The 72,089-nt window shown below is 43.1% G+C and overlaps 2 protein-coding genes and 1 pseudogene across 2 annotated transcripts; 2 read left to right on the forward strand and 1 right to left on the reverse strand.

The window, feature by feature from the left end:
- Nucleotides 1–31,625: 31,625 nt before the first annotated feature.
- On the reverse strand, nt 31,626–32,302 carry LOC125554143 (putative E3 ubiquitin-protein ligase ATL45). The gene has a single exon (XM_048717743.2). The coding sequence runs from the start codon at nt 32,281–32,283 to the stop codon at nt 31,885–31,887; it is 399 nt and encodes a 132-aa protein (XP_048573700.1). The 5' UTR covers nt 32,284–32,302; the 3' UTR covers nt 31,626–31,884.
- Nucleotides 32,303–32,702: 400 nt separating this feature from the next.
- Nucleotides 32,703–35,109, forward strand: LOC125552671 (monooxygenase 2). Its single transcript, XM_048716299.2, has 5 exons — nt 32,703–33,038; nt 33,132–33,278; nt 33,514–33,582; nt 33,869–34,040; nt 34,127–35,109. Exons 1-5 carry the CDS (start codon nt 32,965–32,967, stop codon nt 34,865–34,867), a joined length of 1,203 nt encoding a protein of 400 aa, XP_048572256.1. The 5' UTR covers nt 32,703–32,964; the 3' UTR covers nt 34,868–35,109.
- A 2,716-nt stretch (nt 35,110–37,825) lies between these two features.
- Nucleotides 37,826–38,382, forward strand: LOC147976532 (monooxygenase 2 pseudogene; annotated as a pseudogene).
- Nucleotides 38,383–72,089: the final 33,707 nt, after the last annotated feature.

A 72,089-nucleotide genomic window follows, 5' to 3' on the forward strand; every position in this document is an offset into this window, starting at 1 on the left:
TCCACTTACATGCCTCAAGTCAAGTCTAGTAACAAGAACAAGAAAGATTCTTCCTCTAGTAGTAACAATAGTCATGCTAAATCCAATATTGTTGCTTCTAGTAGTTCTCTTAATTCCACTAATGATTCTCTTAGCCAAGTTACACTTGAGCAAGAAAATAGCTTATTGAAGGGAATTATAGAGAAAGGTGTTTACAAGAGCCTTGCCGGAAGTAAGCAATTCGAGGAAATTGTACGCAAGCAAGGAAGGCACCGGAAGAATCAAGGTGTTGGTTTTGAACGAAAGTTCAATGCCAATGGAGTTGAGTGGGAAGAAGATCAATACCCCAAGACGAAGTTTGTTCCTCAACAAGAGAAGTATGATCCTACTTCTCTCAAAGGGACACAAACTCAAGATGATCTTCCACCACAAGACCACAAGCAAAAAGGCAAGGACAAGCTTCAAGAGAAAATTGATGCATTTGAAGAAGCTCCTAAGGCCTTGGTTAAGTGGGTTCCCAAGACTACTTCAAGTTCCACTTCATCAAGTACAACTACAACACCGAGGATTCCCATCAAGATGGTGTGGATCCCGAAGAAGAAGAACTAGAGAGTTCTTGAGGGTGACTCCGCCAACATACTTCACTCTTATCATCTTGGCAAGAACAAGTGCAATCAACTTCCACATCTTGCACTAGTTCAAGGAGTCACAAACCCTCTTGTTGGTAAGACAAGGGACAAGGTAACCTAAAAGCTTTCATGGTCATCATCTTGTGTGTGCATCACTCTATGTCTATGGATATCCTTGTTTGTTCCTTATGGGACTAACCCGTGTAGGTATTGAAAGTGCAACTCACTCCAATGGATAGCTCCAAATGATCTACATCAACATTGAGCATCCACATCTTCAACATCTACATGAAGTCATCATCGACAAAACCCAAGGTTAGTTCATCCCTCTTAGGGGGGATCTCACATCTATGGGGAGCTTTACTCTAAGAATTGAGCTAAAGCAACTCTAATGGTGTGAACACAACAATGCTTTATGTAAAAGTGGTAACCCCACTTGTTCTTAAACGATAGTATGACCTATGATCAAATGTTCTCATTTGACTCCTAAGTCAATATACTCATATATAGATGACCTAGTCATCGCCAATTGTTTGATAGATGCTAGAATTGGTTGTGCATGCTTTGCCACACATTTCAATTGCCATTTTATTGTGTGAGCATGTTGATTGCATATTTCACTCATTCGAGGACATCCACTTGTTGTTTTGGTTGATTGTTTTTCTTTTCTTTTGCCAAGTGGATGGACAAGAATGCCTAAGAACCCTCTCTAGCTATCTATGCTTTTCTCGTCTCAAACTCTATTCATGCTACATCACAAAATTTGATCAAGTCAGATTCGAACCACTCTGTGTGAGGAGCACTCGGAGTCCCCGATTCGTCATAGACTTAAACTTCCAAAACTTCTTTGTGTGTTTCGGTCTGACTGATTCCTCCATTTCGGTCATACTGAGATCACTAAGTCGATCTAGGTTTTCAATCTCGGTGCAACCGATTTGAACCTTTCAGTCACACCGAGTTTCAGTAACTGCTTGCAGTTATGAATCTCGGTGCCACCGAGTTGTTCCACTCGGTCACACCGACAGGGTCGGGCTATATATACTCAAGAGCAAAATTTTGGAAATTTCTCCGAAACCCCTTCGCCTGTGCATAGCTCGCTCTGCCTCCTGGGTCTCCGGATCGTCCTCCTCGTCGCCAGCCGCCTCCTGTCGCTGGTCTCCACCGCCGTCAACGGAATTCTTCCCTGCCATTGCCGCCGTAGCGAGTTCATTGCCGAACTAGGGTATGGACTCGATCACAGTGCTATCCCCGTCCAATTCCTAGCACATTGTGTTCATTATGATTCTTACCATGATTGAAACACTTCTATCCAGTCAAAACACTCCGTAGATTAGAGTTGAATTGAAAATTTAGGGTTAGGTTTCCGCCGAAACCATCTTGGACCATCCGAGTTGTGGAACTCGGTACCACTGATTCGGCTCAAACCATTGCACATGTAATTTTCGGTCTGACCGAGAATTGCAAATCGGTGTGACCGAGTTCAGGACTTTGTGAAACCCTAGCAGTCTCGGTGCCACCGAACTGTGACTTGGTCTGACCGAGTTCACTAGTTTAGGTTCCAAAAGCTGCTTCGGTATCATCAAGTTTACAAATCGGTTGATCCGAAATGCTTCCCGTGGAAAACTAAAACTAAGTTTTTGACTCATTATTTTGCAAAAACCTCTGAATTTTGTGATGCTCATCCACTCTATCTCATCTATATCTATTCACAGGGTCTGCAGTCAGTGTTTGCAATATGTCTGATCAGAGTGACAGCCAGAACAGGTCAGAGGAGCAGGTTCACCTGAGTGGGGGCACTAGTCCCTCTAGCAGCTCAGATGATGGTAGTAGGAGCACTCCCAGCAACTTGCCCAAAGCTGCCACCAGAACAAGGAAGAAGAAAACTTCAGAGTCTGAGGATGAAGACTGTGTGGCCATGAGGATGATGCCACATCAAAGAAGAAAGTGCTTAAGAAGGAATATGGCACAACTGCTTCAACCAAGCCAGGTTTGAAGACCAAGAGGTCAGCAGGGAGACAACCAATGTCTAAAGCCAAAGCCTCCTCTCAAGCATCTTTGGAATCTCAACCCAAAGAGGCTGCTGCAGAAGGGAAGAAAAGGAAGGAAAGGGTCAAGAAGACCATGGCCAGAGTGATTGGAAAGGCTTCCATGATGGGAGAAGAAGAGGAAGAAGAGGTTGCTGCACCAGCACCTAAGGCCCAGAAGCTTATGGGTGATGCTATCAGGACAGGGGCTGCTTCATCAAAGCCCAAAGAAGCACCCAAAGCAGCCTCCAAGCCCAAAAGTGCACCTAAGAGGAATACTAGGAGTATACCAGCTGCTAAGAAGAACAAGGCCCCAGTGCCTGAAGTTGCTGCTGATGAAGATGATGAAGGACAAGTCCTGAGAAAGCTCAAACCCAAGATTCCAGACCACAATGATGCTCATCCTGTGGCTGAGAACATGAAGATCAGGAGAGACTAAGGGTTGAGGCTATGCAGAGAGACAGATCCATATGCTACCAGGAGAAGGACTACTGTTGATTACAGGTTCCACACAAAGGAACAGCAAGACTTCTATGAGATAGTGTTGTTGGACAAGAAGCCTATAGTGTGTGAAATGAGGTGGGTCGACTGGAAGTATATCAAGAAAAATGAGGAACACTATCCTGGTGTGTTTGACAGCTTCAGTGCTTGTGGAGTTGCAGACTTTGTTGGGCAGAAGCTCACAAAGTGGAATGAGGAGCTCATAATGCAATTCTACTCCACAGCACACTTCTATCCAGATGGTAGGATAGTATGGATGTCTGAAGGTACAAGGTACCACTCAACTATTGAGGAATGGGCAAATCTGATCAATACTCCTAAGGAAGAAGAAGATGACTTGGATGTCTATGCCAAGAAGAAGATGGATCACAACTCTATGGCAAACATGTACAAGGAGATTCCTGAAGATGATCTTGAGACTCACCAGTTTGGGTCAGTAAAACACTTGCTGTCAGGGCTGCGTACAATCAATTGGATCCTTAGGCACACTCTCTTGCCCAAGTCTGGTGATCACAGAATGGTCAGAGGCCATGCAATTAACTTGCTACATATATTTGATGTGCCACAGAAGTTCAAGGTCATGAGCCTTATAGTTGATACTATCAAGAGGACTACAGCTGACCAGAAAAGAAGTTGTGGATATGCCCCACAGATCCAGGAGTTGATAAACTCAAAGATGGGCACAGGCACATACTTGTTGGATAAGGAACACTTGCCTATCTACCCAGACTTCGAGGACAATCAAGTTGTGATGAATGAGAATGAACCATCATCAGTACAAGCTCAAGAGAAGAAGGAGAAAGCAAAGAAAGAGAAGGCTGCCCAGATGCCAACTCAAGAGGAGGCATCTAAGTACTTTTTGAAAAGCAAGCAGGACCAGCTTGGTTATTTGATAGCATCAACTCTGAGGATTGAGAAGGGGTTGGCCACCCTAACTCAAAACTAGGAGAGCTAGAAAGAATCATGGAACAAAAATTCTATGATTTAGATGTCAAAGTAACTGAGATTTAGTCTGTTGTGGAGCAACTACAGGATGACATGCAGGAGAGGAAGGGCAAGACAACCACTGATGCATTTGCCAGAGTGCCTCGAGCTCAGAGGTCTGCTGCAGTGCCTATACCAGACACTAGAGCCACTTCATCTGCACCAGCTACAGCTCCAGCGCAACCAGCTCCAGCACCAACTCCATCAGCTCCATCTACTTCGACCGAAGCCTTCATCCTTGGCGTTTTCTGGACACCACCACCTGAAGACCAAGCCTGAGAGATGTTTTAGTGCTATGCATTTTCTATGAACTTTTTGGTAACTTGTTGCCAAAGGGGGAGAAAAATGTATAGATCATAGGCTTCGAGGGAGAGAGTTTGCTTTTGTTCTCTCTTGTCTTCTTGGTTGAACTTTGTTTGTCTTTTGATTGCTTGAGATACTATGCTATTATCTGTGAGACATTGATGATCATGTGGTTGATCATAAGCTACACTTATGCTTGCTAGATGATATTATCTTACTTATCCTTATATGATCATTCACTTTGCTTGGTGATGAGTGCATGTATTTAATTCTTATCATTTTGAGCGCTCCACCAAGATGTATGTGACATGGAAGAGTAACCCATGATCCTAACTCATTGTGCATTTGCAGTCCAAAGCAAATCTTAAGATATGCACAAATTTAGGGGGAGCTCTTGCTTTTCACATACTTATCAAAGCGACAATATCTTTCACTCTTATTATCATTTGTCGAAGCTTTGATCTATATGTTGTCATCAATTACCAAAAAGGGGGAGATTGAAAGTGCAACTATCCCTGGGTGGTTTTGGTAATTCCTAACAACATATAGCTCATTGAGCTAACATTATTCCAAGATTAATATTTCAGGAAAAGCTCAATGAATGGCATGGCATGGATGAGGAAAGTGGATCCCTCAAAATTCTAAGGACAAAAAGTTTGGCTCAAGCTTCAAGATCAAGACTCTACATTTTATATTTTAGTGATCCAAGATCACATTGAGTCTATAGGAAAAGCCAATACTATCAAGGAGGGATGAGGTGTTGCTTAATGGCTTGCTTGCTCAAAGTGCTTAGTGATATGCTCCAAAATCCTCAACTACTCTCCCACATCCACATATGACCTAAACCAAAAGTCAAACTCGGCCCCACCGATTATTTCTATCCAGCGCCACCGAGTTTCAAATGTCATAGCCACTGCCACAAACCCTAGGCAAATCGGTCTCACCGATAGGGATCTCGGTCTCACCGAGATGGGATTGAAATCTCTCTGTTTCCCTTCATATCGTTTCGGTCTTACCGAGATGAGCGATCGGTCCCACCGAGATTGCAATGTAAACTCTCTGTTTCCCTTTTGTAACATTTCGGTCTCACCGAGATGAGCGAATCGGTCCCACCAAGTTTATCTGACCAACTCTCTGGTTTGCTTATTACCAAAATCGGTCACACCGAGTTTGTGTAATCGGTCACACCGAGATTACGTTATGCCCTAACCCTAACCATATCGGTCCTATGGAGTTGCATCTCAGTCCCACCGAAAATCCTAACGGTCACTAGGTTTGTTGAATCGGTCCGACCGAGTTTATCAATTCGGTCCCACCGAGATTGGCAAGTTGTGTGTAACGGTTAGATTTTGTGTGGAGGCTATATATACCCCTCCACCACCTCTTCATTCATGGAGAGAGCCATCAGAACGAACCTACACTTTCAACCTACTTTTTCTGAGAGAGAACCACCTACACTTGTGTTGAGGCCAAGATATTCCATTCCTACCATATGAATCTTGATCTCTAACCTTCCCCAAATTGCTTTCCACTCAAATCTTCTTTCCACCAAATCCATATCCTGTGAGAGAGAGTTGAGTGTTGGGGAGACTATCATTTGAAGCACAAGAGCAAGGAGTTCATCATCAACACACCATTTGTTACTTCTTGGAGAGTGGTGTCTCCTAGATTGGCTAGGTGTCACTTGGGAGCCTCCGACAAGATTGTGGAGTTGAACCAAGGAGTTTGTAAGGGCAAGGAGATCGCCTACCTCGTGAAGATCTACCGCTAGTGAGGCAAGTCCTTCGTGGGCGACGGCCGTGATGGAATAGACAAGGTTGCTTCTTCGTGGACCCTTTGTGGGTGGAGCCCTCCGTGGACTCGCGCAACCGTTACCCTCCGTGGGTTGAAGTCTCCATCAACGTGGATGTACGATAGCACCACCTATTGGAACCACAACAAAAACATCCGTATCTCCAATTGCGTTTGAATCCTCCAAACCCTTCCCTTTACATTCTTGCAAGTTGCATGCTTTACTTTCCGCTGCTCATATACTCTTTTGCATGCTTCCTTGAATTGTATGGAGATTGCTTGACTTGTGCTAAGATAGCTAAAATCTGCCAAGAACTAAAATTAGGAAAAGGCTAGAATTTTATTTGTTCAAGTAGTCTAATCACCCCCCTCTAGACATACTTTCGATCCTACAGGAGCCCGTCTATATTCCAGAGAGGAGGGGTTTGCGGTTACTTAATATTATTTCCCTTGTGCAAATCCCGTATTGTCATCAGTCCACCAAAAAGGGGGAGATTGTAAGGGCATATTTATCCCTAAGGTGTTTTGGTGATTGATGACAACGCGTTTGCGGACTAATCGTGTGCCTTGAGTATCCCAGACATTTCATCGCTAGGCATAAGACGGTTGGGTGCCCCTCGAAGACTGTTGAAGACGGCGTCTTTTCTTTGTTTCTTTTTGGTGGACTTGAGTCATAGGAAAGTCGTACTATTAAGGGGGGGTCTGTGTTAGAAAGGTTGGGGTGAAATCATCACGTACACGTCTCCTTCTTGTCCCCTCCTTTTTCCCTTGGAGCTTCCTCCGTTTTCTCGCCTCCCTAGTTCTGGCTGCTGAGTTGGGTCGCGGTAGTACTGCTCCTAGGAAAGCGGTATGTAATGCCCTCGATGCGGCTATATCTCCCACGTGTCGAAGCACGACTTAGAGGAATAACCGCATTGAAAGCAATGTCGCAAGTGAGGTAGTCTTCACACAACCCATGTAATACATAAGGGAAAAAGATACATAGTTGGCTTACAATCGCCACTTCACACAAATACATGAATAAAGCATTACATCAACCAGATACAATCAAGGTCCGACTACGGAACCAAAATAAAAGAAGAACCCCAAATGCGACAAGGTCCCCGATCGAACCCAACTGGGCTCCACTACTGATCAACTAGAATGAAACAACAAAAAGGACAAGATCTTCATCGAGCTCCTCCTTGAGCTTGGTTGCGTCATCTGCACGGACTCATCGGCACCTGCAAGCTGGTTTTTGAAGTAATCTATGAGCCACGGGGACTCAGCAATCTCGCACCCTTGCGATCAAAACTATTTAAGCTTATGAGTAAGGTAAAGGAATGAGGTGGAGCTGCAACAAGCGACTAGCATATATGGTGGCTAACATACGCAAATGAGAGTGAGAAGAGAAGGCAAAGCACGATCGAGAAGCTATGGTCAAGAAGTGATCCTAGAGCAACCTACGTCAAACATAACTCCAACACCGTGTTCACTTCCCGGACTCCGCCGGAAAGAGACCATCACGGTTACACAAACGGTTGATGCATTTTAATTAAGGTCAACTTCACGTTTTCTACAACCGGACATTAACAAATTCCCATCTGCCCATAACCGTGGGCACGGCTTTCGAAAGATCAAATCCCTGCAGGGGTGTCCCAACTTAGCCCATCACAAGCTCTCATGGTCAACGAAGGATATTCCTTCTAGCGGGAAGACCCGATCGGACTCGGAATCCCGGTTACTAGACATTTCGAATCCAGCAACACCGCCCGAATGTGCCGACAAATCCCGATAGGAGCTGCACATATCTCGTTCTCAGGGCACACTCAGATGAGCTCTCCATACAACTAAAACCAAACCTCGAGTTTTCCCGAGGGGGCGCTGCACAGGACTCTAGTTTGGACCAACACTCAGAGGAGCACTGGCCCGGGGGGGGGGGTAAAATAATGATGACCCTCAGGAGCGCAACTCCGAAGGGAAAAGAAAAGGCTAGGTGGCAAATGGTAAAACCAATGTTGGGCATTGATGGAGGAGTTTTATTCAAGGCGAACTGTCAAGGGGTTCCCATAATTACCCAACCACGTAAGGAACACAAAATCCGGGAACATAACACCGATATGACGGAAACTAGGGCGGCAAGAGTGGAACAAAACACCAGGCATAAGGCCGAGCCTTCCTCCCTTTACCAAGTATATAGATGCATTAATTAAATAAGATATATTGTGATATCCCAACAAGTAAACATGTTCCAACAAGGAACAACATCTCCATGTTCCAACAAGGAACAAACTTCAATCTTCACCTGCAACTAACAACGCTATAAGAGGGGCTGAGCAAAGCGGTAACATAGCCAAACAACGGTTTGCTAGGACAAGGTAGGTTAGAGGCTTGGTTCAACAATATGGGAGGCACGATAAGCAAGTGGTAGGTATCGTAGCATGGGCATAGCAAAAGAGCGAGCAACTAGCAAGCAAAGATAGAAGTGATTTCGAGGGTATGATCATCTTGCCCGAAATCCCGCAAGGAAGAAGAACGAGTCCATGAAGAAGACAAACGGACGTAGACGAACGGATCCTCACAAACGCGACGTTAACGGAACCAACCCGAAGAAGCAACACCGGAAAGAAGCACACAACATAGTAAACAACCATGACATGATGCACAACCAAGTATGATGCATGTCCGGTTTAAAGAAGCATGCCATGGCAAAAGAGCACAAGCAAACCTACTAATTAAGTGGAGCTCAATATGCAACGAGTTGCATATTGACGAAACACCACGTGACTTATTTAGTTCTCTCTTGTTTATTTACCCAACAAGATTAAATGTTGTTCGCATGTCAAGAGGTGAAACATGATGAAACTATCTAATCTAGGCAAGTTTAAATGAGGCCGGAACAACAAAACAATAAGTCCGGAAACTCCTCATATGCATATATTAGGTTTGGTACTATTCTGCCCTAAATATAATTTTAGAGTTAATAAACATGCAAAACAAGTACACCATGTTAAACTAGGCAAAATTCTACCCCATTTACATATAAAGTTTATTTAAAACCGAGCTACGGTTATTTAGTTATGATTTAAAACATTTTAACAAGGCATAGGAGAAAATTAATGCAAGCAACAGTTTAAACATTTTAAACATGCATGAAAGTGGCAAATTATTAAACTAGACGAAATTCTAAGCAAGTTTCATATTTAAAGTTTTTACATATGATGCACCGTTTGTGAGTAATGAAATGCACGAAGTTTAGGGGCTGATATGCAAAAGTGGAAATCCCTGGAAATTGACTAATTCACAGACCTGAAAAAAGGCTACACTGGACCGAAACTAAAACTGGAGCAGGCCCAACAAAATAAAGAAAAAAAGGGGCGCTGGGGCTCTCACTCATGGGCTTCGGCCCGGTAGGAGGGGAAGCAGGCCAGGCCGCACTGGGCCGACCTGCTTGGTTCGGTCGGGGAAAGGTCAACGCGCTCGCTCGAACGACTCGGGGCAGATGCGGCATCCTCCTCTTCTCGACAGGAAAAAGAGCAGCAACGGCGTGGGACTTGGCGGCCGGTTCGGTGAAGCAAACAGCAGGCACGGCGGCGCTGAGGACTCCGGCGAGCGGCAGGATGAGGAGGGGTCGGCGCGGGAGCTCGGTGGCGTCCGGATCCAAGCGCGAGAAGCCTTCGGGTCTCGTTTCCTGCCGGATCGAAGCGGAGGCAGCGGAGACCATGGGACCTGGCGACCATGGCGGAGGAGTTCCAAGGGCGGCGGCGCTGCACGGTTCCTACAGGGAGGCGAGGTGAGAGATACAGAGAAAAGAAAGGGGAGGGGCATGAGGATTAAGAGGAGGTGGTAGGCGCGGCACAGGGACTTGGCGTCACGGACGGAGCTCGGGATGGTGCTGCATCTTCGATTGGTGTTTATCTCCTGGTGAAGATAAGAGAGAGAGATAAGAGAGAGTTGAGAGACGAGGACGATAAGAGAAGGAAAAGAGCTGTGTGATGCTCATCTGTGGCGGGAATGGAGAGGATGGAGATGATCTTGCAGGTGAGGATGCATCGAGGCGCAGAGGGCATCGGGCTCCTGCGGGGTTTGAGCGTTGGCGCTCGTTGACTGAAGATGGATCGAAGGGATGGATGATGGATCTAAAAACGAGGAAGGGGGGTTTGCTGCCAGGGCCGGTCCTGAGAATTTGGGGGCCCGGGGCGAAACTAAAGCGCGGGGCCCTTAGTATAGACGTCATAATAATAACAATGAAATATGTATATATATATATGAAATATCTCAATAGCACTTTAATGATTTCAAAATCAGTATGCGAATCAAATAATTTATACATATTACCTTAAAATTTTCTTCTAACATTTCTCGATGCAAAATCACTTATGATGACGTCGATGTCAATCTCATCCAATAATTTCTTCTCGTTCCATGATGTAGCAATGGAGATATTAGGATAGCAACCAACTTCACTGACATGCTTGAAAATCTGCATACTCTACAGGAAAACATCTTACAATGGAAGCAAAAAAAACTTTGTCGACATTTTGATTAAACTAGCCATTTTCTATAATGTTGCTCTCCATTGCTTAATTTCCTATGATAATGAGCATTTGAAAAATGTCTTCATGCTTCATCTACACGGTATTCTATCCCCCCCTCCTCTGTCTCTCTCTCATAGGCCCTTTCTCAACTAAGATGTCTCCTGCTTTATTATCAAGATTATCTTAATTTCTTGGATGGTAAATACCCGGATTATGAATAGGTTATTCATCAACACTAGTAGATTGTGCATGTGCATCCAATGAATTACCTACATCTCGGAGCCACTTACATTGTTATTGGTGTCAACATTTTCTTCTCGCTGATCATATTCTGAAATCCCAATAGTTTACTGCTCTTCCTCTATGGCAACCATCTCCAAGTAATCATCTTGGTTTATCAAAGCAGTGGAAGCACCATTATTACTCTTAAGAAATTTATGCATATCTCCGCATTGTGATTGTACCAATTTATCCACGGCCTTCTTACTGTTCCTTTTATCGCTACCCGATGCATACGTCATGTTGTTTCTGGATACATTATAACACACAAGGCTGAAAACAAAAACAAATGCTGCATCAATTGTTGAACGGTACTGGCTTATGCATCAAGGAACGGCAATATAATATACCTGATGATCGATTTGGTGATGAGCGTAAGTGCGTGTGCCTGCACAAAATTACAGATGGGGATCCCTGGAATTGAAATCAGTGGAGAACTAGATTAGACGTGTCCCTAAGTGCCTATAAAGAATTACAGATGGGGGCCTAGGAAGTGAAATCAGCAGCTAATTAGGTACGAAATTACTAGGACACAGGAGGGAGGAGGCGGCAGTACCAGTACGAATGTCGGGCGTCGGCGGCTTAGGGCTCGAATAGCTGCGCCTGCCTGATTGCCGTGATGGATTTGGAAGGGCTCGCATGGATCGCTCCTTTGTTCACGTGAAGGACGCGGCCCCCGATCGTGATGGAATAACAAACAAACCGATCGATGGGGTGGGCGATCGGCCTATGCAGCTTTCTGCGCTCGTGCGTCTGTGTGAAACACTAAGCCCAGCGCCCAGCCTTTTCTTTTTTTTCTTGACGTAGGCCCATAGCCGACCAGGCCTAGCTGTTGCATACCTCCTGGGTGGGCCCCCCTGAATTTTGGGGGCCCGGGGAGGCCGCCCCCCTGCCCCCCTCAGGGCCGGCCCTGTTTGCTGCGCGTGGTTGGCTGGATCAGATCTGGGAGGATCCCGAGAGAGTGGCGGCGGCGCTAGGTAGGATGGGACAAGGTACCTAATTTTTAGGGTTGGACCTTGTGTATTTATATGGCAGGTGGATTAAGTTGGGGCTATCCGGTCCCTACGATCGTAATCGGACGGTCGCGAATAACTATATTAGGAAGTCCAATTAACAAAACGGAGACGTTTTGTAAATGTTTTGGGATGATCCGAACACAACGGTGACAACTGCTCGGGTCGGGTCCGGGACAACTTCTCGGACGCGCGCGCGAGGAGGGCCGCGGGCTGACGAGAGAGGTTAGGTTGGACCTAGCGGTAGGTAGTGGGCTGTGTAGACGGTCTCGAACTGAGAGAAGAGAAGAGTAGAGAGGGAGGCCCGGCGACTGTTTCCGGAGACCGAAAACGTCCGACGTTAGACCGGCTACTATTGCCACTATATTTATCCGTTGGGGCGTCAAACGGACTCCGAAAGCGATGAAATTTGGCAGGCAGCCTACCTACACTATAACAAGACCGCACGCCAACTCTCATCCCATTCCGAGAACATTTTCTGGCCACTTATAAAATACTATTTCGGACATGCCGCGGGCGCGTGCAAGTGTGTCTGGGCTCAGAACGGACAACGGAGAAAACAAGGAGGCCGGGACGGATGCAAGTTTCGAAAACATGATGATGCAATGCGGATGATGACATGGCAAGATGCAGCACGCAAGCAAATGACAAAGCAACAACACCGAATAACTGGAAGACACCTGGCGCAACGGTCTCGGGGCGTCACAACACTCCACCACTACGAGAGGATCTCGTCCCGAGATCTAGAATGGCACCGGAGGGAAAACGGAAAAGAAAGAGAAGAGGTAAAGGTAAGTTGCTTCTTTGACAAACGAGTGAGACCAAAGAGCCTTGAAAGGTTAAGCCATTTCCGAGAATAGAATAAACGGAGATGAATGAAGTTGAAGACACTCCGTTATGAAAGAGGAAAAGAAAGAACAACTTCGGGCAGCACTCTGATTGAAAAGAAATGGAATTGAATAAGAACTTGATAAGATGAGAAGATACTTGATGAAATCACAAAACACTGCGTCCTTAACTATTGAATGAATGGAACAAGGGGTAAGAAAGATCTCGGACAACACTCCGGTTTAAAAGAGATGAAAAACTTGATAAAATGAAAGAGCTTGAGCAAAGGGACACAATACTCCGGTTAAAAGGATAAGCACGATCAAAACATGGTCCTGACAAAGCGAGAAGATGGATTGAGGAGAGCAACATCACAATGCCTTTGGAATAGAGGAATAGAAGATAGATAATTGAAATAGGAGAAATGAGGAGAAAATGCCAACTTCTGCCAAAAAGAGCTTGAGAAGGCATCCTTAGGAGAAGGGTCGAACGGAGTTGTTGGAAAACCAACAACGAAAAGAATAAGCTTGATATGGTCTTATGGAATACATGTCAAATTATGAGGTGACAAACTGCCACTCACGGGAAAAGAATTGGATTGGTATGACCGATGAGACGAGAGAATTATTTCACCAGGAGGATAGATGAAGAACTTGGATCATATATTATCACCATTAATAGAAAAATCCTTAGGGAAAGATTTAGGTGAAATATAACCCAAGATAACTCAAATGACGAGATTGATGGATTTAAAATAACTCATTCTTAACAATATGTGAATCATGAAGCATGAACTCAAATCATCAAGAATGACTTTATACCACCTCCAATGATACAGAAGAAAGAATTGCACTCCGGATTGCAAGATGAAGAAAACTTGAGCTCCTTTGAAAAGAATCTCAATGAACACTTGGAGAAGGAATTTAAATCCTTGATGAACCATCATGTTGAGCCTCCATGAAGAACTCCGGAAAACAAAAGGAAGATCAAACGAAAGGAAAGAGAATTTGAAAACACAAGGTGAGGACTTGCAATGATTAGATGGATCTTCATGGTGAAATAATTGGAAGAAGTTGGAACTCCGGGAAAAAGAGAAGATGAAACAATTGAAATCAGGAATTTGATGAGCCTCCGGAATAAAGAATTAAATCACTTGGAAGAGGCAAGAATAAGAATTACATTATGCTTATCCTTCATCAATTTAAATTGATGACAAACAACGGATTTGGCATACTACTTATTCTCGAAGAAAGGATTAAGATAGATATCGCGCCAACTTGAGAAGGTCTTCAACAAAACACCAGTGGAATTGAAACCACGAATGAATTGATAAGGAAGAGCTTGAACGAACCACCGTAAGAATTAAGAATGAACGAAGAGAAGATAAAGAAAAACACCGGGACAAATTATAAAATGAACAAAGATGCTTGAGAGGATTTAGATACATGAGAATGAAGAGATCACGAGCCGATTAGAGATCACTTGAACGAAGCACCGGTAAGATTGGAGAATGATAACTGAAAGCTGAGAATGAATAAACTTGAATTGATGGACTCCAGATAGGTGAAAGGAATTCTCATCATCAAAACAATTATGAGAGGATGGCCTTGAACTAGAACCATGAATCTTGAAGAGAATGGAGCAAGATTGAGAGAAAATTCTTCTTCGGTCTTCAAAATCTGAGAATTACGACGAGAAACACCACCATGAATTATTGAGGTACTCCGGAATTAAAATTGTAAAGTTTGAACCAACGATGAAAAGAATTCGACAGTTCTTGCAGAAAAGCATTTGACTGATGATATCTCATTCTTACGTCAAACTTGGAAAAGAATTTGAGAAGCTCTGGGAAAATTAGAAGAGTGAGGTAAGATCCTGGAAAAAGACCTGTGGGTTAGGGCCCACTCAAAAGAAAACACCGTAGAACGATTTAAAAGAGAGAAAGCACCGGTTGAATTAAATGACTTGAATGAGATAACAACCTCGAAAAATCTTGGATGAATGCAGAGTGGAAAACACGAATCTTTGAGATATCTTGAGCACTCCGGAACAATTAAATAGCGAGAAGTGAATGAATATGAGGTGCACCGGCATGAGAAGGTATTTGAAACAAGGAAAAAGGATATGATCAACAAAGCTTGACTTGGATCCACCGGAGAAGAAAAGAATGAATAATGGTGAACTAGAAGAACACCTTCAAGGGAACCACTGGGTAAGAATAATGATAGAAAAGAATGGAGAGACTTCGCATCAATAAGAAGGATACTTGATTAAGAAATCTTAGTCCTCGAAGAAAAAGGGAGGGTGGGCAGGAAAACAAAGGCAGCTTGGAGACGAATGAAACAAACACCATTGAGAAGACTTGAGTTGATCTTGCGGATGTTGAAATGATCGGATCCACGTGAAGAGAAACACGCCGGTTGAAAAGGATTGACATGACACTCTCGATTATCATGAGGATTGGTATTCACATCGGAGTATGGGAACACCGTTTAGAGAAGGTATGGAATCAACATTTGACTTTGAAGCAACTCGAATACCACAACTCAAAACAAAACAAAAGATTGGCTTGCAGAATAAACCGGAACAAACATATGATAGAGATTTCGTCCAAAGTTTTTGTGGTGGGGCCTACACGGGCTCGATCGTACATCACCATCATGTACAAGGCAGTGCACATGACATACGAAGCGTCCCCGAGTCGGCATAGCCAAGGACTCTTTAAGACACAACGAGACCACTATAAAACCAACCGTGAATAGGCGGACCACTAGACGTCGAACCCCAATTTCAAATCATACATCTGTCGGAAAGATATCCTAAGAGCTACTTGAATTCCCACTTATAAACTCCCAAAATTTTCCAGTTATGCAGTCAGGTGTTGGGGATACAGGGGAAGCATAATATCTCACCCAAAACTAGCAAATCCTACATCCAACTATATCCATCCTTCAACACATAACCGAGAAACCTTCGGAAATCATCTACCTCAACCTTCGAAAAGCATCCGTTATACGAGTTATGGCAATACTCCCGAACTCCCGCCCAAGTACTGGGTGGCGTCGAGGTTATCTCACCAACAACTGCATAAAAGAGATTTTCGATGTCGGCGAAACTAAACTCAGGTATTCCAGAACTGCAACGATAAAATTGTGACGACAACACCTCGGAGCTCAACTCCCCGGGACACTGCCACAACCCCTAAACATCAGGAGGCACCAAGAACAATGTTCTCATCACAAAACCATCGGAACGATTCCAAGATACCCGCGTGATCCTAAATTTTTTTTGTGAAATTTGAGAAGAGAAGAGTCAAAACTCTACGTCAGGAAGCCTTACCAGAGCGATGAAGCGACTGGGGAGTAAAAATAATTCCTAAACTCTCCGATATATAATTCCTAAATGACTCAAAACATTTTTCTAGACTCAACAACGGCCGCTAAAAAAGGATCAAGCAGTGGGGGCTCCTAAGGTCGGGGAAGGCTCTGATTACCAACTTGTAACGCCCTCGATGCGGCTATATCTCCCACGTGTCGAAGCACGACTTAGAGGCATAACCGCATTGAAAGCAATGTCGCAAGTGAGGTAATCTTCACACAACCCATGTAATACATAAGGGAAAAGATACGTAGTTGGCTTACAATCGCCACTTCACACAAATACATGAATAAAGCATTACATCAACCAGATACGATCAAGGTCCGACTACGGAACCAAAATAAAAGAAGAACTCCAAATGCGACAAGGTCCCCGATCGACCCCAACTGGGCTCCACTACTAATCAACTAGAACGAAACAACACAAAGGACAAGATCTTCATCGAGCTCCTCCTTGAGCTTGGTTGCGTCATCTCCACGGACTCATCGGCACCTGCAAGCTGGTTTTTGAAGTAATCTGTGAGCCACGGGGACTCAGCAATCTCGCACCCTCGCGATAAAGACTATTTAAGCTTATGGGTAAGGTAAAGGTATGAGGTGGAGCTGCAGCAAGCGACTAGCATATATGGTGGCTAACATACGCAAATGAGAGCGAGAAGAGAAGGCAAAGCACGATCGAGAAGCTATGATCAAGAAGTGATCCTAGATCAACCTACGTCAAACATAACTCCAACAGCGTGTTCACTTCCCGGACTCCGCCAGAAAGAGACCATCACGGTTACACACGCGGTTGATGCATTTTAATTAAGGTCAACTTCAGGTTTTCTACAACCGGACATTAACAAATTCCCATCTGCCCATAACCGCGGCCACGGCTTTCGAAAGATCAAATCCCTGCAGGGGTGTCCCAACTTAGCCCATCACAAGCTCTCACGGTCAACGAAGGATATTCCTTCTAGCGGGAAGACCCGATCAGACACGGAATCCCGGTTACTAGACATATCGACAATGATAAAACAAATCCAGCAACACCGCCCGAATGTGCCGACAAATCCCGATAGGAGCTATACATATCTCGTTCTCAGGGCACACTCAGATGAGCTCTCCATACAACTAAAACCAAACCTCGAGTTTCCCCGAGGGGGCGCTGCACATGACTCTAGTTTGGACCAACACTCAGAGGAGCACTGGCTCGGGGGGTAAAATAATGATGACCCTTAGGAGCACGACTCCGAAGGGAAAAGAAAAGGCTAGGTGGCAAATGGTAAAACCAATGTTGGGCATTGATGGGGGAGTTTTATTCAAGGCAAACTGTCAAGGGGTTCCCATAATTACCCAACCGCGTAAGGAACGCAAAATCCGGGAACATAACACCGATATGACGGAAACTAGGGCGGCAAGAGTGGAACAAAACACCAGGCATAAGGCCGAGCCTTCCAACCTTTCCCAAGTATATAGATGCATTAATTAAATAAGATATATTGTGATATCCCAACAAGTAAACATGTTCCAACAAGGAACAACATCTCCATGTTCCAACAAGGAACAAACTTCAATCTTCACCGGCAACTAACAATGCTATAAGAGGGGCTGAGCAAATCGGTAACATAGCCAAACAACAGTTTGCTAGGACAAGGTGGGTTAGAGGCTTGGTTCAACAATATGGGAGGCACGATAAGCAAGTGGTAGGTATCGTAGCATGGGCATAGCAAAAGAGCGATCAACTAGCAAGCAAAGATAGAAGTGATTTCAAAGGTATGATCATCTTGCCTGAAATCCCGCAAGGAAGAAGAACGAGTCCATGAAGAAGACAAACGGACGTAGACGAACGGATCCTCACAAACGCGACGTTAACGGAACCAACCTGAAGAAGCAACACCGGAAAGAAGCACACAACATAGTAAACAACCACGACATAAGCATGGCATGATGCACAACCAAGTATGATGCATGTCTGGTTTAAAGAAGCATGGCATGGCAAAAGAGCACAAGCAAACCTACAAATTAAGTGGAGCTCAATATGCAACGAGTTGCATATTGACGAAACACCACGTGACTTATTTAGTTCTCTCTCGTTTATGTACCCAACAAGATTAAATGTTGTTAGCATGGCAAGAGGTGAAACATGATGAAACTATCTAATCTAGGCAAGTTTAAATGAGGCCGGAACAACAAAACAACAAGTCCGGAAACTCCTCATATGCATATATTAGGTTTGGTATTGTTCTGCCCTAGACATAATTTTAGAGTTAATAAACATGCAAAACAAGTACACCATGTTAAACTAGGCAAAATTCTACCCCATTTACATATAAAGTTTATTTAAAACCGAGCTATGGTTATTTAGTTATGATTTAAAACATTTTAACAAGGCATAGGAGCAAATTAATGCAAGCAGCAGTTTAAACATTTTAAACATGCATGAAAGTGGCAAATTATTAAACTAGACGAAAGTCTAAGCAAGATTCATATTTAAAGTTTTTACATATGATGCACCGTTTGTGAGTAATGAAATGCATGAAGTTTAGGGGCTGATCTGCAGAAGTGGAAATCCCTGGAAATTGACAAATTCACAGAACTGAAAAAAAGGCTACACTGGACCGAAACTAAAACTGGAGCAGGCCCAACAAAATAAAGAAAAAAAGGGGCGCTGGGGCTCTCACTCATGGGCTTCGGCCCGGTAGGAGGGGAAGCAGGCCAGGCCGCGCTGGGCCGGCCTGCTTGGTTCGGTCGGGGAAAGGTCAACGCACTCGCTCGAACGACTCGGGGCAGATGCGGCGTGGGACTTGGCGGCCGGTTCGGTGAAGCAAACAGCAGGCACGGCGGCACTGAGGACTCCGGCGAGCGGCAGGATGAGGAGGGGTCGGCGCGGGATCTCGGTGGCGTCCGGATCCAAGCGCGAGAAGCCTTCGGGTCTCGTTTCCTGTCGGGTCGAAGTGGAGGCAGCGGAGACCATGGGACCTAGCGACCATGGTGGAGGAGTTCCAAGGGCGGCGGCGCTGCATGGTTCCTGCAGGGAGGCGAGGTGAGAGATACAAAGAAAAGAAAGGGGAGGGGCATGAGGATTAAGAGGAGGTGGTAGGCGCGGCACAGGGACTTGGCGTCACGGACGGAGCTCGGGGCGGTGCTGCATCTTCGATTGGTGTTTATCTCCTGGTGAAGATAAGAGAGAGAGAGAGAGAGATAAGAGAGAGTTGAGAGACGAGGACGACAAGAGAAGGAAAAGAGCTGTGTGATGCTCATCTGTGGAGGGAATGGAGAGGATGGAGCTGATCTTGCAGGTGAGGCTGGATCGAGGCGCAGAGGGCATCGGGCTCCTGCGGGATTTGAGCGTTGGCGCTCGTTGACTGAAGATGGATCGAAGGGATGGATGGTGGATCTGAAAACGAGGAAGGGGGGTTTGCTGCGCGTGGTTGGCTAGATCAGATCTGGGAGGATCCCGAGAGAGTGGCGGTAGCGCTAGGTAGGATGGGACAAGGTACCTGATTTTTAGGGTTGGACCTTGTGTATTTATATGGCAGGTGGATTAAGTTGGGGCTATCCGGTCCCTACGATCGTAATCGGACGGTCGCGAATAACTATATTAGGAGGTCCAATTAACAAAACGGAGACGTTTTGTAGATGTTTGGGGATGATCCGAACACAACGGTGACGACTGCTCGGGTCGGGTCCGGGACAACTTTTCGGACGCGCGCGCGAGGAGGGCCGCGGGCTGACGAGAGAGGTTAGGTTGGACCTGGCGGTAGGTAGTGGGCTGTGTAGATGGTCTCGAACTGAGAGAAGAGAAGAGAAGAGAGGGAGGCCCGGCGACTGTTTCCGGAGACCGAAAACGTCCGACGTTAGACCGGCTACTATTGCCACTATATTTATCCGTTGGGGCGTCAAACGGACTCGGAAAGCGATGAAATTTGGCAGGCAGCCTACCTACACTATAACAAGACCGCATGCCAACTCTCATCCCATTCCGAGAACATTTTCCGGCCACTTATAAAATACTATTTCGGACATGCCGCAGGCGCGTGCAAGTGTGTCTGGGCTCAGAACGGACAACGGAGAGAACAAGGAGGCCGGGACGGATGCAAGTTTCGAAAACATGATGATGCAATGCAGATGATGACATGGCAAGATGCAGCACGCAAGCAAATGACAAAGCAACAACACCGAATAACTGGAAGACACCTGGCGCAACGGTCTCGGGGCGTCACAACACTCCACCACTACGAGAGGATCTAGTCCCGAGATCTAGAATGGCACCGGAGGGAAAACGGAAAAGAAAGAGAAGAGGTAAAGCTAAGTTGCTTCTTCGACAAACGAGTGAGACCAAAGAGCCTTGAAAGGTTAAGCCATTTCCGAGAATAGAATAAACGGAGATGAATGAAGTTGAAGACACTCCGTTATGAAAGAGGAAAATAAAGAACAACTTCGGGCAGCACTCTGATTGAAATGGAATTGAATAAGAACTTGATAAGATGAGAAGATACTTGATGAAATCACAAAACACTGCGTCCGTAACTATTGAATGAATGGAACAAGGGGTAAGAAAGATCTCGGACAACACTCCGGTTTAAAAGAGATGAAAAACTTGATAAAATGAAAGAGCTTGAGCAATGGGACACAATACTCCGGTTAAAAGGATAAGCACGATCAAAACATGGTCCTGACAAAGCGAGAAGATGGGTTGAGGAGAGCAACATCACAATGCCTTTGGAACGGAGGAATAGAAGATAGATAATTGAAATAGGAGAAATGAGGAGAAAATGCCAACTTCTGCCAAAAAGAGCTTGAGAAGGCATCCTTAGGAGAAGGGTCGAACGGAGTTGTTGGAAAACCAACAACGAAAAGAATAAGCTTGATATGGTCTTATGGAATACATGTCAAATTATGAGGTGACAAACTGCCACTCACGGGAAAAGAATTGGATTGGTATGACCGATGAGACGAGAGAATTATTTCACCAGGAGGATAGATGAAGAACTTGGATCATATATTATCACCATTAATAGAAAAATCCTTAGGGAAAGATTTAGGTGAAATATAACCCAAGATAACTCAAATGACGAGATTGATGGATTTAAAATAACTCATTCTTAACAATATGTGAATCATGAAGCATGAACTCAAATCATCAAGAATGACTTTATACCACCTCCAATGATACAGAAGAAAGAATTGCACTCCGGATTGCAAGATGAAGAAAACTTGAGCTCCTTTGAAAAGAATCTCAATGAACACTTGGAGAAGGAATTTAAATCCTTGATGAACCATCATGTTGAGCCTCCATGAAGAACTCCGGAAAACAAAAGGAAGATCAAACGAAAGGAAAGAGAATTTGAAAACACAAGGTGAGGACTTGCAATGATTAGATGGATCTTCATGGTGAAATAATTGGAAGAAGTTGGAACTCCGGGAAAAAGAGAAGATGAAACAATTGAAATCAGGAATTTGATGAGCCTCCGGAATAAAGAATTAAGTCACTTGGAAGAGGCAAGAATAAGAATTACATTATGCTTATCCTTCATCAATTTAAATTGATGACAAACAACGGATTTGGCATACTACTTATTCTCGAAGAAAGGATTAAGATAGATATCGCGCCAACTTAAGAAGGTCTTCAACGAAACACCGGTGGAATTGAAACCACGAATGAATTGATAAGGAAGAGAAATCTTGAACGAACCACCGTAAGAATTAAGAATGAACGAAGAGAATATAAAGAAAAACACCGGGACGAATTATAAAATGAACAAAGATGCTTGAGAGGATTTAGATACATGAGAACGAAGAGATCACGAGCCGATTAGAGATCACTTGAACGAAGCACCAGTAAGATTGGAGAATGATAACTGAAAGCTGAGAATGAATAAACCTGAATTGATGGACTCCAAATAGGTGAAAGGAATTCTCACAATCAAAACAATTATGAGAGGATGGCCTTGAACTAGAACCACGAATCTTGAAGAGAATGGAGCAAGATTGAGAGAAAATTCTTCTTCGGTCTTCAAAATCTGAGAATTATGACGAGAAACACCACCATGAATTATTGAGGTACTCCGGAATTAAAATTGGAAAGTTTGAGCCAACGATTTAAAGAATTCGATAGTTCTTGGAGAAAAGCATTTGACTGATGATATCTCATTCTTGCGTCAAACTTGGAAAAGAATTTGAGAAGCTCCGGGAAAATTAGAAGAGTCAGGTAAGATCCTGGAAAAAGACCTGTGGGTTAGGGCCCACTCAAAAGAAAACACCGTAGAATGATTTAAAAGAGAGAAAGCACCAGTTGAATTAAATGACTTGAATGAGATAACAACCTCGAAAAATCTTGGATGAATGCAGAGTGGAAAACACGAATCTTCGAGATATCTTGAGCACTCCGGAACAATTAAATAGCGAGAAGTGAATGAATATGAGGTGCACCGGCATGAGAAGGTATTTGAAACAAGGAAAACGGATATGATCAACAAAGCTTGACTTGGATCCACCGGAGAAGAAAAGAATGAATAATGGTGAACTAGAAGAACACCTTCAAGGGAACCACTGGGTAAGAATAATGATAGAAAAGAATGGAGAGACTTCGCATCAATAAGAAGGATACTTGATTAAGAAATCTTAGTCCTCGAAGAAAAAGGGAGGGTGGGCAGGAAAACAAAGGCAGCTTGGAGACGAATGAAACAAACACCATTGAGAAGACTTGAGTTGATCTTGCGGATGTTGAAATGATCGGATCCACGTGAAGAGAAACACGCCGGTTGAAAAGGATTGACATGACACTCTCGATTATCATGAGGATTGGTATTCACATCGGAGTATGGGAACACCGTTTAGAGAAGGTATGGAATCAACATTTGACTTTGAAGCAACTCGAATACCACAACTCAAAACAAAACAAAAGATTGGCTTGCAGAATAAACCGGAACAAACATATGATAGAGATTTCGTCCAAAGTTTTTGTGGTGGGGCCTACACGGGCTCGATCGTACATCACCATCATGTACAAGGCAGTGCACATGACATACGAAGCGTCCCCGAGTCGGCATAGCCAAGGACTCTTTAAGACACAACGAGACCACTGTAAAACCAACCGTGAATAGGCGGACCACTAGACGTCGAACCCCAATTTCAAATCATACATCTGTCGGAAAGATATCCTAAGAGCTACTTGAATTCCCACTTATAAACTCCCAAAATTTTCCAGTTATGCAGTCAGGTGTTGGGGATACAGGGGAAGCATAATATCTCACCCAAAACTAGCAAATCCTACATCCAACTATATCCATCCTTCAACACATAACCGAGAAACCTTCGGAAATCATCTACCTCAACCTTCGAAAAGCATCCGTTATACGAGTTATGGCAATACTCCCGAACTCCCGCCCAAGTACTGGGTGGCGTCGAGGTTATCTCACCAACAACTGCATAAAAGAGATTTTCGATGTCGGCGAAACTAAACTCAGGTATTCCAGAACTGCAACGATAAAATTGTGACGACAACACCTCGGAGCTCAACTCCCCGGGACACTGCCACAACCCCTAAACGTCAGGAGGCACCAAGAACAATGTTCTCATCACAAAACCATCGGAACGATTCCAAGATACCCGCGTGATCCTAAATTTTTTTTGTGAAATTTGAGAAGAGAAGAGTCAAAACTCTACGTCAGGAAGCCTTACCAGAGCGATGAAGCGACTGGGGAGTAAAAATAATTCCTAAACTCTCCGATATATAATTCCTAAATGACTCAAAACATTTTTCTAGACTCAACAACGGCCGCTAAAAAAGGATCAAGCAGTGGGGGCTCCTAAGGTCGGGGAAGGCTCTGATTACCAACTTGTAACGCCCTCGATGCGGCTATATCTCCCACGTGTCGAAGCACGACTTAGAGGCATAACCGCATTGAAAGCAATGTCGCAAGTGAGGTAATCTTCACACAACCCATGTAATACATAAGGGAAAAGATACGTAGTTGGCTTACAATCGCCACTTCACACAAATACATGAATAAAGCATTACATCAACCAGATACGATCAAGGTCCGACTACGGAACCAAAATAAAAGAAGAACTCCAAATGCGACAAGGTCCCCGATCGACCCCAACTGGGCTCCACTACTAATCAACTAGAACGAAACAACACAAAGGACAAGATCTTCATCGAGCTCCTCCTTGAGCTTGGCTGCGTCATCTGCACGGACTCATCGGCACCTGCAAGCTGGTTTTTGAAGTAATCTGTGAGCCACGGGGACTCAACAATCTCGCACCCTCGCGATCAAGACTATTTAAGTTTATAGGTAAGGTAAAGGTATGAGGTGGAGCTGCAGCAAGCGACTAGCATATATGGTGGCTAACATACGCAAATGAGAGCGAGAAGAGAACGCAAAGCACGATCGAGAAGCTATGATCGAGAAGTGATCCTAGAGCAACCTACGTAAAACATAACTCCAACACCGTGTTCACTTCCCGGACTCCGCCGGAAAGAGACCATCACGGTTACACATGCGGTTGATGCATTTTAATTAAGGTCAACTTCAGGTTTTCTACAACCGGACATTAACAAATTCCCATCTGCCCATAACCGCAGGCACGGCTTTCGAAAGATCAAATCCCTCCAGGGGTGTCCCAACTTAGCCCATCACAAGCTCTCACAGTCAACGAAGGATATTCCTTCTAGCGGGAAGACCCGATCAGACTCGGAATCCCGGTTACAAGACATTTCGACAATGATAAAACAAATCCAGCAACACCGCCCGAATGTGCCAACAAATCCCGATAGGAGCTGCACATATCTCGTTCTCAGGGCACACTCAGATGAGCTCTCCATACAACTAAAACCAAACCTCGAGTTTCCCCGAGGGGGCGCTGCACAGGACTCTAGTTTGGACCAACACTCAGAGGAGCATTGGCCCGGGGGGGGGGGGGGGTAAAATAATGATGACCCTCAGGAGCGCGACTCCGAAGGGAAAAGAAAAGGCTAGGTGGCAAATGGTAAAACCAATGTTGGGCATTGATGGGGGAGTTTTATTCAAGGCAAACTGTCAAGGGGTTCCCATAATTACCCAACCACGTAAGGAACGCAAAATCCGGGAACATAACACCGATATGACGGAAACTAGGGCGGCAAGAGTGGAACAAAACACCAGGCATAAGGCCGAGCCTTCCAACCTTTACCAAGTATATAGATGCATTAATTAAATAAGATATATTGTGATATCCCAACAAGTAAACATGTTCCAACAAGGAACAACATCTCCATGTTCCAACAAGGAACAAACTTCAATCTTCACCGGCAACTAACAATGCTATAAGAGGGGCTGAGCAAATCGGTAACATAGCCAAACAACAGTTTGCTAGGACAAGGTGGGTTAGAGGCTTGGTTCAACAATATGGGAGGCACGATAAGCAAGTGGTAGGTATCGTAGCATGGGCATAGAAAAAGAGCGATCAACTAGCAAGCAAAGATAGAAGTGATTTCAAAGGTATGATCATCTTGCCTGAAATCCCGCAAGGAAGAAGAACGAGTCCATGAAGAAGACAAACGGACGTAGACGAACGGATCCTCACAAACGCGACGTTAACGGAACCAACCTGAAGAAGCAACACCGGAAAGAAGCACACAACATAGTAAACAACCACGACATAAGTATGGCATGATGCACAACCAAGTATGATGCATGTCTGGTTTAAAGAAGCATGGCATGGCAAAAGAGCACAAGCAAACCTACAAATTAAGTGGAGCTCAATATGCAACGAGTTGCATATTGACGAAACACCACGTGACTTATTTAGTTCTCTCTCGTTTATGTACCCAACAAGATTAAATGTTGTTAGCATGGCAAGAGGTGAAACATGATGAAACTATCTAATCTAGGCAAGTTTAAATGAGGCCGGAACAACAAAACAACAAGTCCGGAAACTCCTCATATGCATATATTAGGTTTGGTACTGTTCTGCCCTAAACATAATTTTAGAGTTAATAAACATGCAAAACAAGTACACCATGTTAAACTAGGCAAAATTCTACCCCATTTACATATAAAGTTTATTTAAAACCGAGCTACGGTTGTTTAGTTATGATTTAAAACATTTTAACAAGGCATAGGAGCAAATTAATGCAAGCGGCAGTTTAAACATTTTAAACATGCATGAAAGTGGCAAATTATTAAACTAGATGAAATTCTAAGCAAGATTCATATTTAAAGTTTTTACATACGATGCACCGTTTGTGAGTAATGAAATGCATGAAGCTTAGGGGCTGATCTGCAAAAGTGCAAATCCCTGGAAATTGACTAATTCACAGATCTGAAAAAAGGCTACACTGGACTGAAACTAAAACTGGAGCAGGCCCAACAAAATAAAGAAAAAAAAGGGGCGCTGGGGCTCTCACTCATGGGCTTCGGCCCGGTAGGAGGGGAAGTAGGCCAGGCCGCGCTGGGCCGACCTGCTTGGTTCGGTCGGGGAAAGGTCAACACGCTCGCTCGAACGACTCGGGGCAGATGCGGCTTCCTCCTCTTGTCGACAGGAAAAAGAGCAGCAGCGGCGTGGGACTTGGCGGCCGGTTCGGTGAAGAAAACAGCAGGCACGGCGGCGCTGAGGACTCCGGCGAGCGGCAGGATGAGGAGGGGTCGGCGCGGGAGCTCGGTGGCGTCCGGATCCAAGCGCGAGAAGCCTTCGGGTCTCGTTTCCTGCCGGATCGAAGCGGAGGCAGCGGAGACCATGGGACCTAGCGACCATGGCGGAGGAGTTCCAAGGGCGGCGGCGCTGAACGGTTCCTGCAGGGAGGCGAGGTGAGAGATACAGAGAAAAGAAAGGGGAGGGGCATGAGGATTAAGAGGAGGTGGTAGGCGCGGCACAGGACTTGGCGTCACGGACGGAGCTCGGGGCGGTGCTGCATCTTCGATTGGTGTTTATCTCCTGGTGAAGATAAGAGAGAGAGATAAGAGAGAGTTGAGAGACGAGGACGACAAGAGAAGGAAAAGAGCTGTGTGATGCTCATCTGTGGCGGGAATGGAGAGGATGGAGCTGATCTTGCAGGTGAGGATGGATCGAGGCGCAGAGGGCATCGGGCTCCTGCGGGATTTGAGCGTTGGCGCTCGTTAACTGAAGATGGATCGAAGGGATGGATGGTGGATCTGAAAACGAGGAAGGGGGGTTTGCTGTGCGTGGTTGGCTGGATCAGATCTGGGAGGATCCCGAGAGAGTGGCGACGGCGCTAGGTAGGATGGGACAAGGTACCTGATTTTTAGGGTTGGACCTTGTGTATTTATATGGCAGGTGGATTAAGTTGGGGCTATCCGGTCCCTACGATCGTAATCGGACGATCGCGAATAACTATATTAGGAAGTCCAATTAACAAAATGGAGACGTTTTGTAGATGTTTGGGGATGATCTGAACACAACGGTGACGACTGCTCGGGTCGGGTCCGGGACAACTTTTCGGACGCGTGCGCGAGGAGGGCCGCGGGCTGACGAGAGAGGTTAGGTTGGACCTGGTGGTAGGTAGTGGGCTGTGTAGATGGTCTCGAGCTGAGAGAAGAGAAGAGAGGAAGGCCGAACGACTGTTTCCGGAGACCGAAAACGTCCGACGTTAGACCGGCTACTATTGCCGCTATATTTATCCGTTGGGGCGTCAAACGGACTCCGAAAGCGATGAAATTTGGCAGGCAGCCTACCTACACTATAACAAGACCGCACTCCAACTCTCATCCCATTCCGAGAACATTTTCCGGCCACTTATAAAATATTATTTCGGACATGTCATGGGCGCGTGCAAGTGTGTCTGGACTCAGAACGGACAACGGAGAGAACAAGGAGGGCGGGACGGATGCAAGTTTCGAAAACATGATGATGCAATGCGGATGATGACATGGCAAGATGCAACATGCAAGCAAATGACAAAGCAAAAACAACGAATAACTGGAAGACACCTGGCGCAACGGTCTCGGGGCGTCACACGGTAGTACCGTAGGCATTAGCGGTAGTATCGTGCGGTGGCACGGTAGTACCGCAGGTGCCCACGGTAGTGCCGCTCCCCTGGAGCTGCACTACCACTGCCCACCAGGCTAGTGCCGCTCCTTCGCAGTAGTAGGGGCGTATGTAATTTTTTTACAGCCGCACCTACCGCGGTAGTACCGCGCTATGCTGTCAGGCAGTAGTACCGCCCCTCGGCAGTACTACCGTGTCGGGTTTTTGCTTGTTCCGTTTCTTTGCGGAAGTAGGCACGGATGTTTCCTTCCCCCTGGCTAGGGGATTTCTGCCTTGCGGTAGTACCGCATGGAGGCGCGGTAGTACCACGCTTGCGGAAGTACCGCCCTCAGCTCCTGCGCGTCAGATCTGACCTTGCTGTCGCTGGGGTTGCGGCGGTACCACCGGCTAGTACGGTGGTACCGCATAGCCGTGCGGTAGTACCGCTTGGTAGCAAGTGGTAGTACCGCGCGGCCCTGTGGTAGTACCGCTGGCCTGGCGCGGTAGTACCACTGGCCGCGGGCTGGTTGGTGGGTAACGGTTGGATCTTTGTCCTACACTATATAAGGGGGTCCCCTTCTTCCCCGTTGACTCATCTCTTCCAACCCCAAGCTCCATTATTGCTCTAAGCTCCATTTTCGCCCGATCTCACTCACTAGCCAATCAAACTTGTTGATTTGTTTGGGAGTGGTTGAGAAGGCCTCGATCCACACTTCCACCAAGAGAAATTTGATTCCCCCCACTAATCCCTTGCGGATCTTGTTACTCTTGGGTGTTTGAGCATCCTAGACGGTTGAGGTCACCGCGAAGCCATAGTCCATTGTGTTGAAGCTTCATGGTGTCGTTGGGAGCCTCCAATTGAGTTGTGGAGATTGCCCCAACCTTGTTTGTAAAGGTTCGGTTGCCGCCTCTAAGGGCACCAATAGTGGAATCACGGCATCTCACATTGTGTGAGGGCGTGAGGAGAATACGGTGGCCCTAGTGGCTTCTTGGGGAGCATTGTGCCTCCACACCGCTCCAACGGAGACGTACTTCCTCTCAAAGGGAAGGAATTTCGGCAACACATCCTCGTCTCTACCGTCTCCACTCTTGGTTATCTCGTGCCTTTACTTGTGCAAGCTTATTTGTTTCATATCATTTGCTTGCTTGTGTTCCTATCCTTGTTGCATCATATAGGTTGCTCACCTAGTTGCATATCTATACAACCTACTTTGATGCAAAGTTTAAATTGTTAAAGAAAAGCTAAAAATTGTTAGTTGCCTATTCACCCCCCTCTAGTCAACCATATCGATCCTTTCACATCTAATTGTTTAGGAAAACTAATCACGAGTGCATCCTATCGTCTCCTATCAGGGAATCGCGATCGCGAGTCGCCTGCCATCATTGGCCCACCATCCACGCGAGCCACAGTGGGAGACACGCGAGGAGGAGCTGCAGCTTCCTCCGAACACATACACGTCCCGTCGCCGCCTTTGTCTTCTGCTTGAAGGTCATGTCACTCTTCTACTGACTGCAACGACTTCGTCCATGTCCTGGGCATGCTCTCCGGGAACCACCGGCATCCGCGTCGACTTCAGCTCCGTCCACAACACCCACGCTGACAACCACCCACCGCCGACCCCCTTCAAGTGGGGGCAACCCTGAGTATCCTGGACCAGTATAAGTGGGCCAAAAAAATTGAGTGGGGGCATTCGCCCCCACAACCATGCATGTAGATTTTCCTGGTCGCCAACCATCGTCGTCCCTTGAGCGGCGCAGGTCTCGGCCACTGCGCAGCAGGTGAAGCTAATCACGGCCCGATCTCACTCGCCCAAAGCCACCGCCGACTCCCTCAGCTCTGACATGTACTGCTCCATTGGACACGCTTGTCCAGTAGTCACGCGTGGACGACGTCGTCCAAAGACATCCTACCTTCGTTGGACCCTGGAACTCCCCACGCCCCGGTGCGTGGAGGCCGCCACCTCAAAGCTGGACGACTGACTCACCTGCATCGACAACGCCGCCCAACTGGTGAGAGGACACGGTCGTCGCGGCCGCTCGCAGGCCTGAATGACGGAGACACTTGCCTTCACGTGAACGCGCCGGACACACGCACTAATCAGGTAAGTATTGAGTGTTGTTTTTTTTACTATCATCGCTACCTCACCGGTGGTGACACATCTAGAAGTACAGGAACTAGAGATGAGGCAATAAGAAACAGAGTAGCACTGGAGCACATACAGTTGGGTTTCAGGCAACCAATGCCTTCTTTCTTTCTTTCTTCATTTTTCACTGATTTTCGCGTACCTGCAACAGACATCCTTATTTTTTTAAGTACTGACTATCGGTTATTACATGGCCAACTCACGACTACATAGTGAACTCACAGACAAATTCGCCGAACCAAGACCTTACTTGCAGCCATGAAATTACGTTTCACTGAAAAAAGCCCAGAAGTTTGCATAAGTTTTAGTGAAAAAAACTAAAGTTTGCATAAGTTTTACTAAAAAACCCGAAGTTTGCATAAGTGTATTTGTTTGTCCAGCAGATACATGGCAATTGTAATTTCACATGAGCATTTTCATACTGTCCTTATCTACAGGTGAGTTAACATGTTTTCCTGATAGAAAACTTGGACCACATACAAGAGAAGCAAAAGATGCATGTTGATTATGATGATGACGAATGTAGGATATTTTGTGGTCATGGTAAATTCTCATATCATTTATTTTATTTCATTATTGCACTCTACATTACATACTACGCACGAGCACTTTGGTAGAGGTGACGAGTTCGCATCATGCAGAGAGACCAACCATGTTTCTCCGAATATCTTGAATCATGATCCTTATGACTTCATCTCTACTTCTATACTACTTATAAAAGAGCAAACATTATCTTCTCTAAGTGCACCCCACAAAACATACACGGATACATTACCACCGCATTTTTTTGTCTTGTTTCACAGCTGATTCTATGCAGTCAAGACATCTCTACACTTCTCTATCTAACAATGGCTTCCTCTTTTCAACAAACCATAGAGATCTCTTCCTACTATTGTGGTTGACACTCAATTGTAATAATAATTCTTGACTGGAGTTTGTTACTGAAACGGTTCCTTAGCTTGTCCTAAGTGACATTTAATTTCATGTGTGATTATACTTGCATAAATATGTGCATATGGAGAATTATGATGAATCTTCTAAATAATTTTGAGTTTTATACATTGGGAAAAGTGGGTGGTCTTTTAATACAGGAGACATGTTGATTAAGGAGAAACGATATTTCAAATTATTTGTGCGAGTAGGGAATAAGAGATTGTGTACTTTATGGGGAAATTTTAAATTTATGAATAAATTGTCTTGTATTAAGTTTAGTATAATGTGTTAATCCAAATAGACGCGTGTTACACGTGCACACTTATTAGTCCAAATAGACGTGTGTTGCACATGCACATTTACTAGTATCTAAAGAGATATATTAGAAACAGTGGGAGTTGGTAGTAGGAGACATATACCAACGCGAATTAGCTACACTATGATCTGTTGCTGCCTAGGAAATGGTCGTGACACGAGAGGCAGTTTGTTTGTCTGTTAGAGTTTCACGCGGAGCGTTGTACAGTGAATAAATAAAGTCAAGGAATGAAGACAAATGTGTGATTCATTCGACCCATGCGTGTTAGCAACCCTGCTCTAGCTGTAGCTAGTGCATGCATGCATGCGTGGAGGCTACGTGCGGCAGAGCGGGCAGCTTGGGCGCCGGCGCAGCCATTCGTCGACGCACGACCGGTGGAACGCATGCCGGCACCTGGGCAGCCACCGGAGGTCGTCGCCGTCTGCATACTCCGTCAGGCACACCGCGCACGTCGTGTCTCCCGGCGCCCGGCCATCTTCTTTAACCGACGTGGCGGCGGCAGCCATCTGGCTCGCAGCCGACGAATACACTGTTGTCGGGTACGCGGCCTTGTCGATCCCGCACGGGCACGGCTGCCCCAGGCCGAGCTCGAAGTCGACAACGCTCTGCTGTGACGCCTGGCGCCGGTTGGAGCAGAGGACGACGGTGGAGAGGGAGACGGCGAGAAGCGCGGCCATGAAGGCGCCGATGAGCACCACGGTGGAGCCGGGCATGGTGGTCGCTGCCTGGCAATACAACCTGTCACGGTGGATATCAAATCAGACCACATATATATTATACTCACTGCCAAAGAATTCCATAGTCCGGTCCAAATCCAAATAAACGCGCTAGTCGTAATTCCGTGTAACTTTGCCAGGAAAAGAAAAAGGAGCCTGCAGATTGGTCTAGCTAGTCAATAATGAATTGCACAAGGAAACCAGCTAGGCAGTTTCCTCTGTGCATGTACAACAAATCTTGCGACCGAGACACGCTACTATACACACACAGGCATTCGCAGACGAGCAGCACAACAATCTTGAAACCTTTTGCGACAGAATCTCCCCGGCCATACCCTATCTCTGACGACGTGAGAGCCAAGGCAGTAGTACATGCCTGGACGTGGTCACGTAGACGGCCGCCGCGGTGGACCAAAGTCAGAGTTCGCCTTCCTTCCCCGTCGCGTCCAGCGGAAAGAAAGAATCCGGTCATCCAACCGACGGCCTCCATCCAATTCGTCACGTGAAGATGAGATGATCACCTCCTCACCTCGATCGGCCGGCCTTCCAGCCACCTTCCAGTCCATGCTGCTGTTATAATTATAAATACGTCACACACTGAAGCTCCTGGTTCTTCCATCAGAATCGGATCCCTCTCTTCTTCTTGCTCCAGCACTCTTCACTAAGTCTCCACGGTAGATGGAGGGCGTCGAGGAGATCGTCATCGCCGGCGCCGGGCTCGCCGGCCTCGCCACGGCCCTGGGGCTGCACAGGTAATTCAAGAGCCTTCTTGATTGGGGTTTCTTGTTCCGTTCGGCTCTCGCTCCGGCCTGGAAGATCAAGCTGACGAACGGGTGGTGTTGCAGGAAAGGGGTGAGGTGCGTGGTGCTGGAGTCGTCGGCGACGCTGCGGGCGTCGGGGTACGCCTTCACCACATGGACCAACGCCTTCCGCGCGCTGGATGCGCTCGGTGTCGGGGACAAGATCAGGGAGCACCATCTCCTCTACGAGAGGTCATAATCTTTAAGCATCCCACCCACCAAAGCTTTTCTGTACAGAGCAACGTAGTACATACACCAACTCACTGTGAAGCTCAGAATAATTGGCTCATGGTCAAACCTGTCAAATTACTTAAACACTTTTTAGATTTAAGATGAACCTTTCTTTAGTGGAAAATGTCTATGTCTCTACACAAACCACTGTCCCTATAGCTCACTGAAGTGAATATTTTACTGTACTTGTTCGCAGGCTGGTGGCCTTCTCTGCGTCCACGGGCGAGGCTGCCGCAAAAGTGAGCCTAAAGATGCAGGGTAAAAGGTACGACAATCTTACGAGACCATGCTCACTGAATTTACAATCATAGGAACAATTGTCTGATCATTAATCTGACCGCGAATAATTATCAGTTTTGCTAGAACTCATCTAGATGAGATATAATTTGGTCTCATTCACCTTTTATAGCCATTGGATGTGATATTATAAGATGCGTGTGTGCTGACGTGGATTATTTTTGTTCTTGATTTCCAAGTGAATGAGACCAAATTATATCTCATTTAGATGAGTTCTAGGTACTCCCAATAATTATCATGGTTCCTTCTATCAGCGGGCCTCACGAGATCCGGTGCGTGAAGCGCAACTTCCTGCTAGAGACGCTGGAGAACGAGCTGCCGGAGGGCACCATCAGGTACTCCTCCAAGATGGTCGCCATTGAGATCGAGGAAGAGGGCAACGTGAAGCTCCTGCACATGGCCGACGGCTCCACCATCAGAGCCAACGTAAGAGCGCATCTCTTCTTGTCAGCACTGCACTGCGGTTGGTAACAAAATCTTCTTACACTGACTAAGCGGATCCGTGCGTGCAGGTTCTTGTGGGGTGTGACGGAGTGAACTCGGTGGTGGCGAGGTGGCTGGGCCTGCCCAAGCCCATCCTCTCGGGGCGGTCCGCCACCAGGGGCCTCGCCGAGTACCCGGACGGCCACGGCTTCGGGCCGGAGATGCTGCAGTTCATCGGCCAGGGCTTCCGCTCCGGCGTGCTCCCCTGCTCCGACACCTCCGTGTACTGGAACTTCACCTGGTACCCGTCCCCGGCGGACGGGGACGCGGAGGAGAGTGTGGCCAAGATGCGGCGGCACGTGCTGGCCAGGCTGACGGCCGCCAAGATCCCGGCGGAGGCGCTGGACGTGGTGGAGCGGAGCGAGATGAGCGAGGTGGTGTCGTCGCCGCTGCGGTTCCGGTCGCCGCTGGCGCTGGTCCGGGGTAGCATCTGCAGGGGCGGCGTGTGCGTGGCCGGCGACGCGTTCCACCCGATGACCCCGGAGCTCGGCCAGGGCGGCTGCGCGGCGCTGGAGGACGGCGTCGTCCTCGCCCGGTGCCTCGGGGAGGCCTTCGCCGTCGGCGGGCACGGGAGCGCCGAGGCGGCCCTGGAGAAGTACGCCCAGGAGCGGAGGTGGCGCGCCGTCCGGCTGGTCACTGCCGCGTACGTTGTCGGCTTCGTGCAGCAGAGCAGCAACCCGGCGATCAAGTTCCTCAGGGAGAAGTTCCTGTCGGGGTTGCTGGCCAGAGTGATGGTCGACATGGCCGACTACGACTGCGGGAAGCTCTAGTAGTTCTGCCATTCCTTCCTTCACGACGGCAGAACAAGAACGACGAGAGAAAACGAATCAGTTAAAACGGCATCAATCAAATCGATTGGATGCCTGTATTTCGACTTTTCGAGTTAAATAAAGAAAATAATTTGATACCTGATAGGATTATTAGTCTACAATATGTAGATGATACCCTCTATTTCATGGAAAACAGTCAAAAAATGGCAATAAAATGGAGGAAGCACGTATAGCTTAAGGCATGTACAATGGTTGATAAGATAGTCTTATCTTAGGTCTTGCATGTAATTAAGAGATGACAAAAATAAGATGTCTATAATGGATCATTTTTTAGCCTTAGGGCATGTATAATGGTGCTAGTTTAGGAGTGCCACATAGGATATATAATGAAGTGGAGGAAAGAGAACTCATAAGAAAAGGCTTGTCTTCTCTTATTTAAGAGAAGACAAGAGGTGATCTCTTAGCACAATATGTCTCACCACATTTTTAGGAATTGCTAGTTATTGAAGATAAGACTAATAGATGACCCATTGTAGACAAAAAAATTGTCATCTCTAAATCACATGCAAGACTTAAGATAAGACTATCTTATCAAACATTGTACATTATCTTCATAACTAATTATTCCTAAAAACGTGGTGACACATATTGTGCTAAGATATCATCTCTTGTCTTATCTTAAATAAGAGAAGATAAGCCTTTTCTTATGAGTTCTCTCTCCTCCACCTCATTATTTATCCTACATTACATTTCTAAGATAGCACCATTGTACATGCCCTTAGGTGCCTGAAAATTTCTTTGTGTCAATCAATTTTACTTGCTGGAACGTTTTTTTTTTGAGATGGAACACTCGATTCCATTAACCCACTGGCGCAGCAGAAACGCTGGCCTTCCTGACGTTTACATCATCCGGCAATTCTCCAGCCCACAACTGTTTAGGAGATTGCCTTTGTGCACCTATAGAAGTACATGGGCGAGAATGTTACAGCCCCTTGGCGCAAAGGAGAAAATTACAGAATTAAAGTGGAGCCTGGCAAAGAGGCGAATATCCCTGAACATAACTCCTTCAGGTGCGAGGTCAAAATCGTTGCTTTGTACCGCCCGCATAAAAGATTGACAGTCTGATTCAATAGTAATGTCCACCATACCCCAATCAGTCGCAGCTTGTAAGGCCTCAGAGCATGCTGTCACTTCCGCCTGCATCGGACTTGCCAGGTGTGCGAGGCGACCAGCGCCTGACCCTCTCACAACACCCTGACTATCACGTACTACAAAACCCCAGCCACCATTACGAGTTGCAGAGAAGAAAGACCCATCAATATTGAATTTAAGATTGTCCCCCTCTGGCCTGCTCCAGCTTTGCTCCTCTCTGGCTGGGTTTGTTCTTCCCTGGCTCACGCACAGGTTCAGACAGTCAGAAGCGCAGGTTTGAATTCTGGTTAGCAGATTATCAATCGACTCGCCACGCTCTTTTGCATTTATCTTGTTCCGCCTAGACCACCAACACCATAACATGCATACAACCAGCACCCTTCTGTTCTCATCCAGCTCCAAGAGGATCTTAACCACTTCCTTTGCATCAATGCCCGCACACATACGAAGTCGGGTATCCTCCAGTTGCAGGCGGCACCATACCTGCTTCACTTCCTTGCATCTGAAAAACAAGTGCGCCCCATCTTCATCAAGTCGTTCGCAGCAAACACAAAGTGTATTGCACTCAATGCCCCTTCTCTTCAGCCCCATCAGCAAAGGCAGGTTATTGTGTGAAGGAAATATGCCCTAGAGGCAATAATAAAGTTATTATTTATTTCCTTATATCAAGATAAATGTTTATTATTCATGCTAGAATTGTATTAACCGGAAACATAATACATGTGTGAATACATAGACAAACATAGTGTCACTAGTATGCCTCTACTTGACTAGCTCGTTGATCAAAGATGGTTATGTTTCCTAACCATAGACATGAGTTGTCATTTGATTAACGAGATCACATCATTAGAAGAATGATGTGATTGACATGACCCATTCCGTTAGCTTAGCACACATCGTTTAAGTATGTTGCTATTGCTTTCTTCATGACTTATACATGTTCCTATGACTATGAGATTATGCAACTCCCGTTTACCGGAGGAACAATTTGTGTGCTACCAAACGTCACAACGTAACTGGGTGATTATAAAGGTGCTCTACAGGTGTCTCCGAAGGTACTTGTTGGGTTGACGTATTTCGAGATTAGGATTTGTCACTCCGATTGTCGGAGAGGTATCTCTGGGCCCTCTCGGTAATGCACATCACTTAAGCCTTGCAAGCATTGCAACTAATGAGTTAGTTGCGGGATGATGTATTACGGAATGAGTAAAGAGACTTGCCAGTAACGAGATTGAACTAGGTATTGAGATACCGACAATCGAATCTCGGGCAAGTAACATACCGATGACAAAGGGAACAACGTATGTTGTTATGCGGTCTGACCGATAAAGATCTTCGTAGAATATGTAGGAGCCAATATGAGCATCCAGGTTCCGCTATTGGTTATTGACCAGAGACGTGTCTCGGTCATGTCTACATAGTTCTCGAACCCGTAGGGTCCGCACGCTTAACGCTACAATGACAGTTATATTATGAGTTTTATGTTTTGATGTACCGAAGGTTGTTCGGAGTCCCGGATGTGATCACGGACATGACGAGGAGTCTCGAAATGGTCGAGACATGAAGATTGATATATTGAAAGCCTATGTTTGAATATCGAAAGGGTTCCGAGTGAAATCAGAATTTTACCAGAGTACCGGGGGTTACCGGAACCCTCCGGGGACTTAATGGGCCTACATGGGCCTTAGTGGAAAAGGAGAGAAGCAAGGGAAGTGTGGGGCGCGCCCCCCAAGGCCCAAACCGAATTGGTTTAGGGCAAAGGGGGCCGGGCCCCCTCTTTCCTTCTTCCCCCGTCCCAAGTCCTAATCCGACACATCCGTGTACTGAAACTACACTTGGTACCCGTCCCGGACGGGGACGCGGAGGAGAGCGTGGCCAAGATGCGGCGGCACGTGCTGGCCGGGCTGACGGCCGCCAAGATCCTGGCGGAGGCGCTGGACGTGGTGGAGTGAAGCGAGATGAGCGAGGTGGTGTTTTCGCCGTTGCGGTTCCGGTCGCCGCTGGCGCTGGTCCGGGGCAGCATCTGCAGGGGCGGCGTGTGCGTGGCCGGCGATGCGTTCCACCCGATGACCCCGGAGCTCGGGCAGGGTGGCTGCGCGGCGCTGGAGGATGGTGTCGTCCTCGCCCGGTGCCTCGGAGAGGCCTTCGCCGTTGGCGGGCACGGGAGCGCTGAGGCGGCCCTGGAGAAGTACGCCAAGGAGCGGAGGTGGCGGGCCATCCGGCTGGTCACTGCCGCGTACGTCGTCGGCTTCGTGCAGCAGAGCAGCAACCCGGCGATCAAGTTCCTCCGAGAGAAGTTCCTCTCGGGATTGCTGGCAAGAGTGATGGTCGACATGGCCGACTACGACTGCGGGAAGCTCTAGTTTTGTCATTCCTTCCTTCACGACGGCAGAACAAGAACGACGAGAGAAAATGAATCAGTTAAAACGGCATCAATCAAATCGATTGGATGCCTGTATTTAGACTTTTCGAGTTAAATAAAGAAAATAATTTGATACCTGATAGGATTATTAGTCTACAATATGTAGATGATACCCTCTATTTCATGGAAAACAGTCAGAAAATGGCAATAAAATGGAGGAAGCACCTATAGCTTAGGTGCCTGAAAATTTCTTTGTGTCAGTCAATTTTACTCGCTGGAACATTTGATTCACATCCAACGTAGCCAGTTGACCCAAGTTAAGTTTCATTCAATTTCAACACACATCCCGATCAAAGCCCAACAGCAGAATAGAAATTCCACTATCAAAACCGAACTGATCAAAGCCCAGCAAACAACTACATGGATGCTCCAGTGAGGTACTACTAGCATTATAATATCCCCTAAAAAAAACTAGCATTAGAATATATTTCTTCGAGCATGACCACACATGATATATGCAAAGCACTGCATAACCATCACCATGTATACATGTGTTGCCTTGACACGTATATTACTCTATAGTTATAAAGATCGTTAGAGGGATAAAAGAGGGAATTAAACCAGAATCCTTATATATTATATTTAATGGAAATTAATTGAAAATCAAGGTATTACATGCAAAATAAAGCAATATAGATATTCGACAAAGAGAATGCATATTAAAATTAGTCAAAATGAACAATAAATAAAGAATTGAAAAAGAAAAAAAATCAAAAAGAATACATTTGAACCAAGAAATGAACAAAAGGTGAGAAGTTAATAAATTTTAATATAATGAAACTAGAAACGTGGGAGTGGGGTTACCCCTAAAAGAAGAAATGTGAAAACAAAAAAGATAGTCCAAGAGAGAAAGAATTCTAGAAGTGGCGTTACCTACAAACAAAAAATGAATAAAAATAGATACGATGAAGAACGTGTTTCTTTCTAAACAATAAAGAATTCTAGTTGTTGTTATCAAAGTGAACTGAACAAAGAAAAAAAAGAAGCCCAACTTTCTTTCTATGAAAGAATGAACTACAAGACTTGTTTAAAACATAAGAAGATAACAAGAAATTAATTATATCTTGACAACTTGCACAAAAAATATGTAAAACTAATATTCTATAATGTGCAAGAACAAGTGTAAACTAGTGAACTCTGATAATAATTACTCCCTCCGGTCCTAAACATTTGTCTTTCTAGAGATTTCAACAAGTGACTACATACGAAGCAAAATGAGTGAATCTACACTCTAAAATATGTCTATATACATCCGTATGTGGTAGTCCATTTGAAATCTCTAAAAAGACAAATATTTAGGAATGGAGGGAGTATGATTCAAGTCGATAAATTAGAAAATAAATTATAATTCAAAGTTTTCTAGTAAGCAGTTCACACAATTACAACATCAAATATCTTGTTGCATGCTAAAATATAAGAAAAAATTCAATGGCAAAGGAAATCAACTAAGCATCAATAAACGAAGACATAATAAAAATATATGACATTATCATGTACAATCAATTAGGAATACTGATATTACCATAAAGAAGAAAGAAAACCAAGAAAAAACCCTGAAGCAAATGATTACTAAATTTGCAACTAATTTCATAGAACTTGCACTATTCCACATTATGCAAGTGCAAGCATATAGTAGTGTAGCTTTAATAATAATTATGAATCAAGTAGAACCATGAAAAATGAACTTCAGTTTAATTCCTAACACAAAAATTAAGTAGTGTTGGACAATTGCAACATCAAATACTCCATGACATGCACAAATATATGAGAAAACTAATTGTGACAAATAGACTAAGCATCAATAAACAAAGGCACGATAAAATAAAATAAAGATACTTAGCAAGAACAACAAAACAAGAGCTAGAAACATTACCACCCATGAGAATAATAAACTTTTTTGCCAGTCACTCTTTTCTCATGGGTAAACAGAAACATACACTAAGGATAAACTAAAACATATGTTATTCTAAGTTAGATGAATTAGTTATATTGGTACTACCTAAAAAGAAGAAACAAAATTAAAACAAAGGATGGCAAAGCTTGCACACATATTTTATCGAGCTTGCAATGTTGCACAATATGTAAGAACAATCATATAGTACTATAACTTTCAAATAACAAAATTAAGCAGTGCCGCATGCTTGCATTATTAAACCATCGCCACATGCATGGATATAAAAGAAAATGCTATGCCAAAAAATTAACAAAGCAACAAGAAAAAGGAAAGGAACCGAAACATTAGCACGAGTGTGGGAAAAAAGCTAGCAATAAGAGGGCAACTTTTAAACATGCACTTGGATTTTTTTGGTTCAATCAAATTGCTAACTACCGCCCGATCAAGATCCAAAGGCCCAACTATCTACTTCTTCCTCTAGTCTTATTTCCCCCTTGTACTGAAACTACAATAAAAAATAAAAAATGAAGTTTTCTAAGAAAGAATGAATTAGTGGCATTGGTATTACCATTTTTTAAAATAATGGTATTACCCTATACAAAAATAAAATAAAATAAAAATAAAAACAAGAAAGAACTTTTTTAATGAAGAATGATCTAGTGGCATTGGTATTACCCTTAATGAAGAAAGAAAATAAAAAATGAGGACACATACTTACACACAATTTGCATAAAAATTATACTTTTTTATAATATACAACAATAAGCAAAGATAATGCAATTTTCATGCTCTAGTATAATACACACATATTATATAGTACTTATGCATAATAATTTACACACATACACATCAAGAAAAATAAGGAAAACCATGTACAAAAAAACAAAAAACAGAAGAAAAAACACATGAAAACGAGAGAAAACATAAGCAAACCAATCCTCATGCACATGCACAGGTAGTATTCTGGCTAAGAAACCAATGTGCATGCATGCATCCGCTGGCTACACTACTGCAGCTTATCAATGTACATAAAAAAAGTTGTGGAAGAAAATAAAGCTGGAAAAACTGGACTTGCGTCTGTGGGCAGCAGGCCGGCCCAGCTACAAAAGAAAGCATGATTGAAATTGACTGAATAAACAAAACACATTATTCAACTATTTATTCCTACACATGACGAAAAATCACAAAGCACCGCAATGGACGGTGAGAGATTTGACTTGAAATTAAGAAAAATTCAGGTGCCTCACATTTAGCAAAAGCGCAAGAAAATCTCAAGTGGCTTTCATCCATATTTCAGCAACTATCCCGCATGAAGATTAATTTTCATAAAAATGATTCGGTTCCCATTAATATTGCAGAACCTAATATTCCTATCTGCACAAACTTTTGGTTGTCGGATTAGTAGTTTCCTATTAAATATTTGGGAGCTCCTCTACATTTAGCAAGTTAAGGAAAGAAGACCACCACCTAGTGGTTGATAAATTTAGAGTTTTTGGTTAGACATGGTGGTTCTTGTCTACTTTGGTGAGAGTTATGCTCATTAGAGCATGTCTTTTGAGCAGTTCTATTTGTTTGCTCTTCTGGATTAAATTTTCGAAGTGTGCCATTAAGGCTTTCAATTATAGATGGTATATTGCCTCCGGGGATGATTATGATGGTCAAAGAAAAATATCACTTGGCTAATTGGTATTTGGTGAGTACGAAGCAAAACAAAATAAAGGATAACTAGTGGGTTGCCTCCCAACAAGCATTTTGTTTAATGCCCCTAGCTAGGCATAGTGCAAGATATCAAATTTTATCATCTTTGAGCGATAGATCATACATAGCTCTCATAATAGTTCCAAAAGGAAGTTCTATTTTCTTTCTAGGGAAGTATTCCATACCTTTCTTTAGTGGAAATTAGAACCTTATTTTGCCTTACTTCATATCCATGGTGGCACCTATAGTTCTCAAAAAGGGTCTTCCAAGTATAATAGGACAAGTAGGATTGCATCCAATGCCAAGCACAATAAAGTCTACGAGTACATAATTTCTATTAGCAATAATAATCTAATCATTACTCCTCCCCATAGGCTTTTTAATAGTAGAATCCGCAAGGTGCAAATTTAAAGAGCATGTAGTCATAGCATCAAAACCAAGGACGTCGCATAACACTTTTGGCATAGTAGAAACACTTGCTCCCAAGTCACATAAAGTGTTGCATTCATAATTATTAATCTTTATTTTGATAGTAGGTTCCCATTCATCAAGCAATTTGCTAGGCATGGAAACCTTAAGTTCTAGTCTTTCTTCATTAACTTTAATGAGAGCTTATACGATATGTTTTGTGAAAGCTTTGTTTTGTTCATAGGCATTGGGTGAATTAATCAAGGATTGAAGCAAAGTGATATGATGACCCACAAGTATTGGGGATCAATCGTAGTCCTTTTGATAAATAAGAGTGTCGAACCCAACGAGGAGCAAAAGGAAATGACAATCGGCTTTCAGCAAGGTAATTTCTGCAAGCACTGAAATTGTCGGTAACGAGTAGTTTGATAGCAAGGTAATTTGTAACGAGCAAGTAACGGCAACAGTAAATAAAGTGCAGCAACACATCCAATCCTTTTGTGCCAAAGGACATGCCGGTTTCTTATAATAAGCAAAGTGTTCTTGAGGGTACACGGGAATTTCATCTAGTCACTTTTCATCATGTTAGTTTGATTCATGTTCGCTACTTTGATAATTTGATATGTGGGTGGACCGGTGCTTAGGTGATGTTCTTACTTGAACAAACCTCGTACTTATGATTAACCCCCTCACAAGCATCCACAACTACGAGAAAAGTATTAAGATAAAATCCAACCATAGTATTAAACTTTTGGATCCAAATCGTTCCCTTGTGAAGTAGAGCATAAACTATGGTTTAAGCTTCTGTCACTCTAGCAACCCATCATCTAATAACTACTCCACAATGCATTCCCTTAGGCCCAAATATGGTTAAGTGCCATGTAGTCGACATTCACATGACATCACTAAGGGAATCACAACATACATATCATCAAAATATCAAACACATATCAAGTTCACATGATTACTTGCAACAAGATTTCTCCCGTGACCTCAAGAACAAAATTAACTACTCACTAATGATAATCATGCTCAAGATCAGAGGGGTATTAAATAGCATAATGGATCTGAACATATAATCTTCCACCACATAGGCCCTGGAGCCAACCTAGTATCCATAGCGCCCAGAGTATTTCCCTAAATCTGGCAACGTTGGAATCCGGTGCTACCTCCAGCACTTGTTTCGGCTTGACATTAGCGGCTCCAATGTAAGCTAGAAGTCATGCTCCGAAAGTGATACCAGAATCCGGGACATAGTGGAATTAAAATTCGGATACACCGGAATTTCAATCAAATTACATTGAGCTAAGATCGTTCTCTCTCTTGCTCCATTTGTAAAGCTCAAAATCTTGATGTACTCAACTTTCCTCCGTCAAATCATTATACTCCTTGGAGGGAAAAGTGAGAGGATTTCCGACCTACACTTCCACCAAACCGTATTTGAGTTCATCTTTGATTGCGTTGAGGATTTGTTACTCATAGAGATTTGAGCTCCTAGGCGGTAGGAGTCGAGGCTCAGAAACTTTCTTGCTTGTGGTGTGCTCTAACAAGTTTGTAAATGTGTGGTGGTTGTCTTCAAGACCAACCTTGAATGGTTTGAGACTCATTGGTAGGGGGCGACTCAAAAAGGAGAATAAGGTGAGCCACTTGTGGTGCTCTGGAGCTTTGACTTCGGCACATCTCAAACGAAGATTAACACTCCTCAAAGAGTGTGAACTTTGGAATAAATTCCACATCCTCAACTCACTTGTTGTTAACCTTTCACACATCTTTACTTGCTTTGTATGATTGTGGGCTTTCTAAGTAACTTGTTGCTTCCCTTACCTTCTTGTTTCCTTGCTTGTCATATATGTTGTTCTCATCTGGCTGCGTATCCAGAAAACCTATTTTATCTGCAGTGTCCTAAATTTGTCAGTTAATTTAAAATTTGCAGTCGTCTACTTTCCCTCTCCCTCTAGTCATCTGATTCGACTATTTCACCGAAAAACTAAGAAATGATACATACTTTTCACATGTGAGTTGGATGATGATGTGGCAATGGCTCTTGTGACTGCTCAAGCGCTGGCGGCCACTCTACTGAGGGCAGATTATGGATTGCAACTCCAAGACGAGGGAGGTTCCCCGGCCAAACTCAACATGAAGAAGAGCAGAACTGTCCTGATGACCGGTTCGGGTACTCCTGAGGCGATGGCTCCTAGGATGGCACTCAACCTGGCGGTGTGATGCTCACTAGTGTAGAACCGGGCTTTAGCACCGGTTCGTAAGGCCCTTTAGTGTCGGTTCTATAACCGGCACTAAAAGGTGGGGATTAAAGCCCCCCCCTTAGTACTGGTTCAACACAAACCGCCACTAAAGGGCCACCACGTGGCACGAGCCAGCGCCAGGGGCGGGAAGACCTTTAGTACCGGTTGGTAACACCAACCGGTACTAAAAGGTTTAGGGGTTTTGGTTATGAACTTCCTGAGTTACACGCCTGAACTTCCCTTTGTAGGAACCCGACCTTCTGGCTATCTTCGCAACCGTGTCTCCCCGCGCGAATTATATTGGTTAGTCATGTTCTATATGATGTTAGTGTAATCTATAAATGTTTTTAGCAACTAAATACCCGTTTTAAATAGGAATCTCGCTCACTGGCGGATTTTGCTCTCGTGTCATGATGAAATTGTTTTTTTTTTTGCAATTTTACTGCCTGAGTTATTCGACCTGAACTTCTCCTAGTGCTAGGTTGAACTTTCGCCAACATTGCCCAAATGAGGCTTGCAATATACCATTGGAAAGCTATGGACACCAGTATCATGACCCAAGTTCAATTTTTGGCAAAATGTAAGCGGTTTAAGAGAAATTTTGAAAACCGTTTTTTCTTCACACAAAAAACGTGAATCGTATTTTCGATCGCATTTCTAAACCGTTTATCGGAATGAGGCAAATAATATGGCGTTGGAAAGCAGCTGTAAAACCACTCCTTCCACATGGTTAAAGAGTAATTTAGAAAATCGTAAAAACTCGCAAACCGAACAGCGGAGTTCGTATTTTCGACGTCATTTCTAAATGGCTAATCCAATTGAGGCAAATGATATGTCGTTGGAATGCTTATGAAAATGCGCTACTTTCTCTTATTGAAAGTTTTTCTAATTTTGAACGGTTTACAAGTAATTTAGAAAACAGTACAAGTTCCACCGAGTTCATATTTTCAAGCTAATTTTTTAACCTTACGTCCGAATACATCAAATGATATGGCGTTGGAAAGCTTGAGGAAATGCGAAACTTCTTGGTATATATTATTTCTCCTAATTCATTACGGTTTTATGTCAATTTTGAAAATGGCTAAAAACGCATTTTCGCCATAATTTTTACAGCTTTTATCGGAATGGGGCAAATAATATACCATTGAAAAGCTACGTAAAATGCAAAAATTTTCATGTTGATGGTTTTCTCTGATTCCTAGCCATTTTCAAGTAATTTCAAAAATGGCAAGATCATTCGTTCTACCTTTATCGCGAAACAGATTGCTAAAAAATGCACCAAGTGAAGAACTTGTACTTCTCGGCATGTTTAGTTGAACTTCACTCTGTTTTTCATGTGATTTTTTTGCTCGTAGCTCTACATTCACTCACCAGAACACTCATCGAAATTGAGAAAGTGATATACCGGTGGAAAGCTGTTGTAAACACGCAACTTTCCCGTGTTGATCATTTTTTCATACTCGCGACGATTTTAAAAAAATTTCATCTAAAATTCATTCAGTGTAGTTGGTGAACTTCCTGTTGTTTTCACGTTGAACTTCTGTGACGTATTTTCGTTTGTAATTTAACCATCCATTCGTTAGTGTTACACAAATGATATTCCTTTTGTAGAAACCTCTCTCACAATATTTTTTTTAACTTTATCCAATTGAGGACTTGAACTTATAACAACAAAACTTTTAGTCTTTGCTTTTTTATTCCTTTTTAATACAAAATGCACACCGTGTTTTACGTGAACTTCTGGTGGTTATCAATCTAAACTTCTCTCGGTTACATTAAAATATCTGAGTTTTTTATGAATATTAATTTGAATTTCTTAATCTTTTTTTACGAAATTTAGAAGAGCTCTATTATTAAAAGTTGAAGTTCTTTTAGTTAATTTTTGAACTTCTTGTTTCCGTTCTTTAATAACGAGGAAAATCTGAGTTTTCTATAATAATCGAACTTCTCCATCTTTTTAATATGGACTTTCTGGTTTATTTCTTAATCTTTTTTATGAAATTTTGAAGCGCTCTATTATTAAAAGTTGAACTTCTTGTTATTTAATTTTTAAACTTCTTGTTTCCATTCTTTAATAACGTGGAAAATCCGAGTTTTCTATAATCATCGAACTTCTCCATCTTTTTTATATGGACATCCTGGTTTTATTTCTTAATCATTTTTATAAAATTTTGAAGCGCTTTATTATTAAAAGTTGAACTTCTTGTTTCCATTCTCTAATAAAGAGGAAAATCTGAGTTTTCTATAATCATCGAACTTCTCCATCTTTTTAATAGGGACTTCCTGGTTTTATTTGTTAATCTTTTTTATGAAATATTGAAGCGCTCTATTATTAAAAGTTGAACTTCTTTGTTATTTAAGTTTTGAACTTCTTGTTTCCATTCTTTAATAACAAGGAAAACCTTGCCTTTTTATTCATTTTTCTCATATTAAACACACACACCATGTAGTACATGAACTTTTTCCGTTTTTATAATTTGAATTTTTATTTTCTTTTTGAAATAAAATTGCTCCTCAATAATAATTGAACTTCTTTATGGATTGAGAGAACTATTTTAAAACGCAAAAAAATATTCTTTTTGTGTTTTCGAACATGGAAATACATGGTGAACCTCTCTCGCAAGAATTTTTTAACTTCCCTGCAAAGAGCACTTGAACTTCTTTCAACAAACCTTTGAAGCTTTTATTTTTTCTATACTTTTATTCTCACCTAAAATGCATTCCTTGGAGTACTTGAACTTCTCGTTGTTTTCACTATGAACTTCTGTCGCATTTTTGTGTATACGTCGAATTACACGCAATTGAAGGTCAGGCATCATTTTTTGCCATTTTAAAATATGTAATTGGAGGTCAGACGTCCCGCAATATAAGTTCTGAACCGAGCACCGAGGTGCATGTGAACTTCTTGCAACAAATCTAAGTTTTTTATATATATCCTTCGAACTTCTCTGTTATTTTAAATTCAACTTTTTAGTAATATTCTTAGAAAGGAAATATGTTTTTAAATAAGCATCAAACATATTTTTAAAAAAATAAACTTCATAGTTTTATTTTTCTTAGAAACGGTAATAATTTGAGTTCCTCGTATACATCGAACTACTCCTCTTTTTAAATTTGAACTTCGTCATTTTTATTCTTCGTGCATTCCCTGCTCCACTTTTCTTTTGTATTTTTGTAGAGGATTTCCGAAACTGAAACCAACATATCAAAACCCCTTTTTTTGCCCCTACTGATACTATTGAACTTCGGAAAAATAATCTTGCTCTTGGAAATTATCTAATAAATTATGAAGAGGCTAAGAAATGAAAAACAGGGGAAAACCCTCTCTAAATGTATTAAAAATACATCTCTGAACCATAATCCATGTTCACTCTGAACTTCAGTACCCCTCAAAACAATGGAGACATCACACATTGGTTCTTGTTCCTTCTTGTAAACTGGACATGTGATACGTCTCCAACGTATCTATAATTTTTGATTGTTCCATGCTATATTATATTCTGTTTTGGACATTATTGGGCTTTATTATACACTTTTATATTATTTTTGGGACTAACCTAATAACCGGAGGCCCAGCCCAGATTTGTTGTTTTTTTGCCTATTTTAGGGTTTCGCAGAAAAAGAATATCAAACGGAGTCTGAACGGAATGAAACCTTCGGGAACGTGATTTTTGGAACGAACATGATCCAGAGGACTTGGACCCTAAGTCAAGCAATCAACGAGGAGGGCACGAGGTAGGGGGGCGTGCCTACCCCCCCAGGCGCGCCCTCCACCCTCGTGGGCCCCCTGTTGCTCCACCGACGTACTCCTTCCTCCTATATATACCTACGTACCCCCAAACTATCAGATATGGAGCCAAAACCCTAATTCCACTGCCGTAACTTTCTGTATCCACGAGATCCCATCTTGGGGCCTGTTCCGGAGCTCCGCCGGAGGGGGCATCGATCACGGAGGGCTTCTACATCAACACCATAGCCTTTCCGATGAAGTGTGAGTAGTATACTTCAGACCTACGGGTCCATAGTTATTAGCTAGATGGCTTCTTCTCTCTTTTTGGATCTCAATACAAAGTTCTCCCCCTCTCTTGTGGAGATCTATTCAATGTAATCTTCTTTTGTTGTGTGTTTGTTGAGACCGATGAATTGTGGGTTTATGATCAAGTTTATCTATGAACAATATTTGAATCTTCTCTGAATTCTTTTATGTATGATTGGTTATCTTTGCAAGTCTCTTTGAATTATCAGTTTGGTTTGGCCTACTAGATTGATCTTTCTTGCAATGGGAGAAGTGCTTTGCTTTGGGTTCAATATTGTGGTGTCCTTTCCTAGTGACGGTAGGGGCAGCAAGGCACGTATTGTATTGTTGCCATCGAGGATAACAAGATGGGGTTTATATCATATTGCACGAGTTTATCCCTCTACATCATGTCATCTTGCTTAAAACATTACTCTGTTCTCTTGACTTAATACTCTAGATATATGCTGGATAGCGGTCTATGTGTGGAGTAATAGTAGTAGATGCAGGAGTCGGTCTACTTGTCTCGGACGTGATGCCTATATACATGATCATACCTAGATATTCTCATAACTATGCTCAATCTGTCAATTGCTCAACAGTAATTTGTTCACCCACAGTAAATACTTATGCTCTTGAGAGAAGCCACTAGTGAAACCTATGGCCCCCGGGTCTATCTTCCATCATATTAATCTTCCAATACTTAGTTATTTCCTTTGCCATTTAGTTTACTTTGCATCTTTTATTTCTCTTTATCATAAAAATACCAAAAATATTATCTTATCATATCTATCAGATCTCACTCTCATAAGTGACCGTGTAGGGATTGACAACCCCTTATCGCGTAGGTTGCAAGGATTTATTTGTTTGTGTAGGTGCGAGGGACTTGTGCCCGGCCTCCTACTGGATTGATACCTTGGTTCTCAAAAACTGAGGGAAATACTTACGCTACTTTGCTGCATCACCCTTTCCTCTTCAAGGGAAAAACAACGCAAGTGCTCAAGAGGTAGCAAGAAGGATTTCTGGCGCCGTTGCCGGGGAGGTTCGCGCAAGACAAGTCAAGATTTGACTCCTGACAACGAGCCACTTTTGGCGCTGTTGCAAGTCAAGACATACCAAGTACCCATCACAAACCCTTATCTCCCGCATTACATTATTTGCCATTTGCCTCTCGTTTTCCTCTCCCCCACTTCACCCTTGCCGTTTTATTCGCCCTCTCTCTCTCCCTCCTCCCTCTCTTTCTCTATTTGCCTCTTTTTGCCCGTTTCTTGTTTGCTTGTGTGTTGGATTGCTTGCTTGTCATTATGGCTAGTCCCCTATCTTCTCCGTTGTCTCCCGAAAATGAAGTTCTTCATTTTAAGCAAAGGGAAGGAGAAAACCTAAAAGATGCTTGGTATAGAATTTGCAATGCTCAAAATAGATCTACCAGGAAGCAATCTACTTCTATTCTTCTTCGCAATTTTTATGTAGGTGTTATTCCTTGGCACAGATATGTCCTTGATACCATTACTGGAGGGAACTTCTTGGGTAGCCACACTTTTGATTCCTATAATGCTATGATAGATTTATTTGGCTCACCCCCACTTTTAGTTAATGGAACTATGTTAACTTTGGAGCATGTAATGCAAAAACATGAAATTATTGAAAATAAAGTTGCTTCCGTTGAGTTAATTGAAAATTTCGATAAAAAGATCCACAACCAAATTACCCAATATGGATCTAAAGTAGGAGTAACTGTGAAAAATATTAAAGAGAAGGAACCTATAGTTAATGAAAGAATAAATCATGATTCCATTAGAATCAATAAACTTGAGGGTATCATTACCAACTTGGGAACCGCTTTTTCTTCCGTAAAGAATACTCCAAGTCCTCCAACTAAAATTGCCAAGCTTATGTATGTTCCTAAAAATAAGGGTGAATCCTCTAGCAAAGAAACTGCTGATCTCAAATATATAAGTATTCATCCTAATCGTTTTGCTATCATTAAGGAACCATTTGCTACTAATGATTTTTTCAATCTTGTGCCTAGAAGTTTGATTATTGATAAAAGGAAAGAAACTCCTAAAGGTGATATATGTCTCATTAAAGAATTACCAACTAAAGATACCTAGATCTATCCTTGCTTTTATGCCTAGCTAGGGGCGTTAAACGATAGCGCTTGTTGGGAGGCAACCCAATTTTATTTTTATTCCTTGCTTTTTGATCCTGTTTAGTAATAAATAATTTATCTAGCCTCTGTTTTGGTTGTGTCTTTTGTGTTTAATTAGTGTTTGTGCCAAGTATAACCGTTGGGAAGACTTGGGGAAAGTCTTTTTAACCTTGCTGTAAAAAACAGAAACTTTAGCGCTCACGAGAATTGCTGCCATTTTTATTTGGAAAGTGCTATTTAGTTAATTATTTTTGCAGATGATTAATAGATAAATTCCTCACGTCCAGAAATTTATCTTAGAATTTTTGGGGTTCCAGATCTTGCGTTAGCTACAGATTACTACAGACTGTTCTGTTTTTGACAGATTCTGTTTTTCGTGTGTTGTTTGCTTATTTGGATGAATCTATGGCTAGTAAAATAGTTTATAAACCATAGAGAAGTTGTAATACAGTAGGTTTATCACCAACATAATTAAATAATTATTTCATTACAGCACCTTGAAGTGGTGTTTTGTTTTCTTTCGCTAACGGAGCTCACGAGATTTTCTACTTTAAGTTTTGTGTTGTGAAGTTTTCAAGTTTTGGGTAAAAGATTTGATGGATTATGGAACAAGGAGTGGAAAGAGCCTAAGCTTGGGGATGCCCATGACACCCCAAGATAATCTAAGGACACCTAAAAGCCAAAGCTTGGGGATGCCGTGGAAGGCATCCCCTCTTTCGTCTACTTCCATCGGTAACTTTACTTGGAGCTATATTTTTATTTACCACATGATATGTGTTTTGCTTGGAGCGTCGTGTATTATTTGAGTCTTTATTTGTTAGTTTTCCACAATCATCCTTGCTGTACACACCTTTTGAGAGAGATACACATGATTCGGAAATTTTTAGAATACTCTATGTGCTTCACTTATATCTTCTGAGTTATATAGTTTTTGCTCTAGTGCTTCACTTATATCTTTTAGAGCACGTCGGTGGATTTGCTTTATAGAAAATATTGTTCTCTCATGCTTAACTTAGATTATTTTGAGAGTCCTACAAAACAGCATGGTAATTTGCTTTAATTATGTTAGGCATTTAAGATTAATAAAAAATTTCTTATGAGTGTGTTGAATACTATGAGAAGTTTGATACTTGATAATTGTTTTGAGATATGGAGATGGTAATATTAGAGTCATGCTAGTCGAGTAGTTGTGAATTTGAGAAATACTTGTGTTAAAGCTTGTGATTCCCATAGCATGCACGTATGGTGAACCGTTATGTGATGAAGTCGGAGCATGATTTATTTATTGATTGTCTTCCTTATGAGTGGCGGTCGGGGACGAGCGATGGTCTTTTCCTACCAATCTATCCCCCTAGGAGCATGCGCGTAATACTTTGCTTTGATAACTTGTATATTTTTGCAATAAGTATATGAGTTCTTTATGACTAAGGTTGAGTCCATGGATCATACACACTTTTCTTCCTTCCACCATTGCTAGCCTCTCTAATACCGCGCACCTTTTGCTGGTATCATACACCCACCATATACCTTCCTCAAAACAGCCACCATACCTACCTATCATGGCATTTCCATAACCTTTCCGATATATATTGCCATGCAACTTTCCACCGTTACGTTTACTATGACACGCTCCATCATTGTCATATTGCTTTGCATGATCGTGTAGTTGACATTGTATTTGTGGCAAAGACACCATTCATAATTGTTTCATACATGTCACCCTTGATTCATTGCATATCCCGGTACACTGCCAGAGGCATTCACATAGAGTCATATTTTGTTCTAAGTATTGAGTTGTAATTGTTGAGTTGTAAGTAAATAAAAGTGTGATGATCATCACTTTTAGAGCATTGTCCCAAGTGAGGAAATGATGATGGAGACTATGATTCCCCCATAAGTCGGGATGAGACTCCCGACGAAAAAAAGAGGCCATAAAAAAGGCCCAAATAAAAAAATATGAGAGAAAAAGAGAGAAGGGACAATGCTACTATCCTTTTACCACACTTGTGCTTCAAAGTAGCACCATGATCTTCATAATAGAGAGTCTCCTATGTTATCACTTTCATATACTAGTGGGAATTTTTCATTATAGAACTTGGCTTGTATATTCCAATGATGGGCTTCCTCAAAATGCCCTAGGTCTTCGTGAGCAAGCGAGTTGGATGCACACCCACTTAGTTCCTTTTGTTGAGCTTTCATATACTTATAGCTCTAGTGCATCCGTTGGATGGCAGTCCCTATTCACTCCCATTGATATCTATTGATGGGCATCTCCATAGCCCATTGATATGCCTAGTTGATGTGAGACTATCTTCCCTTTTTGTCTCCTCCACAACCACCATTCTATTCCATCTAAAGTGCTATGTCCATGGCTCACACTCATGTATTGCGTGAAGATTGAAAAAGTTTGAGAACACCAAAAGTATGAAACAATTGCTTGGCTTGTCATCGGGGTTGTGCATGATTTAAATACTTTGTGTGGTGAAGATAGAGCATAGCCAGACTATATGATTTTGTAGGGATAACTTTCTTTGGCCATGTTATTTTGAAGAGACATAATTGCTTAGTTAGTATGCTTGAAGTATTATTATTTCTATGCCAATATTGAACTTTTGTCTTGAATCTTTCGGATCTGAATATTCATACCACAATTAAGAAGAATTACATTGAAATTATGCCAAGTAGCATTCCACATCAAAAATTCTGTTTTTATCATTTACCTACTCGAGGACGAGAAAGAATTAAGCTTGGGGATGCTTGATTCATCTCCAACGTATCTATAATTTTTTATTGTTCCATGCTATATTATATTCTGTTTTGGACATTATTGGGCTTTATTATACACTTTTATATTATTTTTGGGACTAACCTATTAACCGGAGGCCCAGCCCAGAATTGCTGTTTTTTTTGCCTATTTTAGGGTTTCGCAGAAAAAGAATATCAAACAGAGTCCAAACGGAATGAAACCTTCGGGAACGTGATTTTCGGAACGAACATGATCCAGAGGACTTGGACCCTACGTCAAGCAATCAACGAGGAGGGCACGAGGTAGGGGGCGCGCCCTCCACCCTCGTGGGCCCCCTGTTGCTCCACCGACATACTCCTTCCTCCTATATATACCTATGTACCCCCAAACTACCAGATACGGAGCCAAAACCCTAATTCCACCGCCGTAACTTTCTGTATCCACGAGATCCCATCTTGGGGCCTGTTCCAGAGCTCCGCCGGAGGGGGCATCGATCACGGAGGGCTTCTACATCAACACCATAGCCCTTCCAATGAAGTGTGAGTAGTTTACTTCAGACCTACGGGTCCATAGTTATTAGCTAGATAGCTTCTTCTCTCTTTTTGGATCTCAATACAAAGTTCTCCCCCTCTCTTGTGGAGATATATTCGATGTAATCTTCTTTTGCGGTGTGTTTATTGAGACCGATGAATTGTGGGTTTATGATCAAGTTTATCTATGAACAATATTTGAATCTTCTCTGAATTCTTTTATGTATGATTGGTTATCTTTGCAAGTCTTTTCAAATTATTAGTTTGGTTTGTCCTACTAGATTGATCTTTCTTGCAATGGGAGAAGTGCTTAGCTTTGGGTTCAATCTTGCGGTGTCCTTTCCCAGTGATGGTAGGGGCAGCAAGGCACGTATTGTATTGTTGCCATCGAGGATAACAAGATGGGGTTTATATCATATTGCATGAGTTTATCCCTCTACAGCATGTCATCTTGCTTAAAGTGTTATTCTGTTTTCTTGAACTTAATACTCTTGATGCATGCTGGATAGCGGTCGATGTGTCGAGTAATAGTAGTAGATGCAAGCAGGAGTCGGTCTACTTGTCTCGGACGTGATGCCTATATACATGATCATACCTAGATATTCTCATAACTATGCTCAATTCTGTCAATTGCTAAACAGTAATTTGTTCACCCACCGTAAATACTTATGCTCTTGAGAGAAGCCACTAGTGAAACCTATGGCCCCCGGGTCTATCTTCCATCATATTAATCTTCCAATACTTAGTTATTTCCTTTGCCATTTAGTTTACTTTGCATCTTTTATTTCTCTTTATCATAAAAATACCAAAAATATTATCTTATCATATTTATCAGATCTCACTCTCGTAAGTGACCGTGTAGGGATTGACAACCCCTTATCGCATTGGTTGCGAGGATTTATTTATTTGTGTAGGTGCGAGGGACTTGTGCGCGGCCTCCTACTGGATTGATACCTTGGTTCTCAAAAACTGAGGGAAATAATTACGCTACTTTGCTGCATCACCCTTTCCTCTTCAAGGGAAAACCAACGCAAGTGCTCAAGAGGTAGCAACATGGGCAATAGTAAAACATTTGAGAGCTTCTCTGATCTCGCTTAGGACTGGGAACCAAGCTGACTGAATTACATTTCCATCAGACAGCTAATTTTCTAGGAAGGCGCAATCAATTTCGGCCACAACAGGGCCCCTGTACATGCTGGCAAGATTGTTTGAACCGGCTAGCAGGGCGCTCTTGTAGTTTCTGGAAATCGCTCATGTACAGCTTTATTCATCGGCATTCAGGAAAGAAGCATTTGTGTTGTGTTTTACAGTCCCTGTAGCAGGCGCAGACCAACGATTTTTCTTTGTATTGTCTCCTCCATAGCATATCATTTAGATGCAACACCTTTTCCTAACTGCAGCCCCGCATGGACACCATCGCTGGTTGACTAGATGATCAGGGGAACCTTTCATGAATCCATTTTCTCTGTAGAAGCATAATCTCTAAACTTAGGCTCATACTCAGGAAGTGAACAGATTTGTCGCTGTTATTTTGTTCATACTGCCACGAGAAATTTACTTGACCTTCCATGGAGACTCTACAACCACACGATGGTGAACAACAAGCAGCATATCGAACCAATAGTTAACAAGATTGTGCGGCGGCGACGGAGGACCTTACCCAGCGCTGCAATTGAACGGCGGTGCAGCGCCCCCCGCATTACGGACCCAAGGCCCGGCGTGGGGGTTTTCCTAGGCGCCGGCCTCAAAGCTCAGGGTTGAACTTCACCATGGTTGGCCTACTGTAGTAGGACTTGACATATTTTCTGCAGTAGGACTTCACCATGGTGGGGGCTCGAAGGAGGGTGGGAAGAGAAGGCAGCGCGCCAGAGGACGTCGTCCTAAGCAGCTCCTGCAATGGCCGCAACGGCGGCCGCTGTGACCAGATACCCATGAGTGATGGTGTCTATGGATCTTGTCGGCTCTGCTCGGATCCGTGCACGGGGACCGGCAACGCAGCCAAGAATCGTCGCACGCCGGGCCGGCCGCATCCGCGTCGCGCGGTGGCAGAGGCGAGATCCATCTCGCGAACAACATGCGATTGCAGAGGACGGCGGCGCGTGGCATTGCAGGGCGCGGAGGCGGATGAGCGTAGGTGGCGGTGGCGGTGGGATCTTGGGGTGGCGGCGTCTCCAGTTGGTGTCGGGGCGGCTTCTCATCTCTTGCTGGGGGGTTGGTGGCGGCGGTGCTGCCGGTTAGGAACGGGGCGGCGGGCGTGTCGCCGTTGAGGGCAGGAGGTGCGGGAGGTGGGGCATCGGGGAAGGTGGTGGATCGGGGGGAGCAAGAGGTGGGGTGGGCTTTTTTCTTTTTTCCCGGTTCGGGAGTTCGGGAACATCCCATCAGGCCGTATATAGGGCCGTCGTGATACAAATAACTATTCTGATCCTGGGATTAGAATAGTGCTACTATATATATATATTTTTTGGAAATATGCCCTAGAGGCAATAATAAAATGGTTATTATTATATTTCCTTGTTCATGATAATTGTCTATTGTTCATGCTATAATTGTATTAACCGAAAACCATAATACATGTGTGAATACATAGACCACAACATGTCCCTAGTAAGCCTCTAGTTGACTAGCTCGTTGATCAATAGATGGTTATGGTTTCCTAACCACTTACATTGGATGTCGTTGATAACGGGATCACATCATTAGGAGAACGATGTGATGGACAAGACCCAATCCTAAGCACATCACAAGATCATGTAGTTCGTTTGCTAAAGCTTTTCTAATGTCAAGGATCATTTCCTTAGACCATGAGATTGTGCAACTCCCGGATACCGTAGGAATGCTTTGGATGTGCCAAACGTCACAACGTAACTGGGTGGCTATAAAGGTGCACTACAGGTATCTCCGAAAGTATCTGTTGGTTTGGCACGAATCGAGACTAGGATTTGTCACTCCATATGACAGAGAGGTATCTCTGGGCCCACTCAGTAATGCATCATCATAACGAGCTCAATGTGACTAAGGAGTTAGCCACGGGATCATGCGTTATGGAACGAGTAAAGAGACTTGCCGGTAACAAGATTGAACGAGGTATAGAGATACTGACGATTGAATCTCGGGCAAGTAACATACCGATGGACAAAGGGAATTGTATACGGGATTGATTGAATCCCCGACATCGTGGTTCATCCGATGAGATCATCATGGAACATGTGGGAGCCAACATACGTATCCAGATCCCACTGTTGGTTATTGGCCGGAGAGATGTCCCGGTCATGTCTGCATGGTTCCCGAACCCGTAGGGTCTACACACTTAAGGTTCGGTGATGCTAGAGTTGTTATGGGAAATAGTATGTGGTTACCGAAGGTTGTTAGGAGTCCCGGATGAGATCCCGGATGTCACGAGGAGTCTCGGAATGGTCCAGAGATGAAGATTTATATATGGGAAGTCCTTATTCGGTCGTCGGAAGTGTTCGGGGGGTTACTGGTATTGTACCGGGACCACCGAAGGGGTTCTGGGGGTCCACCGGGAGGGTCCACCAGCCCCGGAGGGCCCTATGGGCTGAATATAGAGGGGAACCAGCCCCTAGGTGGGCTGGGCGCCAACTCCCCCTAGGGCCCATGCTCCTAGGGTTGGGGCAAACCCTAGAGGGGGTGCCCCCACCTAGCTTGGGGGGCAAGCCTCCCCCTTGGCCGCCGCCCCCCTTGTAGATGGCATCTAGGGGGGCCGGCCCCCTCTCCCTTGCCCCTATATATAGTGGGGGGTGGGAGGGCAGCCACACCCTTCACCTGGCGCAGCCCTCCCCCTCTCCAACACCTCCTCCTCCTCCGTCGCGCTTGGCGAAGCTCTGCCGGAGAACCACAAGCTCCATCACCACCACGCCGTCGTGTTGTCGGAGTTCTCCCTCAACTTCTCCTCACCCCTTGCTGGATCAAGAAGGAGGAGACGTCCCCAGGCTGTATGTGTGTTGAACGCGGAGGCGCCATTGTTCGACGCTTAGATCGGAATTAACTGCGATCTGAATCGCTGCATGTACGACTCCACCAACCGCGTTCTTTCAACGCTTCCGCTTAGCGATCTTCAAGGGTATGAAGATGCAATCCCTCTCTCTCGTGGCCGGGGAGGTGAGTGCTTGAAGGTATATCTTTAGATCTTGCAATCGAGTCTTTTAGTTTCTTGTTTTAGCACTAGTTTAGTTTATAAAAGAAAACTATAAAAAATGGAATTGAGTTTGTCTCATACACTTCATGTTTTTAATATCTTTCGTGAGTATGATGAAAAGGAAAATTGTGCCAAAGTGTCAGAAGAAGAATGCATTAAAATGTTTGGCACTAAATCTTTGAATGATGAGCATGATTTCAATGTTGTTAGTATGAATTATTTGAATATCCATGATGCTAATGATATGCAAAGCCACAAGCTTGGGGAAGCTATGTTTGATGAAGATGATATTTTTTGCCCCCCAAGCTTTGATGAGCAAATTTATTATGATGAAAGCATGCCTCCTGTCTATGATGATTATTGTGATGACAGGTATGCTTTAAAGAATAATGATAACCATGAAACTTGTCATCTTGATCTTAATTTTCAATCACATGATAGTTATTTTGTTGAGTTTGTTCCCACTATTATTCATGAGAAGAATTTTGCTTATGTGGAGAGTAATAAAATTTATATGCTTGTAGATCATGAAAAGAATGCTTTAGGTGCTGGTTATATTGTTGATGCTACTGAAAATTATTATGAGGGAGGAATATATGCTTGTAGGAATTGCAATAATATCAAGTTTCCTCTCTATGTGCTTAATGTTTTGAAGTTATGCTTGTTTTGCCTTCCTATGCTAGTTGATTATTGTTCCCATAAGTTGTTTGCTCACAAAATCCCTATGAATAGGAAGTGGGTTATACTTAAATTTGCTAGTCATATTCTTCATGATGCTCTCTTTATGTTATAATTCTTATCTTTTATGTGAGCATCATCGAAATCATCATGCCTAGCTAGAGGCATTAAACGATAGCGCTTGTTGGGAGGCAACCCAACTTTATTTTTGTTACTTGCTTTTTGTTCTTTTTTAGTAATAAATAATTCATCTAGCCTCTGTTTATATGTGGTTTTATGCTTTTAATTAGTGTTTGTGCCAAGTAGAACCTTTGGGAAGACTTGGGGATAGTCTTTGTGATCATGCTGTAAAAAACAGAAACTTTGGCGCTCACGAGAATTGCTGCAATTTTTATTTGGAGAGTGCTATTTAGTTAATTCTTTTTTCAGATGATTAATAGATAAATTCCTCAGGTCCAGAAATTTATTTTAGAATTTTATGAGTTCCATAAGTATACGTTTAATCCAGATTACTACAGACTGTTCTGTTTTTGACAGATTCTGTTTTTCATGTGTTGTTTACTTATTTTGATGAATCTATGGCTAGTAAAATAGTTTATAAACCATAAAGAAGTTGGAATACAGTAGATATTACACCAATATGAATTTAGAATGAGTTCACAACAGTACCTAAGTGGTGATTTATTTTCTTATACTAACGGAGCTTACAAGTTTTCTGTTAAGTTTTGTGTTGTGAAGTTTTCAAGTTTTGGGTAAAGATTCGATGGACTATGGAATAAGGAGTGGCAAGAGCCTAATCTTGGGGATTCCCAAGGCACCCCAAGGTAATATTCAAGGACAACCAAAAGCCTAAGCTTGGGGATGCCCCGGAAGGCATCCCCTCTTTCGTCTTCATTCATCGGTAACTTTACTTGGAGCTATATTTTTATTCGCCACATGATATGTGTTTTGCTTGGTGCATCATTTTATTTCATTATGTTTTGCTTGCTGTTTGAATAAAATACCAAGATCTGAAATTCTTAAATGTTAGAGTGTCTTCACATAGTTGCATAATTATTCAACTACTCATTGATCTTCACTTATATCTTTCGGAGTAGTTTGTTGTTGCTCTAGTGCTTCACTTATATCTTTTTAGAGCACGGTGGTGGTTTTATTTTGAAGAAATAGATGAAATATCGTGCTTCACTTATATTATTTTGAGAGTCTTTAGAACAGAATGGTAATTTGCTTTGGTTATGAATTCAGTCCTAATATGATGGGCATCCAAGAGGGGTATAATAAAAAACTTTCATATAAAGTGCATTGAATACTATGAGAAGTTTGATACTTGATGATTGTTTTGAGATATGAAGATGGTGATATTAGAGTCATGCTAGTTGAGTAGTTGTGAATTTTAGACATACTTGTGTTGAAGTTTGTGATTCCCGTAGCATGCACGTATGGTGAACCGTTATGTGATGAAGTCGGAGCATGATTTATTTATTGACTGTCTTCCTTATGAGTGGCGGTCGGGGACGAGCGATGGTCTTTTCCTACCAATCTATCCCCCTAGGAGCATGCGCTTAATACTTTTTTTCGATAACTAATAAATTTTTGCAATAAGTATGTGAGTTCTTTATGACTAATGTAGAGTCCATGGATTATACGCACTCTCACCCTTCCACCATTGCTAGCCTCTCTAGTACCGCGCAACTTTCGCTGGTACCACAAACCCACCATATACCTTCCTCAAAACAGCCACCATACCTACCTATTATGGCATTTCCATAGCCATTCCGAGATATATTGCCATGCAACTTTCCACCGTTCCGTTTATTATGACACACTTCATCATTGTCATATTACTTTGCATGATCATGTAGTTGACATTGTATTAGTGGCAAAGCCACCGTTCATAATTCTTTCATACATGTCACTCATGAGTCATTGCACATCCCGGTACACCGCCGGAGGCATTCATATAGAGTCATATCATGTTCTAAGTATCGAGTTGTAATTCTTGAGTTGTAAGTAAATAAAAGTGTGATGATCATCATTATTAGAGCATTGTCCCAGTGAGGAAAGGATGATGGAGACTATGATTCCCCCATAAGTAGGGATGAGACTCCGGACGAAAATAAATAAATAAATAAATAAAAGAGGCCAAAGAAGCCCAAATAAAAAAAGAGAAAAAAGGAGGCCATAAAAAAGAGAAAATGCCCAAATAAAAAAATGAGAGAAAAAGAGAGAAGGGGCAATGCTACTATCCTTTTACCACACTTGTGCTTCAAAGTAGCACCATGATCTTCATGATAGAGAGTCTCCTATGTTGTCACTTTCATATACTAGTGGGAATCTTTCATTATAGAACTTGGCTTGTATATTCCAATGATGGGCTTCCTCAAAATGCCCTAGGTCTTCGTGAGCAAGCGAGTTGGATGCACACCCACTAGTTTCTTTTGTTGAGCGTTCATACATTTATAGCTCTAGTGCATCCGTTGCATGGCAATCCCTACTCACTCACATTGATATCTATTGATGGGCATCTCCATAGCCCGTTGATACGCCTAGTCGATGTGAGACTATCTTCTCCCTTTTTGTCTTCTCCACAACCACCATTCTATTCCACCTATAGTGCTATGTCCATGGCTCACGCTCATGTATTGCGTGAAGATTGAAAAAGTTTGAGAACATCAAAAGTATGAAACAATTGCTTGGCTTGTCATCGAGGTTGTGCATGATTTAAACATTTTGTGTGGTGAAGATGGAGCATAGCCAGACTATATGATTTTGTAGGGATAGCTTTCTTTGGCCATGTTATTTTGAAAAGACATAATTGCTTTGTTAGTATGCTTGAAGTATTATTTTTATGTCAATATTAAACTTTTGTCTTGAATCTTATGGATCTGAATATTCTTGCCACAATAAAGAGAATTACTTAGATAAATATGTTAGGTAGCATTCCATATCAAAAATTATGTTTTTATCATTTACCTACTCGAGGATGAGCAGGAATTAAGCTTGGGGATGTTGATACGTCTCCAACGTACCTATAATTTTTGATTGTTCCATGCTATTATATTATCAACCTTGGATGTTTTATATGCATTTATATGTTATTTTATATTATTTTTGGGACTAACCTATTAACCCAGAGACCAGTGCCAGTTTCTGTTTTTCCCTTGTTTTAGAGTATCGCAGAAAAGGAAAATCAAACGGAGTCCAATTGACTTGAAACTTCACGGAACTTATTTTTGGAAGGAAAGCAACCCGGGAGACTTGGAGTCCACGTAAGGGAAGCTTCGAGGAGGCCATGAGGTAGGGGGCACGCTCACCCCCTGGGCACGCCCTCCACCCTCGTGGGCCCCTCGTGGCTCCCCTGACGTACTTCTTCCGCCTATATATCTCCATATACCCTAAAACGATTGGGGAGCGAGTTCCGCCGCCAGAAGCCTCCGTAGCCACCAAAAGCCAATCTAGACCCGTTCCGGCACCCTGCCAGAGGGGGAATCGATCTACGGTGGCCATCTTCATCATCCAAGTGCTCTCCATGACGAGGAGGGAGTAGTTCTCCCTCGAGGTTGAGGGTATGTACCAGATGCTATGTGTTTGATCTCTCTCTCTCTCCCTTGTGTTCTTGAGGTGGTACGATCTTGATGTATCGCGAGCTTTGCCATTATAGTTGGATCTTATGATGTTTTCTCCCCCTCTACTGTCTTGTAATGGATTGAGTTTTCCCCTTGAAGTAATCTTATCGGATTGAGTCTTTATAGATTTGAGAACACTTGATGTATGTCTTGTCGTGCGTATCTGTGGTGACAATGGGATACCACGTGATCCACTTGATGTATGTTTTGGTGATCAACTTGCGGGTTCCGCCCATGAACCTATGCATAGGGGTTGGCACACGTTTTCGTCGTGATTCTCTGGTAGAAGCTTTGGGGCACTCTTTGAGGTTCTATGTGTTGGATGAATAGATGAATCTGAGATTGTGTGATGCATATCGTATAATCATACCCACGGATACTTGAGGTGACATTAGGGTTTTGGTTGATTTGTATCTTAAGGTGTTATTCTAGTACGAACTCTAGGGCTGTTTGTGACACTTATAGGAATAGCCCAACGGATTGATTGGAAAGAATAACTTTGAGGTGGTTTCGTACCCTACCATCATCTTTTCATTTTCTCTCCGCTATTAGTGACTTTGGAGTGACTCTATGTTGCATGTTGAGGGATAGTTATGTGATCCAATTATGTTATTATTGTTGAGAGAACTTGCACTAGTTACCTTGCTGTTTTTATATTTTCAGATTACAAAAACCTTTATCTACCATCCATATACCACTCGTATCACCATCTCTTCGCCGAACTAGTGCACCTATACAATTTACCATTGTATTGGATGTGTTGGGGACACAAGAGACTTTTTGTTATTTGGTTGCAGGGTTGCTTGAGAGAGACCATCTTCATCCTACGCCTCCTATGGATTGATAAACCTTAGCTCATCCACTTGAGGGAAATTTGCTACTGTCCTACAAACCTCTGCACTTGGAGGCCCAACAACGTCTACAAGAAGAAGGTTGTGTAGTAGACATCAGGAGTTCATTAAATAATTTGATTAGATGAACTTAATTATCATGAACATAGTCTAAATTGTCTTTGCAAATTATGTTGTGGATTAATAGCTCGCGCTTTAGCTCCTTGTTTTAATGCGTTCCTAGAGAAAGACTAAGTTGAAAGATATTGTAAGAAATTGTGTGGACTAGGGCCGTAGTCTGAGGATTGTCCTCACTGTTACACAGAAGGCTTATGTCCTTGATGCACCGCTCGGTGTGCCAACCCCTTTGGCGTCGTCTGTGGATGTTGTGAACATCGGGCAGACACGTTCTGATGACTACCTGATAGTTTAGTGCGCCATGCTTTACGGCTTAGAGTCAGGGCTCCAAAAGCATTTTGAATGCCATGGAACATATGAGATGTTCCAAGAGCTGAAATTGGTATTTCAAGCTCATGCCCGTGTTGAGAGGTTTGAGACATCTAACAAGATCTTTGCCTACAAGATGGGGAGAATAGCTCAGCCAGTGAGCATGTGCTTACAATGTTTGGGTACTTCAATCGGTTGAATCAAGTGGGAGTTAATCTTCTAGATAAGAGAGTGATTGACAAAGTTCTCCAGTCACTATCACCAAGCTACTAGAGTTTCGTGATGAACTATAACATGCAAGGGAAGATGATCCCGGAGTTGTTCGTCGTGCTTAAGACCGTAAAGGTAGAAATCAAGAAGGAGCATCAAAGTGTTGATGGTTAACAAGACCACTGGTTTCAAGAAGGGCAAGGGCAAGAAGGGAAACTTCATGAATGGCAAGACAGTTGCCGCTCCAGTGAAGAAACCCAAGAACCCATACCCGAGACGAAGTGCTTCTATTAGGGGAACGGTCACTGGTAGTGGAACTGCATGAAATACTTGGTAGATAAGAAGGCTGGCAACTTCAACAAAAGTATATTTGATATATGTGTTATTGATGTGTACCTTACTAGTACTCCTAGTAGCACATGGGTATTGGATACCGGTTCAGTTGCTAATATTGTAACTCAAAACAAAAGCTAGGGAATAAATGGAGACTAGCTAAGGGCGAGGTGATGATGTGTGTTGGAAGTGTTTCCAAGGATGATATGATCACCATCGCATGCTCCCGCTACCTTCGGGATTAGTGTTGAACCCAGATAAATGTTGTTTGCATTGGTGTCTGTGTTGAGCATGAACATGATTATATCGTATTTACGGCAATACGGTTATTCATTTAAGTCAGGGAATAATGGTTATTCTATTTACATGAATAATACCTTCTATGGTCATGCACCCAATGTGGATGGTTTATTGAATCTTGGTCGTAGTGATACACATGTTCATAACATTGATGCCAAAAGATGTAGAGTTGATAATGATAGTACCACTTTCTTGTGGCACTGCCGCTTAGGTCATATTGGTGTAAAGCGCATGAAGAACCTCCATGCCGATGGACTTTTGAAGTCACTTGATTTTGAATCACTTGACACATGCGAACCATGCCTCATTGGCAAGATGACTAAAACCCCATTTTATTTTTAACAATGGAACGGGAAAGTGACTTGTTGGAAATCATACATGTTGATGTGTGCGGTCCGATGAGTGTTCACGCACGCGGTGGATATCATTATTTTCTCACCTTCATCGATGAATTAAGTAGATATGGGTATATTTACTTAATAAAGCATAAGCCTAAAACATTTGAAAAGTTCAAGCAATTTGAGAGTGAAGTTGAGAATCATCGTAACAAGAAGATCAAGTTCCTACGATCTGCTCAAGGGGAGAGTATCTGATTTATGAGTTTGGCAATCACTAAAGACAAGGTGGAATCGTTTCACGGTTGACGCCGCCTGGAACACCATAGCGTAATGGTGTGTCCGAACGTCATAATCGAACCTTATTGGATATGGTGCGATCTATGATGTCTCTTGACGATCTACCACTATCATTTTGGGGTTATGCATTACAGACAACTACATTCACTTTAAATAGGGCACCATCTAAAGTCTGTGGAGACGGCACCGTATGAACTATGGTTTGCCAAGAAACCTAAGTTGTTGTTTCTTAAGGTTTGGGGTTGCGATGCATATGTTGATAGGCTTTAGCCAGACAAGCTCGAACCCAAAGCGGACAATTGTGTCTTCATAGAATACCCAAAGAAGATGATTAGATATACCTTCTATCTCATATCTGAGGGCAAAGTGTTTGTCGCTATGAATAGGTCCTTTCTCGAGAAAGAGTTTCTCTCAAAAGAATTGAGTGGGAGGAAGATAGAACTTGATGAGGTTGTTGAACCTTCACTTCAACCAGAGAGTAGCGCACCACAAAAAGATGTTTCTATGGCAACTACGTCAGTTGAAGAGAAATCTAATGATGATGATCATGAAGCTTCAGATCAAATTACTATCGAACCTCGTAGGTCGGCAAGGGTGTGTACAACTTCTCAGTGGTAACCCTGTATTAAAGGTCATGTTGTTGGACAATGATGAACCTATGAGCTATGAAGAAGCGATGGGGGGCCCGGATTCCAACAAATGGCTCGAAGCCATGAAATCCAAGATAGGATCCATGTATGAGAACAAAGTATGGACTTTGGTGGACTTGCCCGAAGATCGGCAAGCCATTGAGCATAAATGGATCTTTAAGAAGAAGACAGACGCTGATGGTAATATCACCATTTGTGAAGCTCGACTTATCTCAAAGAAGTTTCCGAAAAGTTCAAGGAGTTGACTGTGATGAGACTCTCTTAATCATAGCGATGCTAAAAGTCTGTTAGAATTATGTTAGCAGTTGCTGCATTTTCATTTACGAAATCAGGCAGATGGATGTGAAAGAAAGGTTTCCTTGATGGTTTCCGTGAGGAAAGGTTGTATGTGATACAACTGGAATGTTTTGTCAATCCTAAGGATGCTAAAAGGTATGCAAACTCCAGCGATCCTTCTATGCACTGGAGCAAGCTTCTCGGAGTTGGATCATACGCTTTGATGAGGTGATCAAAGCTTTTGGGATCAGACCTGAAACTTCACGGAGAATATTTTTGGAATATAAAAAAATACTGGTGAAAGAATCAATGTCAGGGGCCCACACCCTGTCCACGAGGGTGGGGGCGCGCCCCCTGCCTCGTGGGCCCCCTGAGGCTCCACCGACCTCAACTCCAACTCTATATATTCACGTTTGGGGAGAAAAAACCAGAGAGAATGATTCATCGCGTTTTACGATACGGAGCCGCCGCCAAGCCCTAATCTCTCTCGGGAGGGCTGATCTGGAGTCCGTTCGGGGCTCCGGAGAGGGGGATCCGTCGCCATCATCATCATCATCAACCTTGCTCCATCACCAATTTCATGATGCTCACCGCCGTGCGTGAGTAATTCCATCGTAGGCTTGCTGGACGATGATGGGTTGGATGAGATTTATCATGCAATCGAGTTAGTTTTGTTAGGGTTTGATCCCTAATATCCATTATGTTCTGAGATTGATGTTGCAATGACTTTGCCATGCTTAATGCTTGTCACTAGGGCCCAAGTGCCATGATTTCAGATCTGAACCTATTATGTTTTCATGAATATATGTGAGTTCTTGATCCTATCTTGCAAGTCAATAGTCACCTATTATGTGTTATGATCCGGTAACCCTGAAGTGCCAATAATCGGGACCACTCCCGGTGATGACCGTAGTTTGAGGAGTTCATGTATTCACTAAGTGTTAATGCTTTGTTCCGGTACTCTATTAAAAGGAGGCCTTAATGGGACCCCGCTGCCACGGGAGGGTAGGACAAAAGATGTCATGCAAGTTATTTTCCATAAGCACGTATGACTATATCCGGAATACATGCCTACATTACATTGATGAACTGGAGCTAGTTCTGTGTCACCCTATGTTATAACTGTTACATGAGGAATCACATCTGACATAATTATCCATCACTGATCCATTGCCTATGAGCTTTTCACATATTGATCTTTGCTTAGTTACTTTACCGTTGCCACTTTTACAATCACTAGAAAACTAATACTGTTACTTTTGCCACCGTTACCGTTACTTCCATATTACTTTGCTACTAAATACTTTGCTACAGATATTAACTCTTTCAGGTGCGGTTGAATTGACAACTCAACTGGTAATACTTGAGAATATTCTTTGGCTCCCCTTGTGTCGAATCAATAAATTTGGGTTGAATACTCTACCCTCGAAAACTGTTGCGATCCCCTATACTTGAGGGTTATCAAGACTATTTTCTGGCGCCGTTGCCGGGGAGGATAGCTTTGTTCTTTGAGTCACTTGGGATTTATATCTGTTGATCACTATGAGGGACTTGAAAGATGAAAGAACCAAGATTTTTCCCTCAACAACGAGGGGAGGTAAGGAACTGCCATCTAGCTCTGCACTTGATTCTCCTTCTGTTATGAGTAAACTTGCGACACCAACTCCTGCTATTCATTCTGATATGTCACATGTTATTGATGATGCCACTTCTGCTTTGCATGATGCTTATGATGAAACTATGATTTCTACTACACAACCTTCCTCTTGTAGAGGTTGTTGGGCCTCCAAGTGCAGAGGCTCGTAGGACAGTAGCAAATTTCCCTCAAGTGGATGACCTAAGGTTTATCAATCCATAGGAGGCGTAAGATGAAGATGGTCTCTCTCAAGCAACCCTGCAACCAAATAACAAAGAGTCTCTTGTGTCCCCAACACACCCAATACAATAGTAAATTGTATAGGTGCACTAGTTCGGCGAAGAGATGGTGATACAAGTGGTATATGGATGGTAGATAATGATTTTTGTAATCTGAAAATATAAAAACAGCAAGGTAACTAATGATAAAAGTGAGCGTAAACGGTATTGCAATGTGTTGAAACAAGGCCTAGGGTTCATACTTTCACTAGTGCAAGTCCTCTCAACAATAATAACATAGTTGGATCACATAACTATCCCTCAACATGCAACAAAGAGTCACTCCAAAGTCACTAATAGCGGAGAACGGACGAAGAGATTATGGTAGGGTATGAAACCACCTCAAAGTTATTCTTTCCAATCAATCCGTTGGGCTGTTCCTATAAGTGTCACAAACAGCCCTAGAGTTCGTACTAGAATAACACCTTAAGACACAAATCAACCAAAACCCTAATGTCACCTAGATACTCCAATGTCACCTCAAGTATCCGTGGGTATGATTATATGATATGCATCACACAATCTCAGATTCATCTATTCAACCAACACATAGAACCTCAAAGAGTGCCCCAAAGTTCCTACCGGAGAATCACGATGAAAACGTGTGCCAACCCCTATGCATATGTTCATGGGCGGAACCCGCAAGTTGATCACCAAAACATACATCAAGTGAATCACGTGATATCCCATTGTCACCACAGATACGCACGGCAAGACATACATCAAGTGTTCTCAAATCATTAAAGACTCAATCCGATAAGATAACTTCAAAGGGGAAACTCAATCCATTACAAGAGAGTAGAGGGGGGAGAAAACATCATAGGATCCAAATATAATAGCAAAGCTCGCGATACATCAAGATCGTACCAAATCAAGAACACGAGAGAGAGAGAGAGAGATCAAACACATAGCTACTGGTACATACCCTCAACCACGAGGGAGAACTACTCCCTCCTCGTCATGGAGAGCACTGGGATGATGAAGATGGCCACCGGAGAGGGATTCCCCCTCCGGCAGGGTGCCGGAACGGGTCTAGATTGGTTTTCGGTGGCTACGGAGGCTTCTGGTGGCGGAACTCCCGATCTATTGTGATCCTCGATCGTTTTAGGGTATATGGAGATATATAGGCGGAAGAAGTATGTCAGGGGGGCCACGAGGGGCCCATGAGGGTGGAGGGTGCGCCTAGGGGGGTGGGCGCGCCCCCTGCCTCATGGCTTCCTCATAGATCCCCTAACGTGCACTCCAAGTCTTCTGGGCTTCTTCTGATCCAAAAATAAGTGGTATATGTGCAGTTTCAAGTCAATTGGACTCCATTTGGTTTTCCTTTTCTGCGATATTCTAAAACAAGGTAAAAATAGAAACTGGCACTGGGCTTTAGGTTAATAGGTTATTCCCAAAAAAATGATATAGAAGTGTATAATAAAGCCCATAAACATCTAAAACAGTAGATAATATAGCATGGAGCAATCAAAAATTATAGATACATTGGAGACGTATCAGCATCCCCAAGCTTAATTCCTGCTCGTCCTCGAGTAGGTAAATGATAAAAACAAATTTTTTGATGTGGAATGCTACTTGGCATAATTTCAATGTAATTCTTCTTAATTGTGGCATGAATATTCAGATCCGAAAGATTCAAGACAAAAGTTCATATTGATATAAAAATAATAATACTTCAAGCATACTAACTAGCAATTATGTCTTCTCAAAATAACATGGCCAAAGAAATTTCATCCCTACAAAATCATATAGTTTAGTCATGCTCCATTTTCGTCACACAAGAATGCTCTCATCATGCACAACCCCGATGACAAGCCAAGCAATTGTTTCATACTTTAGTAATCTCAAACCTATAAACTTTCACGCAATACATGAGCGCGAGCCATGGATATAGCACTATGGGTGGAATAGAATAATGAGGGGGTTTATGTGGAGAAGACAAAATAAGGAGAAAGTCTCACATCAACGAGGCTAATCAATGGGCTATGGAGATGCCCATTGATTGATGTTAATGCAAGGAGTAGGGATTGCCATGCAACGGATGCACTAGAGCTATAAATGTATGAAAGCTCAACAAAATAAACTAAGTGGGTGTGCATCCAACTTTCTTGCTCACGAAGACCTAGGGCACTTGAGGAGGCCCATTGTTGTAATATACAAGCCAAGTTCTATAATGAAAATTCCCACTAGTATATGAAAGTGACAAAACAAGAGACTCTCTATCATGAAGATTACGGTGCTACTTTGAAGCACAAGTGTGGCAAAGGATAGTAACATTGTCCCTTCTCTCTTTTTCTCTCATTTTTTTGGGCCTTCTCTTTTTTATGGCCTTTCTCCTTTTTTTGGGCCTTCTCTTTTTTATGGCCTTTCTCTTATTTTTATTCCTCACTTGGGACAATGCTCTAGAAAATGATGATCATCACACTTCGATTTATTTACAACTCAATGATTATAACTCGATACTAGAACAAAGTATGACTCTATATGAATGCCTCCAGCGGTGTACCGGGATATGCAATGAATCAAGAGTGACATGTATGAAAGAATTATGAACGTTGGCTTTGCCACAAATACTATGTCAACTACATGATCATGCTAAGCAATATGATAATGATGATGTGTGTCATAATAAACGGAATGGTGGAAAGTTGCATGGCAATATATCTCGGAATGGCTATGGAAATGCCATAATAGTTAGGTATGGTGGATGTTTTTAGGAAGATATAAGGAGGTTTATGTGTGAAAGAGCGTATCATATCATGGGGTTTGGATGCACCGGCGAAGTTTGCACCAACTCTCAATGTGAGAAAGGGCAATGCACGGTACCGAAGAGGCTAGCAAGGATGGAAGGGTGAGAGTGCGTATAATCCATGGACTCAACATTAGTCATAAAGAACTCACATACTTATTGCAAAAATCTACAAGTCATCAAAAACCTCGACACTACGCGCATGCTCCTAGGGGGATAGATTGGTAGGAAAAGACCATCGCTCGTCCCCGACCGCCACTCATAAGGAGGACACACAAATAACACCTCATGTTTCAAATTTGTTACACAACGTTTACCATACGTGCATGCTACGGGACTTGCAAACTTCAACACAAGTATTCCTCAAATTCACAACTACCCAACTAGCACGACTTTGATATTATTACCTCCATATCTCAAAACAATCATCAAGCATCAAACTTCTCTTAGTATTCAATGCACTCTATATGAAAGTTTTTACTATTCTTGGATGCCTAGCATATTAGGATTATTTAAGCAAATTACCATGCTATTTAAGACTCTCAAAATAATATAAGTGAAGCATGAGAGTTCATCTATTCCTTCAAAATAAAACTACCACCGTGCTCTAAAAAGATATAAGTAAAGCACTAGAGCAAAAGACAAACTACTCTGAAAAATATAAGTGAAGATCAATGAGTAGTCGAATAATTATGCAACTATGTGAAGACTCTCTAACATTTAATAATTTCAGATCTTGGTATTTTATTCAAACATCAAGCAAAACTAAATAAAATAAAATGACGCTCCAAGCAAAACACATATCATGTGGCGAATAAAAATATAGCTCCAAGTAAAGTTACCGATGAACGAAGACGAAAGAGGGGATGCCATCCGGGGTATCCCCAAGCTTAGGCTATTGGCTATCCTTGAATATTACCTTGGGGTGCCTTGGGCATCCCCAAGCTTAGGCTCTTGCCACTGCTTATTCCATAGTCCATCGAATCCTTACCCAAAACTTGAAAACTTCACAACACAAAACTTAAAGTAGAAAACTCGTGAGCTCCGTTAGTATAAGAAAATAAATCACCACTTCAAGGTACTGTAATGAACTCATCCTTAATTTGTATTGGTGTTAAACCTACTGTATTCCAACTTATCTATGGTTCATACCCTCCGATA

This window comes from Triticum urartu, chromosome 4A, assembly GCF_056163025.1.
Source record: "Triticum urartu cultivar PI428250 chromosome 4A, HENAU_Tu73, whole genome shotgun sequence".
NCBI classification, from domain to species: Eukaryota; Viridiplantae; Streptophyta; class Magnoliopsida; order Poales; family Poaceae; genus Triticum; species Triticum urartu.

Coding starts and splice junctions, on each gene's coding strand:
- LOC125552671 (XM_048716299.2), top strand. CDS start 32,965: ATGGAGGGCGTCGAGGAGATCGTCATCGCCGGCGCCGGGCTCGCCGGC. Junction 33,279..33,513: donor CACCATCTCCTCTACGAGAG/GTCATAATCTTT, acceptor ACTTGTTCGCAG/GCTGGTGGCCTTCTCTGCGT. Junction 33,583..33,868: donor CTAAAGATGCAGGGTAAAAG/GTACGACAATCT, acceptor TCCTTCTATCAG/CGGGCCTCACGAGATCCGGT.
- LOC125554143 (XM_048717743.2), bottom strand. CDS start 32,283: ATGCCCGGCTCCACCGTGGTGCTCATCGGCGCCTTCATGGCCGCGCTT.